The sequence below is a fragment of the Simochromis diagramma genome, unplaced genomic scaffold, assembly GCF_900408965.1.
Source record: "Simochromis diagramma unplaced genomic scaffold, fSimDia1.1 OVJJ01000603.1, whole genome shotgun sequence".
Lineage (NCBI taxonomy): Eukaryota > Metazoa > Chordata > Actinopteri > Cichliformes > Cichlidae > Simochromis > Simochromis diagramma.
This window is the reverse complement of record NW_024387414.1, coordinates 13,024,313-13,096,401: the sequence shown is the minus strand read 5'-3', so window position 1 is coordinate 13,096,401 and position 72,089 is coordinate 13,024,313. Positions and strand designations below refer to the sequence as shown.

The 72,089-nt window shown below is 39.2% G+C and overlaps 1 protein-coding gene across 3 annotated transcripts; it reads left to right on the top strand.

The window, feature by feature from the left end:
* The first annotated feature begins 27,772 nt into the window (after nucleotides 1-27,772).
* spata17 (spermatogenesis associated 17) lies at nucleotides 27,773-71,796 on the top strand. Of its 3 annotated transcripts, none has more exons than XM_040011896.1 (10): nucleotides 27,773-27,891; nucleotides 28,489-28,578; nucleotides 29,697-29,778; nucleotides 31,174-31,224; nucleotides 33,384-33,487; nucleotides 40,671-40,794; nucleotides 44,947-45,189; nucleotides 48,709-48,845; nucleotides 49,715-49,825; nucleotides 71,290-71,796. In XM_040011896.1, exons 1-9 carry the CDS (start codon nucleotides 27,824-27,826, stop codon nucleotides 49,797-49,799), a joined length of 984 nt encoding a protein of 327 aa, XP_039867830.1. In that variant the 5' UTR covers nucleotides 27,773-27,823; the 3' UTR covers nucleotides 49,800-49,825; nucleotides 71,290-71,796. The 3 variants fall into 3 exon arrangements, with proteins under 3 accessions (XP_039867830.1, XP_039867831.1, XP_039867829.1); XM_040011897.1 differs by lacking the exon at nucleotides 71,290-71,796 and adding an exon at nucleotides 54,129-54,414; XM_040011895.1 differs by lacking the exon at nucleotides 71,290-71,796 and having other exon boundaries at nucleotides 49,715-49,936.
* The last annotated feature ends 293 nt before the right edge of the window (nucleotides 71,797-72,089 follow it).

The following is a 72,089-nucleotide window of genomic DNA, read 5'->3' as shown; positions in this document are numbered from 1 at the left end:
TTTTTAATTATTTTGTAATAATACAAAAATCATTATTATTATTATTATTATTATTATATTCATTGTGTTTACTTGTCATTTGTTTTGGATTAATGTGCCTCCTTTTATTTTACAGAATAATCTTTGTATCTTCCTCAAAGTATTCCCGTATTCATTTTACATAAAGACCATTTACTGTGTCAGTGTACCAGCAGATTAAAGTTTTCCACAGAGGGTTGTGACAAGTTCTAGCTGAATATTTATGCTGAGACATGTAGTGCCTAAGAGCCAGCGAAGTAAACTGTGCAATGCCTGTTTGCTGTCCATGGTGCTGAAATGGTTGATGAATTATACAAGGTGTCTGTTTTAGACTGGAAAAAATGAGACAGCAGAAGGATTTTGTAAGGGTGGGAAGTAACTAAGAAAAGAAGCTTGGTGTCTTTGTGTGTTTGTAAAGCAAGCCTTTGTGCTCAAATACAAATTGAGAATTAGACTTAAATGTAGCAGTGATAGATCTCTGTTTATTTCTTAAAAGTAGTGCGCCTCAGTACTTCATGTAGGTGTGTTTTACTGTCACAGCGAGAACAATGAGAACTTGTTTAACAGTAACAGAACCAGGTACACACAGGGGTGCGTAAAAAGCAACAGAGGAAAAAAAAATACTGATACACACAAACACATCAAAACCTGCTAGTCTGTCCCCGATAATGCTCACTGGATGTTCTCACCTCTCACAGAGTCTGTTCGTGGCTGTATTTATAATCCCATCACTAAGCGCACACACACAGACTCACAGATGCACTTGCACACACAAATACCTCTGGTTTCTTGCTGCTCACTTGCACGTTTATGTGTTGGCATGTCTGTGTGTTGAGATGGAGATGGATCCAAGTGTAGGGTCTTAGTAGGGTTTGCTTCAGTGCGATAACAGCCTGTGATTTGTATCTGTAGATGAAGCACCAGCATAATAAATGCTCTCTACCTCTCACCTTCCCCCATCTCTCTCTTAGTCTCTTATTCTGACTCACACAAACAGTAATTCTCTGTCTGACTTGCTCGCTCATGCTTTCAGTCATTCTGTCTTGCTTTTTTTGGAGATAAAGTTTGTACTTCTTTTTTTCATTTCATTTAAATTCTATTTCTTATGTGACATTTTCTGTTGTTTTCACTGTTTTACTTTCTCACTAGCCCGTATGCACATGAGCGAGCAGACGGACGGTGTGGTAGAGTGAGAAGGTGTCAGTACTATTCTCAGGTCAGTTGGGTTTGATCTTTTCCACTTTCTGCTTTCACACATTAACAGACAGCCCACAGGCTGAAACAGAAAGGGAGACACACACACACACACACACACACACACAGAGAGAGAGAGAGAGAGAGAAACAGGTCTGAACACTACATTCAGAGATTTCATAATGATGGCAGGCATGTATGCACCCAGCCCCATTCAAACACACTGTGGTAGGCAGACTTAAAACAGCGACAACAATGACTTATTCATACCAAAACTATGCTTACTTATCATAGTTAATTAGGGTTATACTCATGTTTATGTCAGTGGATCCATGTTTTGGTGTTTTGAACTGAAGAAAATAAAATAAAAATGTAAACTTTAATTTCTGCCCCAAATTATTAATTTATGTTCTATCAGTCCAACACTGTTTAGTCTTCTGGGTGCAATTTTTCTGACTCAACGAAAGGATCTCTTTCTGCAGCTGATCTATAGTTTTCTGCTGGTCTGTCATAAATTTCTGTCAGTGGTATTAGCTGAGGTTAGGCTCTATTCAATTCTCCTCACTGCAGTCAGTCCATCTGCCTGTTATCCTCTTTAACTCTGTCCTCATCCTCATCCCAGCACTGCCTAATACTCACTGCTATGGGTGAAAGCCTGTTGGCAAACTGTTCTCTTCTCCTGCTCTCGTCTTTCTTACTTTCACTCGCTGCTTTACTTCCACTGACCGTTTGTCTTCCCTCGCCCGATTCCCACAATCTCTGACTTCTGTGTTCTTGTCGCTTTTTCTGTCTTCCTGTCTCATTATCTGATATTTACTCAACTATACTCCACATCTCCTGCCAACTATCCTTCCACATTGCAACTCTTGGCCTGCTCGCCACACTTAAGTTCTCTATGTTTGTTCAATGTGTAAAGAAGTGTTGGATAAAGCCAGGGTAGATATATTAGGGATATACCCCTAGCTTGAACATATTCTAATTTTCCATAATGAACTGGAGACCAATCCTCACCTTCATCATCTTTAGATCTCATCTTATGGGAGTGGAAAGAAATCAATTTTTACTCGTATTAAGAGAGGACTACTCCTGCTTAAGTCTCTGATTTGAGTATAAGCACACGTGTAGGTAGACAGAGGTGTGGGGTGGGGGTTGTAGAGTCATATTCTTTCTTTGCTCTTTCTCCTATTCTTTCTTTCTGTCTATCCTTAATGTATGAGTCTTCCTTTTTCCCCTTTGTGTTCATTTTTCATTCAAACTCCTCTCCCTGTGATTATCCGAGTGCATATCAGAGGCTCTTAATGAAGATTCACAACATTTTTCCCTCCCAGCTAATACCTTATCAAAGGAGAAATCTCGTTCCAGAAAATCAATTTTCTTTTATATTATTAAGTCCTCCTCTACTGCACTTGCATGCATGATTCCGTTGGTTTAACGCTGCAAAGCAACAGTGAGGGACTTAACCCTAAGAGCGCTGCTGATCTTATATCTCTCATGGCTTAATCAGATATAAGGGCCAAGGTAGGAGGAGAAAATGAATCAGGGAGAGAAGAGAAGAGAAGAGAAGAGAACTTTTAGCTACATAAGTCAGACTTTCCTCATACTGTGTCTGCCATTACTACAGTTTGATGTAATGTTTGTTAGGCAATGTAGCTTGCAACAAGACAGCGTTTCTTCACTGCATATTTACCCTTATATAAAGGCCTTTGTTACAATTATACACAACTGAATGTAAGAGAAACTTGACAAAAAGACTTTTTGCATAGACTGTAAGCCAGAAGCATAAAGTGTAACAAGTGCACAGCCACCACAACATTCCCATCAGTACACATTGCCTTTGTAATATAAGCCAGGGGTTCATTCTTCTTTTAATAAGAGTAGAAGATGTAAAAATCAATATACCAAGGTCAAGGTAATGTTAGTAATCTGACCAAGAGAAATTTGTATGTCAATATAAGTCAGTGAGTTTGCAGTAGAAGTCTCCTACTGTAGGTATAATAGTCTTTCCCAAAGAGACAAATACATTGTACAAAATTAAAAATTGTATTAAGATTAAATTATTTGGAACTGACAGACTTGTAAAATTAGTGTAACAGATTCTATGCAATAGTCCTGTTGCTTAATTCAGTTAATTCAGATAAGAAAGAACAAATATTCTGTCTGATATGTAGGGTTGTCATTCGTTTCAAATATTATAGAAACTCTGACCGAGTCTAACTTTAACATGTAGATTAATGTATATATACATACTTTATGTATCTATGTACCCTAATACAGAACTTGTATGTATATTCTGCAAGTGTACACTCTACATACTGCATAGAGCAACAAAGCTTACCACACAAATAGTAACTCTGGATAGTGTTTTTATTTTATTTGCTGTTGGTAAACAATGTCCTTTTCAATTACCCTTGCTGTGTAAAAATATTGTAAAGCTGCCACTGCACAGAATATATATTTTCAGGATTCCTTCCAAGTACACATCGGATGAACACCATATTTCTCTCCCTATCACTGTCGTCCATTCATTCATTATAAATTAATCTAAAGGATTTACTTGTCACTAAGGAATTGTTGCCAACTTGAAATGACCTCAAGTCTGCTCGGCTCTTTTAAGCCTTTTAAAAGCAAATGATACTCTGAGAATATGTGCTATGGAGCATCCAAAGTTCAGACCCAAGCATCTGACCCAAGCCCTTCCTGCCACATGCTCTGCTACCCTAATAACACAAAAGCATATCGCTTAAGAATAATAAATTATTCATTCACAAAGAATACAATTTTTTATGTAAGTCTTTATAGACCATTACAAAAGCCGAATTGGCTATCACAAGTACATACCTCTCCATTATAGCATCAAAGTAGCGTAAAAGCATAGTGTACTACTAATGATCTAACAACACTCAGTGATATAGCAGTCTGTCACTCGAGTGAGTCGAATTGTGTTCCAATGGATTTTTCAAAGTAAGAACCAGTTAGTTATTACCATACCATACCACCTTTATTTATAAAGCACTTTAACATAAAACCAGAGTTCACAAAGTGCTGTACATGCTAATAGCATAAGTAAAGAAAATTAAAATGAGATAAGATAAAATAAATAACTAAAAAACTAAAATAAATTGAAACATGTTAAAACAAATTATATAAATTATACTATTACGTGGCCTCATGAAACCATAAAGCATACTGTAATATTCTACAATAATATTGCAGCTACACAATATGATCTTGCACCTACTTAGTGGTTTCCAGTCTTTAACTAAAGTATGTTTCTTGGGGGGGGGGGGGGGGGGGTTGTATTAAACTTTATATTCCTTCACAAGAGACCTCGCTTTATGCTAAGCAAAAACAACTTTTTTCTGCCTTTTTTCTTTGCTGTTTTTCTTCATTTATCCATGTTAGGCCAAAGAAGAAATACATTTTTTTTAAAAAAGCTGACAACAGCAATAGATATTTCAGGCACAAATAGATCTTTGAATAAACTCTTATTAGTTGAGAATAGTTTTTTCGTTCCATGATCTTAGATTGATACATATGAGTGCGTCAGCATTCGAGTTAAGATCCAGGTTTACAGCCAAACATCTGAACTCATTTTACAGTACCTGACTACAAAAATAAGGCCTCTGGTGAAGGAATAGGCCCCATGGCAGAGCTGCTGGGTGATAGATAAAGTAGGGCAGGGGTAATGATGAGGCATCATCGATGTAAATGATACTCAGGGAGGCCTGGCAAGAGATGTGTGTGGGGGGGCCCACAAGCAGGTGAAACAGAGAAAAAGAGAGAGTTGTGAAGACACAAGCACTCATGAGAGATGGGAGCAGGTGAGAGCGAGGCTGGGAGGAGAGCTGGATGGATGGAGGGAGGGAGAGAGGGAATAGGGATGATGAAGAGGGAGAGAAGAGAGAAACAGAGGTGTTGGGGGTGGTGATGTATGTAGGCCTGTCAGAGAGTAGTCGGGGAAGATACAGTGTGCTCCTTACACTGGGGAAGAAACACCCCCACTAACTCCACCACACACACATTTGGCTTCCATCCCACACCACCCACCCAGCACCTCTCCCTAGGTTGGCCTGGATGTAGAGGCTGACTAATAACCTAAAGGTTGTTGGGTTGATCCCCGCCACAGACAGGAGTGTTTTCTGGCTGTGAGCTGGCAGCTGGAGGATACTGGTATTACTTCTGAAGTTCTCACCAGTAATGCCCTTGAATAAGACATAGAATCCCATGCTGCACTGCAGGTGGCCTCTAGCATCCCTGATGAAATGCAAATATATAGAGAGCTGTGTGTGTGTGATAGGAGGGTGAATGCAGGATATCCTCCTGGTTACCTGGTTTACAGTAAATTAACAACACGTCTGACTGTATAGTCAGTATTATATCAGTATTACAAAGGCCCTGTGAGCAGAGGTGAATTTTTCAGTACCACATGAAAAGGTTTGACATGTTAGTGTTATCAGTTATTAAAGGAAAAATTAAAGGAAAACAAACAGATTTCAAACATTCATTGCTTCTTTTCTCAGATAGAGTTTGTGCAAATGTCCTCCAGACATGTGTTCTCTGACTTGATAGAAAAACACATTATATATCAGTTGACTCTATATTAAGGTTTGGAGGGACACTGGTGTCAGACTGTGTTTTTAGAAGACCAGTTTTTATTACGCCAACATAACTTGTAGTGAGTGTAGCTGCTTTGAAATGCACAAAAGAGGAAGTGTGATGAAATAATTACTTGGCATTTTGATTCAACTCTAAAACTGGTTTTATGTCATTATTTTTAAATTTACTTGACAAAGTAACTGATGCTGCTGATTCAGGAAAACAGTGTTTATGGTCTTTATGGTCTAGACACAGAGAATGTTTCATAAGCTCTAATGATGAGGTTCCAGGTTGAAAATGCCACTGCTATTTTGAACATATCTGTCAGCTTCAATCAGTGAACTAACCTCAGCTTTATTCAGCTCGCTTGCGCTGTACTTCATGTTCAGAGCAAACATGGTAACAAAGCTGAGCTTTTTTTTCTACATTTTTTCCACAAAACTAGTTTCTTGACATCACAGACTTTGAAATTTTCACTCTGCAAATGTCAGCAGAGCACAAGGAAAAGTAATGATTTTGAAAAATCCTGTTTCTGATTATACTGTGAACATTTTTTAAGCCTTGCTGAATGTCAAAGCTTCCAAAGTTGTGTGTGAAGAAAGAGAAGAATCAAGGCATCAAAGATCGACATTCACAGGTCTGAAGTCTAAGAATGGTTGAAGTTTTAATTTTACCAGATCTACCGGTGTTCCTTTCTCTGTATGAGTTTGGGTACAGTATGGTACATATGGGAGGCATATGAAGTTGTGTGCATGCGCGCGTGAGTGTATGCGTGTGTGTTGGTGTTTCGAGTCAGAGAGCAGAGTAATCCATTCTCTCCACAGTGGTATGGAGAGACACTGTTGTCATGCCGTGTTTCACACACACACAAACACAGAGACACACTCAAATACACAAGCTGTTGTCACGCTGCGTTACATGGAGTCGTGATCACATTATCCAGTGCTGGACCCTACATACTCATTCACTTATATAGCATTCTCTGTAGATTTCCTTCACACACACACACACGCACACACACACACACACACACACACACAGACACATTCTAGGAACGAAACAACGAGCGGCTCACCCGATGGGCTGGCTGAGATCGAGAAGAGCATTGGTCTTTCTCTCTCTCTCTCACACACACATTCACACACACACTTCCAAACACACAGTGGTCCTGCTGACAAGCTCTTCCACGCCAGATTAATCTGGTTTACAGTCTTATCTGAGCATAGATAGCCCCTCCACAGGCGCATACACATAAACACACAAACACACACAAATATAATATAACAAACCACATTTGGACCGGGAGGGGCAATGGACTGGAGACATACGAACACCCACACACACACAATGACGCTGATCACAAGAATACAACTGCCTGTTTACCTGCAGGTGGGCCGGTCATTCACTTACATTTTCTGTAGAGAAAACAGGCAAACAAAGCAAACAATAAAAAAGAGTGAATAAAAAGAGAGGAAAAAAATAACACACAACCAAAAAAAGAGAGAAACCGCTTGTCCACGCGAAGGTTGCGAGCGGGTGGGGGGCAGCAGGAGAAAGTTTAGATTTGACAAACATCACATTAGTCACAGCGAGGAATCTCCAGTCACTCCCCCACCTAGAAAGAAATATAACTAAAAGAATATTGAAGCAGTAATTCTCCAAACTTCTCTGTCCTTTCTGCCTCATGAAGGTCAACTTACAGTTTAAAACATTCCAGTGCGCCTTTCACTTTTTCCCATTGTATTTTCATTCTTTTCATGTCTTCACTGCCAGCCTACCGGAGTCACAAATGAATTTTAAGGTTCGTTCTCCCCTGAAATGTTGATTACACTGTACCATGCATAAAAACATCCTGTCACTTTACCACAGGTGAGCCAAACGAATCTAAAATAAATGTGAAACCTTCTTCTTGAGAAATCTCGCATTAAAGAAAAAATAATAATTATCTTTCAGAATTCATTAAGCTCGACCTAAGTCAGGCTTCCTGTAGATTAGCATGGTAAGAGAACAGCTGTTGTCACTGGTGTTAGAAAGAAAAAAATATGCAAAGAATTTGTGCAAAAGAATGTAAATTTTTGTTGAACTTTTTGTTAAAAACAGGAAAAAGAATTACATTTATTTGCCAACTGTCTTTCACTACCAAGAAAGAAAGAAGTAGAGAAAAAGAAAGAAAGAGTTTTATGGCTCATGAACATTAATTCAACAATCTCAGCATCATGGTTAAAAATATATCAAAAGGTACACAGCCTGTCAGGTGTGTAGCGACTCCCAGAATACAGTCAATAGCTGTGAATGCATTTCCTTATTGCACAGCATGTAGTATTTTATGTCAAAAAGATGACCATTTTCTCATTGTATGGGCCTTTCTTCTGCTCCCACTGTTCTTGATCATTCTTGTCTTTTTGTTTTTCTTCTGCTCTGATCTTTCTTCCCCTTCTTCACCCGCTGCTGGAAAATAGAAAATACAAAAAGGAAAAAGAAACAAACTATGACATGTTACAGCAGAGTGACTGCACAACAACAACGCATTGTGTGTATTATTACAATGACGGCAGGAAGCTAAACTCCACTCTTCACTCCTCACAGGGAAAACTGAATGAGTGTCAATTTCAATTTCTCACCAATGTCTCTCTCTGCCTCAGTCAAAAGCAGCGGTTGTGAGCAGAGCAGAGTTGATGGGAATAAACAGGAACAAACAAAATAAGACGCGGCATCATCAGTGTTGTCGCGTCCTTTCTTTTTTTACGTCTATCATTCCCTCTCTTTTCTAGTCATTCTCTGTCCTTTTCTACTTTGTAGCTTATGTTTTGACTAATTTCTCCCATCTCTCACATCTCCTCTCTGCTCTGGCTGCATCCACCTCTTGTACTTTCATTTGCCCCCCCGACAAAAAACTGACCCACCCCCCTTTGCTTAGTAATGGACAGCTGTCATGTGTGCGTGAGTTCACTTGTGAATGTGGGCCGTCTGTCTGTACTGAATGCTGTGAGTGGCCTCTACTGGCTGACTGAAGGGAATTAAAATGATTCATGATTCACAGGAGTGCTCAGTGACTAACTCTTCACAAACATGCAGAAAAAAAAAGCACAAAAACAAAAAAGAAAAATGATGCAAGTACCTTTATTGTGTGAGAGATGATTTCCCTTGTAGAGCAGAACAGAAGGCCTTAAAGTTATAGTTTTGCATGTTTCCTCCTGTTTCTATACAGTATAGTGTGTATGTCAGTGAAGAGAGAGATAAAGAGAAGCTATGCTGGGCACAGTATACAGGGAACAGTAGGCCATAGATTTATTGCTTTCAGGGGAGTAGAAGGCTGCAGGCCTCAGGGGTCTGTCCTCACATCAATATAACAATGACACACATCGACCCAACAACGGCCCGCTTGCTTCATCACTAGGACAAAGTAGCATCAATAGTTACACAGAGAGTGCCAGAACACTGGTTAAGAACAAAGTAGAATAGCAGGTCACATATAAGTGCCATGTTCCCTAAAACAAAACATATTCTGATGCAGATTAAATTATCTGACTTTTGTCTGTTTATTTCATTTTGCTTTGCTCTTTTTATCTGGAGGCATAACAGAAGAAAATACAGTTAGAAGTTACAGACACAGAGTTTAATCAACATCATTCTGATCAATATGATAGGTTCACCAAAGGATTTCATTAAAATGCCCCTACCTGTGCTTCTGCTTTGCAAGATACTCCAAGTTCACTAGTGTTGATCACACAAGGTATCGTGTCCAGGAATTTGTGGTTTTTGCCAACTGCGAGAGGAGCTCGTGTTCTTCATTAGCTGATTGTGACATTTATTAATTTTACGGCGTGGAGCGTGCTAGTGCAACACTGACTTCTTGTTGCATCTACACCACACTTCATGCATAAACACACACATGCGCGCACACACACACACTGGAGGCCTGCGTGACAAATCCCAAATGAGAACATCTGCACAGAATGTGTGATGTGGGTTGACATACATGCATACAATGTGCATGTTTGGTAATAAAAGCATAATGATCCCAGCCTTTTATGCACTTAGCGAGTGTTTTATCATAATACCCATGGTGACATGGTCATTGTGCGTATCAACACCCCACGACACGTGCAACATATGTTTGCAGAAAATAATATGTCACATTCATAACTCATGATAAATTTACTTCTAGACCACCATCATAAAAAAGGCACCTAACAAGAAATGAGGCCAAAAAGTCAGGACCGAGGTATATATATATAAATTAGCCATAGGTAGAAAATATGTATAATTTAAGAAAGAAGTAAATAATAAAAACAATGGAGAAATTGAGAATTTTTTTTAATTGAATAAATCAGTTTAGAAGAGATATTTAGTTTTGTTATTGTTTTGTTTTTTTCTAATTTCTAAAAAATGTGATTGTGACTTGTTAATACGTTTTTTAGATTGTAGGGAAGTATTACATAGTCTGAATTAAGCTAATGTGAGTTATATATCTCAAACTTTAAATCAATTTCTCCCATTTAAACAGAAGAAGAATTTTGATAATGAGTCATAGATCACAAAAAGAAAGGAAACAGAACTGGAAATATTCAAAAGACACATGATGATGTGGGAGGAAATGAGAGACTGAAGAGAAAGAGACAATATGCTTGTAACACTGTATGGAGAGTTGCTACTGAGTGATGAAAAGTCCATATGTTACAGAACCATCATAAATTATGTCCCACAACGTATGGTAGAGGGGCACAGGGTTTGGTGTGGATATGTGTGTGTGTCATCCAGAAATAGGACACCCACCCAGCTAGTGAGACAGCTAGCCTAGGAAACAAATAGCTCTCCTCGTTACCCGGACAGGCCTGCTACACCTATACCTGCCACACAATGCTATATGCGCTTTGAAACAAGTGTAGTGCATGTACACACCACAGTAAATCCACGGGTAGCGTTTTTAGATTACAAACATCTTCAAAAAAATAAAAACAAGTAGTTAAAGTGGGAGGACTTGTTCTACATGTGATAACACAATCGCATCAAATCAGACCAATAAGAGAAAGTATGGAGATAGAGACTATGAGGAGATACTTGGTAAAAAAAACAACTTCTTATTTTAATATTTTACCTTTTCACTTATATTTTTTATCTTAAAAGGTGGAAGACGGAGTCCCATTTAGGCCTGCTTTTTTTGTAATTACTGGACTACTCCATTAGGTTCAGGAAGGCTTATAGTTTGGATGTTAACCACTTGTTAGAAGATCAACTTCTTATAACCTGCTTTTCGTTCAAGTTAGTTGTCAGAAAGGTGACCGGTTTCAGTAGAGTGATGATATAAGCAGAAAAGAATTTGCCGTGTGACAAAATGGGAGTGTAACATGGCTCTTGAGGAGCAACCTTTTTTTTCTAGTTTCCCATAAAGAAAAATGATGCATACCATGCAAATTTGGCAGTTTGTACATCTACTCAGTCCCACAGACTACTTTTTCTGAAGATGCACGCCTCCTCTAATATGCAGTAATCTGCGCTCTGATGCAGTAGGACACTGCCAGAGGTGGCTTCTGATCTTGCCCCAGTATATGATCCCAGACCACAGAATGCAGTACTGCTACCTGACTGTCTGTGTCCCTGCTCTGTTTGTGTGTTTACTAATAAATCATCCCATTACACATCATAAGTAGGCCATCATAATTAATTGGCCAGTCGAGAGAAGCTCTGACAACAAGCCCCCAGCGGTGAGCATGCATACACAGACACACATGCTGTATGTAGCTCTCACAAAAGCAGCAGTCACTTGTATTATGCAAAAGTATGCACACATAACTGCAAGAAACTGTATGTACTTGCATGCATATAAACGAGCACTCAGTCATGAAAGCATCAACAAGAATACAGCCATACACAAAGTTATTTGTGTGCTACATTTGCAGAAGAAAGCTTCAAGCAATGTTTACATTGTTCATAATTACAGTTTACAGTTTACATTATTCATCTATCACCAATTTTTTACGAGTATCTTGTGGCACAAGCTTAAATAATAATGTAAAATATGTGCCATAAATTCACACATTTTACATTAAGAGGAAGCTGAAAACTCCGGGACTGTTACCTCCTCCCTGTCTCCTTTCAGCCTTTTCACAGTCTGTCAGGTACCTTTGTTACCCATTGTGGTTACAACACCAAAGCAAGTTGCATGAAGAGCAATAATGCCTCACATCCTTGCAGTCTATGAGAAGGTCAGAAGGTATTCATGGAAACACTGAAGAGAATGAACAATGTCCTGACACACGCACAATGGAGCGCACTGTGGGAGAGAAAGGATGGCCTAGACCATGTTTGTGTGTATGGCTCTGTGCACACATACGTGCGTGTCATGTGTGCACATGTATATGCACACAGCTGCTTTGCTTCTAATATCCTCGTGCATGAACATATGTAGCACCATGTGACCATGACAATGACCTATATAACATTAGTGAAAGAGATAGGGAGCGAAAGTTTGTGAGCGTGTCAGTGCTAAAAGGAAAAGAGGGAAAGGTGACCCTGGAAGGAAGAATGCATGACCTCTGATACCCATCTTTAGATCAGGGGAGAAAAAGACACCTGATTGGTCTTTGAATAATTTAAAGGGACATTCCACACAGGCTTGTAAGCCCACAGACTAACGTTGGGCTAAAATAAACAAATGTTACTCTTGACTTGCATTGAATGGCATATTCAAACCTTGTATTATTGGTACTATTTCATTGCCATTTCAAACATGATGGATTTTTTTAGTCTGACTCAATAACATATTTAACAGGGTGATCTGATTTTCTAATCACAGTTGTAGCGCTGACCTGAAGGTCATAGGTAAAGAGATGCATACATTAGTTGGTTTTGATAAAAGCATAATCTTAAGTGCTTGGACAGGTCAAATCTAATTAGATTAAATTATAACACTGAAACAAAAGCTGTAGAAATGTCATCCTTCTTCAAGCATGTTAGGCATGCAGAATACAAATCTCAAATAATACATAAGCAAAGTATGCATATCAAAAGATTTCACATGAATTTGGTTTTGGCCAGTCCCTGCACTGGGCATCCATATTGAAATGCCCTCAGACATTGATTTGGACAATTATTTTTGACTTTTTATCATTAGGACAAAAACATCTAGTAAAATTGTTCACTTTGTCCCAAAACAAGGTTTCAAAAAGGTTGTGGCTCCTCCCATTTCTCCCATGGATTCCAGTTCAATATTCTTTGATAACCAGTACATCTCACTAGCATATTTCCTCTGGTAAATTAGTTCTTGCTCATACTGAGGGCACTGATGACTAGATGGCAGTGCACTGACCTGTTTCATTTAACATGCAGGCAAAAGGAGATGCTCGAGAGTGGAAAACAAAGTGCTGAGTCAGTAAAACTATTCACCAAATGAAACCTGGTTAACGTATGTTGGAAAACAATGTTCAGTAAACTTAAAGTGACACTGTAAACTGTAGTTAGTCAACATTTTTTTTAATGAAAAACATAATATTTAAAGGGTCAGAATTTAAAGAGGATTTTAGGTAACTTTCACTTCCTGAGAACCTGCATCCTTATATGAGGACTTCACTATACTTCACTCTGCTCAGTTATATATATTTTGTTTGTTAAACATTGCAATGGCATTATTGTGTAATTCTGTGAAATTCTATTAAATAAACCCACTATTCTCACATGCGGACACACACACACACGAGCGCGTATGCACACATACACACAAATTTGTGTTAAAGGATGAGTTTTTAAAGAGTTTATAAACTTATCTGATCCAGTGTATCCCTGGTTCTCAGGAGGATAATGTTTAATAGAAAAAAGTAGTATATTAAAACATTTCTGTATATGTAGATGCAACAAAGTGGCAGTTTAAAAAATCCTGCACAACAATATTAAATGGCTGTTTGTATGGCAGTACTGTAGAAAAACCAAACACTCAAAACAGATTTATTAGCTTATTGCTGACCCCTGTACCTGTATATGTGAGTAAAAGGAAGGAGAAAAAAAGGGAGGCCAAGGTCAGGTTTAACAGGGTCAAGTTCAGTCCATCTCCCTGCTGCATTGCATTATGCAGTCAGCTGACTGAATTAGCATGACAACCCAATTTAACAAACCTCTTTTTCCCAGTTCGCAACTATAATACACACACACACGCACACACACACACAGGGGCTTTTATACTACACAAACGTAGTATGTGCAGTATGTGATTCCAGACACACAGAAACATCTACTCTGCATATAAAAGTCTTAATTCTGTCAAAGGTTAAAATATCATTATCAATAACTAAAGCTTTCAGCGTAGTATTTTTATATCCACTTTCTCTAAAAGAAAAAGTATTAACATGTGAAAACAAGCAAATCAGCATATTTGACATTTCACTCTGGTTCATTGGATTAAATTAAAAAAAATACTTGAAACTTAGTAATATAAACACATATTTACACAGAAAGGCAAGAAGACATAAGATAAACAGCAAGCATTAGATTTGTACAACAAGGCAGCGGCTACAGAAACAGAGAGAGTGTCATACACACTGATCATTGAGCAAAGCAGAGAGAAAGAGAGAAAAAAAGCTAAGTCTAAATTAAGATGTTGGATGCTGGCTTTCCAATAGGACCTTGACACAGTGGTTGACCTACTCATGACAGGATCCCAGTGCTGCGGATTTGGAATTCTATTAGTATTACCAGATGTAGGGGAGGGAGAAAAATGTCATGCAGTCATCAGGAAGAGGCCAATCCATAGCTTCTATCCATCAGCCAATTACTGGTGCTAAAGTGGAATTAGATAGGTATTGACAATAAGAGGAGGTGGAGGGAGATTAGCAAGAGAGATGGAAAAAGTCGAGGAAAATGGAGGCGGGAGAAGGGAAAGGAAGAGATGAAACCATGAGAAGACACGATGGAAGAGGAGCAGAAGAACGACAAGATAAAGCGGAGAAATTGGAGGAAAAAGAAAGTGGAAGGGAAGAAGAAAAAATGAAGGAAAGGAGAGGAGAGAGTGAGACAAGAAGGGATCTAATCAGTGGCTGAAGCAGGCTAGTAGGAGAAAAGCGCACATTTAGAAATATAATATTTGATTAAAAACATCATTTTGATCCAGAGAAAAGATATTTAGGTATATATAATGCATTTGACTTTTTTAGGGTTTCCACATTTTTCTCTAACTTGATGCTGCGGAAGGTAAGTCTCCAAAAGTTATTGACACATAAAATATCACACTGCTTTTTCCCTTAGATCTCAGAATACATAATGCTTTAAATGGTTTCAAACAGCACCTTGGGCCTCATCATGTATTGTTGTGTAGTTGTGTAGTTTCATCCCAGCAGGGAGTACTGGTACTGAAAAAAAAAAATTAAACAAAACCAAAACCAACAGAGCAACTTCCTGAGTTAACCTTTAAACAGAGGAATAAAAGCCTATAATTTAAAGAAGTGAAATGTAAAGAAATAAAGAAATAAATTGATGGTGAAAAGAGAGAGTAAAGAGTATGAGAAGAAGTGATGGGAGAGAAAGATAGAAAAAGAGAGAGACTATAAACTCAGAGCTATGTAATGAATTTATGCCTGGCTGGCAGATCTTTATAAGTTATTGGAAAAATAGCCGGGGCGGCGTATTGACACAGCTGGGTCTGGGATCAATACATTGAGAACGGGCAATACATTTTAATTTAAAACTGTTCAAACTTTAGCAGCAAATCCATGCGGCTCAGTGCAGCCTCCTCCTTCATTGGAACACACAGAAACTAACACAGAGACAGATGCACATGTGTGCATGCACACACATCCACAAAAGCATTGGCTGAGAAAGACAGCAACTTCAAACTTCCTGATAAAATGACATACGCATAGTTGTGTTTCTATTACTTCAAAAAGCTAAATATGATTATCAATTAAACATCTAACTAAACTAAACTGAACTCACTAAAGAACTGTAACCTTAACTAAACCTAAACGTAAAGTCGGCTTGTTATCATCATGAGGACATGGCTCTTGCTGGCTAAACAAAGTCACACTGGATAAACTCCTCCCCTTATTTTATTTAAAATGTAAAACTAGTTGTAGCATATACAAGTTTTGCTGTCTAAAAGGAAAATTCTGCATAGATTTTAAGCATTAATGTCTAATGGAAAGAGCCAAGTTTACCATTGTAATCTTTCCTAACAGAGAAGGATGCATAAAGGATGCTGCAAAGCAAAAAAGTGATCAAATACTGCAGAAGGGTTTGTTTTTGCAAAACATAAGAGTGATATTGCCGACTTACATCGATACACTTTGTATGAAATATAGATAAAATTAAAAGAGGGAGACATAAAAACACCAAAAGAATCTGAGATGTACAGGAAATTTTAGGCCAGAGACATGTATTAATTGACAATAAGGATTTGTGATAGGACAGGATTAATGGTTACTAAATAGTGGAAAGGTTGTGGGGTTGAATATGCTTATGCTTATGCCCTCTTGTATTATATTAACCTGTTCAAAGTAAACCCTCGTTATCATGATCATCATGTGAAGCTGTTGTTTTTGTCTTCAGTTGTAGGTAAGGTTTCTCGTGGTGATCGTGGCTCAAGAGTTAGCAGTTTGTCTTGTAATCAGAAGGTTGCCGGTTCGAGCCCCGGCTCCCATAGTCTCGGTCGTTGTGTCCTTGGGCAAGACACTTCACCCGTTGCCTACTGGTGGTGATCAGAGGGCCCGGTGGCGCCAGTGTCTGGCAGCCTTGCCTCTGTCAGTGTGCCCCAGGGCAACTGTGGCTACAATGTAGCTTATCCATCACCCATGGGTGAACGACTAAATGTAGTGTAAAGTGCTTTGGGGTCCTTAGGGACTAAGTAGAGCGCTATACAAATACAGGCCATTTACCATTTTTTAAAAACAATGCTATAAATGATCAAATCATCTCCAAATTTATCATGTGCCCTGTGCTTGTTTGCATCAGTCCCTAAGTATACACCTTGGTCGGGGTTGTTCTCTGTGTGTCCAGCAAACATTTGCATCTCTTATGAGTTATTTTTAGATAAACCAATAGGATCTCTAATTAAAAGGCCAGGTTTACCAAGAGATGAGTAGGAGGGCACTTTCGACATCTGTTTTCATCCTGCTCAATTAGCATAATTAATTAATGCTAATCGATCCAAACAAATTATTTTTTAACACCTAGAATAAATCACACAACATCTCTCCATTCCTCAGCACTCTGCAAAGCATTCATTGATCACCTAACAAATGAGACAATGCTGGGCAATGAGGCTTATTGTATTGTATTCCTATTGTATACCTCAGTTTGAATTCTTTTATCGTCCGTCATTACCTTTACATGCAAAACAGGTTGTGGTTAAAACTTGGTAAAGTGAAAAAAGATGACTTTTACTTATAACTTTAAAGTGGGTAAGTGGTAAATACAAATCCTTCAGAGAATGTTAAAGAACATTAAAATTAATGAACAAATATTTATACACATATAAATTCAACATTATGTTATATTCGACTTTAGATTTAACCTCAAGAAAGAACGAGATGGACTATCATGCACACACATTTATGCAAGCACTTTTTATTTTCCCTATATCTAAGTGTTCTGTGTCTAGCTTTCACACACATTCACACTCCCACAATGGGAGAGATACTCTACCAGTTCTCAGATTAAAAGAAATGAAGCAGCACGACTGTTGGCTTCTTTTCATCGGTTCCCTGTTAAATCCAGTTAAATTTAAAATCCCTCTCTTTACATACAAGGTCTTGAAAAATCAGCCTCATCTTATCTTGAAGAACTCATATTACCATATCAAAGAGCACTTTACTCTCATACTGCTGACTTACTTGTGGTTCCTAGCATATTTAAGGTAGAATGGGAGCTTTCAGCTTTCAGGCCCTTCCTCTGTGGAACCAGCTCCCAGTTTGGATTTGGGAGAGAGACACCCTCTCTACTTTTAAGATTAAGCTGAAAACTTTCCTTTTTGATAAAGAATAGATTTAGGACTCTATCAGGTGACCCTGAATCCTCCCTTAGTTACACTGCAATAAGCTTAGGCTGCTGGGGCTTCACATAATGTACTGAGCGGTTCTCCTTGTCTCACATGTTTTCACTCATCGTGTGTTAGACCATTTAATTATAAGTTATTACTAACTACTGGATCTCTTCCACAGTGTGTATTTTGTCTAGTCTTCCTCCCCTCACCCCCAACTGGCCATGGTAGTCTGGTTCTGCTGGTTCTTCCTGTTAAAAGGGAGCTTTTCCTTCCCACTGTCTCCAAGTGCTTGCTCATTGGGTGGATCGTCTGATTGTTCGGGCTGTCTCTGTATAATTGTAGGGTCTTTACCTTACAAAATAAAGCATGCTGAGGCAAATGTTGTTTTGATTTGGCACTATATAAATACCACTGAATTTAATTGAACTGATTTCATTTGGTTTGAATTTAATTAATTTGAATTAGTTTTCCTTTTTATTTTTTTTATTTATGATTATGCACTTGAATGTATTTTGTAAAACTCAGACTACTATTGGTTGAATAAATATTGTACATATGAACACTCATGGTTATGACATATGCTTTCTGGAAGTTGGTTTCTAATTCAGTGTCATTCTACCTCAATAGAAAAAAAAGTGAGAGAGAGAGAAGGACTCAGAGATAGAGTGGGGACATACATAGAGAGGACACACCTATGGAAGCAGCAGAAACATCATTGTTGTGCTTCAGTAGTTAAAGAAATAGCAGTGCCTTTGTTTTTCAGTGATTTTCTGAACATCAGTAGTTGTACTATTGTATTTAGAGTCTGGTGCTGTTAGATACCTTGAGGGTGTCAGTTCGTATATAGATAACCACAATACCCAGCAAAGTATTTTGCAAAATGTGAAACATGACACTGATAAACGTGCTGATAAACTACTACAGAAAGTAATTTTCTCTTTGTTAGGTAAGATAACTGTCAGGTTTTGATCAGTGCAGGAACCGTGTCGGACAGAAATCTGTAGAGTGTGTTCAAAATATAAATTTTACACTTTAAAGACACTTTACAAAATGTAGTCATAATATTTCAGAATGTTTATGATTACTCTAAATGGATGAGAAAATCTATGTTTGAGTGTTTTTTGTCAAGTGGGAATTAAGTGGCTATATTTTCACTGACTAATGTTGTGATATATAGTTCAAAAGTACTGTTTCCTCATTCTTAACCCTCATAATCTTTTACAAACTGATTTAGGCGGGATGTATCTTGTCTCTTTTTTATTTAGCTGACAAGTGAAAGAGGTGAACAGCTTCTAAATATTACAAAAAAAAGCAGAATAAAGATTCATGCAGCTGCTTAAAACTGTAACCAGTAAGCAGAGAGACATGATAATGTGTATTTGTGCCTCTTTGAAAACAATAGAGTAAGATCATCTCTATTCACTCACAAGCTGAAGCCACACTTATAACCTAAACATGGCTGTGTAAACATCCTGGAGATTTTTATAAAAAGACAAAGGCTTTTTCACATGGAACTGGGGCACACCTGCACACACCTGCAGACACACTCACATACTCACATGCACCTCTAATATTGTTATATGGCTGTCAGGTTTTCAGTGGCTTGGGTTAATCGGAAAAGCAACTGGAAGGGTGCTATCTACTCACCAAACTGCCACATTTATCGATTCCATTTACACACACACACAAACTGACAACCAGTTTCACCAGAAGAACAGGCGCCCATAACACCCCTTTAACTATTCTATTGGCCCCAAATAGATTTTCCCATTTTACGCTGTAGAGGCAGGGGAAACACTGGAGCAGAACTGAAAGTGATATAAATGTATCAAAAAACAGATGAACAAACATTGTGGGAAGATTTATTACTGGAGATTTTAATAAAAATTGGAGGTGGATGAATTGATTTTGGTTTAAGGGAGGGTGTTATAAAGAACAATTTATCGGGATGGCCCAGATAAGATGCATTATTTTCCGATTGTTATCTGGCTTTGCTGTTTAAGGGGCTGATTTGTGTTGTGTATTGCATTTTATGGGTAAGAAGGAAAGGGGAACTTTCAATGATTTAGGTGGGATGTATTAATCAAAGGCAGTCGGTGTGAACCATAGATCGCCAAGCAAAAGAGGCACAGGTGACAGCTCATTCTGCAAAAGAATGTTTTGGAGCTGCACATCATCGCTTCTCAATCCCTTTTCTTCACCACACTATTCCCCACCTCCCTCTTCCTTTCGCTCTCCATCTAACTATCTTTCTCACCTCATCATCTAAGCCTTTTCTCTCCCCTTTCTCTCTTGGTATCCTTCCCTATCCATGCCTCTTCTCCACAGTTCGGTGCACACTTGGTTTTAATTTTATGAGGCTGAGAGTAGCTTTTAACCATCCATGCGGCAAATAAACTGGGGATTAGGAGTATTTAGTGTTTTCCTCCTTCTTAAAAGCTTCCTTAGCGCTCAGTGACCTTTGCTGCTGCCTCTGACATGCAAAGAGACAAGCCCATCATCATCAAGTTTATGCATTCAGTCCACTATCACTTGGTAAATGATGTACTGTTTGCCTTTGTACTAGCTGCTTTTGTCTGCTCAGTCTAGTTCATATATATATATATATATATGAACTATATATATGTGTGTGTGTGTGTGTGTATATATATATATATATATACACACACACACACACACACACACAAATATATTCATTTGTTTCTAATATTGAGACAAATGGTTCAAGGGGTTGGAAGCTCATCTTGTAACTGGAAGGTTGTTGGTTCGATCCCCAGCTCTGTCTGTCCTGGTCGTTGTGTCCTTGGGCAAGACACTTCACCTACCGCCTACTGGTGTTGACCAGAGGCGCCGATGGAGCAATATGGCAGCCTCGCTTCTGTCAGTCTGCCCAAGGGCAGCTGTGGCTACAACTGTGGTTTGCCTGCACCAGTGTGTGAATGTGAGAGTGAATGAATGAAAACGCTTTGAGGGTCTCGAAAAGCGCTATATAAATGCTATATATATATATATATATATATAAAATATAATACACTGGTAAATAACAGAAAAATCTCAGTCTTAAATGTTGAGTAATTACAGACATACCATGTAACAAATCCAGCAAAGAGCCTAAAAATGAACCAAAAAGTAAGTAAGGATTCTGTTTGTTTTTGCAATGTTCTATATTTTTTCATGTAGAATATAATAAATGACTTTCGCTTATATTTATACAACATAAAAAAAACATATTTTAAAGTTCCAGCCCAGCCATGGCAGTCAGCTAGTGAATGTGAAAACAAATCAATCAATGGGCATTATGGCCAAAAGGCCAACACTGGTTAAAGTTTCTTGGACACACTCACTAACCACAAATGCAAGTGTGCTGATGCATGTTATAGGGTGGTCACTAGCTACCATGAACAGCTACAGATTCCAAAGTGCCTACTGTGCAAAAGCAGTGAAGTCCACTATGCACTGCTTTATAAGATAAATACACTGAAAGACTTGCAAGGCATGCCTAACAATTAAGACTTAAAACTGCATCAGTCATAAAACACAACCAAGAGTAAAGGGTTGCATCACTTATTTTTAATTGCTTCTTTTCTGCAAGCGATATGTTTCTTTCCCCTTACATGTTTCCTTTCATAGTGTTTCTTGTTCATAAAAAATTATGTACACGAGGTAAGAGTTATTTTAAGTCAGCACAAACAAAACAAAAACAATAATAAATGAAATCAGGGCCCCTTGTAGCTCCCGAATCAGGCACAGAGGCCCTAAAGGGGCAAAGGTCAAGGTATTTGAGGTGCTAAAAACACTGACCCCTGCTTTTCTCATATATGTCTTTCTTTGCAGTTAGATAAGAGCCAAGCAATTACAAAGTAATGAAAATGTCTGCATGTGTGTAATAATTTAGCAATGGTGTTTATGTGGATGATGTTATCATTGAGAAAGACAACTGGGAGCACCATCTGCAGATGGTGGCTGTGGCTCTGAAATCCCCAAAGGCAGGACTCATGGCCAGCCCCTAAAAAGTGTGTAATTGGGCAGGGGGAGAGTCACTGTCTAGGGAATCTTCTGACCCAAAGGCAGGTGTGCCTCTAGCTAGTCTACTGCCATTACTGCCTTCCGGAAGCCCAGACTTAAAAAATGATGTAAGGTAGTTCACAAGGGTGGATAGCAGGCTACTGGGTGTCTGAGCTACATTCTCAGCCTTTTTTGTGTTGACTGATCTGGCCTGGATAGGTGAGCCCAGAAGGCTTGAACCAGATTACTTTTACGTTTCCATATTAGAGACAAATGAATCATAGCCTTTAATTTCCAGGTCACATGATTTCCCGTAAAAGCTCCCTAATGCTCTAAATGAAGAGGACTGTCATAGGGAAAGGAAGAGTAATTTTCTGGGTTAGTCTGAGCAGAAGGCAAAAGTTGGAGATAGAGAAAAGTGTCATTAATTGTAATTATCATGCTTGCCTGCACTGATGTTGAAGTACCCCTTTACCTATTCACATGCAGGGTGGTGCCACCACTGCAGCTCTTTCTGACTCAGGATGACCTTACAGGTTTTATTGAATCAACCACTCACATTGTTGGTTCTAAGAGATATATCCCGGTCAGCACAGGGACTTCTCATATTTATTGTAGGTTAATTCACCAATAACCAGTCTTCTCCAAGTTTTCAGTAAGTATCTTGTCTTTCTTGCATTCCAAACATTTCATATATATTACAATAAAGGTTACTGTGGAAAAAATAGACACAAATACACCCTGCTTTTTAATCTCATCAGAAATTCCCCCAACAGTGCACCTAGTCAGCATTTTACAGTATAATGTAGAGAAAATAACCAAAGCAGATCCTTTATAGTATAATGTGCATTAGTTTTAAAAAAGAAAAGAAGAAAACTTTTCCAGAGGGGCTGAGCACAAGTTAAGCAAGCAGTCAAAAAGGAACTTTGATAATAGCAACATATGTAGGTACAGATGTTCACACAAGAAGAGATTCAATTAATCATTAAGTCACTCCACATGTCACTGCCTCAGCTAAATAAGGTCCAGTGTATCTGAGCCAGAACCACTATATGTTCCTGTGCGTGTGCATATACAAAAGTGAGTGTGCGTGTCTGTATTCATGTGTGTGTGTGCGTGTCCCTGTTTGTGTGTCGGGGCTGATTGCTCTTGACTTCATTAATCTCTGCAGTGTGGTTATGATTAGCTCTCTGAGGCATGCCAGAGGACATCTGACACACAAGCTCACACACTCACTGTCAGGTCTGGCCACCTCTCCAGCCTGTTTCTCTCACGATCCAACCAATTAGCTGCCGTAAAGAGAAATAGACTAGCTCCTGTGGTCACTGGGCATACGCACATACACATACTTGAAAAAGGTCTGTGATATTTCAGACAGAAGAGACGAAGTCTCTGTGTGTCATATCTACAGCGAAAAACCAACTCTACTGTTTGGAAATGTGTGCAAAGTTGGAGCGGAACAAGGTGTTGCAATGCCCAGTTGGTTCTAGTAGCTTGAAAAATGAATTGGCTGAGTATATGAGGAACTAGTGATTCTAAGGTCTGCAGTGATCACATGACTTTAATAAAACCCTGAAATTAACACTCATATTTGGTCCTCTTATAAGCCCAGGTACAAAAACTGTTACATTCATTCTCTACATTACTATTATTTTGTGTGTCAAAATCAGCTTGGAGGTTAAAAAAAGATGAATAAGTAGATGCAAGAAGGGAGAACACAAAAACCAACAAAGAAACAGAATGAAGGTTAACGTAAATGAAAAATTTGATAGGAGAAAAGCAGAGAAAGACTGTAATGTTCGACAAATGAAAAAGCCAGTGGCAAAGATAGTAAGCAATGCCAATCTGATAGAGCAAGCAAAGCAAAGCTAGAACAAGAGAACAAGGGATGAACGCGACAGCAGATGGGTAGGGGCAGATGAAAAGAACAAGTGAAGTGTAAGGACTGAAGTGCCTTAGATTGGCAGATGTCTAAGATGCAACACTACACCCTACCATGATCAGAGTGTAGACTGGATGATTTATTTTCCTTCTCCAATATTGAGTTCATGAAAAAAAAAAAATCTACATTCCATTAAACTACTGAGGGTTTTATTTTGAAAGGAGAATGTGATTGTGGGCGTGGATGTGTGGAAGTAAAGGAATGGTCATCAGATGTGGCAATCATGCAACAAAAAAGTCTTACTCATCTTACTCTATTCTTCTGGTCTTTGATTGCCATTCTGTCCATTCTCCTTTCTTCTATTTCTAATGCATACTGAACCTAGACTTGTAGATGTTATGCACAAACATGCAAATAGAAAGTGTTTGATCTGAAACATGGTTTTACTCTTTGGGGACTAAGATGGGCTTTTCTTAAAATACAGATTGTGCACAAAACAAAGATATTAAAACTTGCTGGAGCTAAGGGTCACACAGTTTGTAAGGGTACATTGTAAAGTGTTGGAAACTCCTGGAAAAAATCAGGTCGCGGTGGGAGAATACTGGATGTAATAACAAAAACTTTTACTTAATTTGTTTTTTAAATGAAATTAAACTGTATTTAAAATTTTAACTCAGCATTTAGTTGCAAACTGAAAACAATTAAAGTTTTTAAAATCTGTGATTTAATTGTATCATTTTTTCTAGTCTGACAACAACACATTTACATTTTTTTTCTGCTGTGTGTGTGTGTGTGTGTTTGTGTTTGTGTGTGTGTCAAGAGAGACAGCAAAATGACATATTGTTGAAAAGAAGAATGAGAGGCGTAATGATGGAACAATAATACCATATGTGTATGGTAGCCTGTGTGTATGTGCTTGTATTCGTGCGCGTGCGTGCATGTGTATGTGTGTGTGTGTCTGTGTGTGTGTGTGGTGATGAATCTCTCATTGTGACAGTGGGGCCGGCAGCAGCGAATGTCCTTCTGGGTGGGACACACACTCACACATGAACACGCAGACACACACACATACAGAGATACAGGCATACACAGATGGAAACGACCACACTAATGGATCACCCCTGTCTGCACGCAATCCGCCACAAATAATGATGAACCACCCCTGCATTAAACTATTTTACACAATGCTCAATTCATTACTTTGCGCGCTCTCTCTCTCGCTCTCTTTCTCTCTGCTCTCCCTCTCGCTCTCTCTCCGGGTATAGGTGAGCTAATAACAGTATGATATTTCTCCTTTACCAGCAGAATTGTAGTTTTTATCCATTAGTAGAATATTAGGAATGAGGAAAGGTGGAAGGGAGGGGATGGGATGGAGAGGGAAAAATAGATGACTTTAGAAATGGTTTAAAAGCATTGCCACTATAAAAAGTAACAGCAGCCCCAGGTGGAAAATATGAAGGAACAATTTGCATAGTTTTGCAAAGAAGAACAGGGACAACTTCCCACATTGTAGCATGGCTCAAACTGAAAATGTTTAAACCATGTTCTAAAGTCTGAGCTTTTGTGTGTGATAAGTAATTCCATTACTTTTTTAATGGAACATAATGGGAAAATCACCACTGATGAAAATGATACCAGTGGTTTATTCATCACAAAACTCATCTTGGAAATTATGCGCAGTTTACTTGGATGCTACTAAGTTTACAGTACTTGATATGAAATATGAAATCAAACCCTGAATTTTCTCTTCAAATATGGTGCCATTTGGAATTTTTTTTTAGCATTTGTGTTTATTTAAAACCTAAATTAACTACTCTTTAAGTGTTTAATGCAGGTCTAAAAAAATATTTGAAACGTGAGTTAATGTGAATGAATTCAAAATTAATAATAAATTGCTGATTGTAACTTCATTAAAAATCTTTTTCCTTAGTAGAACATAATTTTGTTTTTTCTTAAAGTTTTCCAGTATTTAAACTATCAAGGAATACCTTATAATTCTTTTATTAAAATAAAAAAAAGCATACCAGTGGGTTAATGATTAGATAATAGCTGATACAAATATCTTTTTGTCTAAAAGATATTTCCCTGCTTCACTTTGCTCAGTGTGGGATAGAAGAGAAGAAAGAGTCATTATGGATTTCAATTAAGTGATCCCTGGGCAGAGAGGGATGCGTCAGAGTGGGGGAATTAATGTGCTGCGGACAGATGTTTAATAATAATGGCCGAACTGGCCCTGCCGAGAAACACACATTCCACCCACCGCACCCTACTGTGGTGGAAGGAACACACATGCATCGAAAGACACACAGACGGCCTTCCATACACAGACGCTCACGTATAATCAGTCACACACTGACACATACAATAATGATTCATACACATGCACTGTGTGAAGACATGTGCGGCAGTCACATAGCCACAGACACTGGTGTCTGTGTGTGTGTGTGTGTGTGTGTGTGTGTGTGTGTGTGTGTGTGTGTGTGTGTGTGTGTGCGTGTGTGTATCTTTATGACCAGTGCTGGCCACAGTGCATATGGCCCTCATTTAGCAACAATGGGCATGGACAATGACTGGCGGGAAGAGCTTCCTAACTGTGAGAGGTGACTCTAGGCGTGTTAAATGACATGCCCCGTATGGAGAGATGGAGAAAGAGATGGAGAGAGTATATACATGGGTAATCCTGGATAAGAACTTATCGCCTCAGTGAGCAAGGGAAATGTTTTGATTGAGAACAGACAGGAGATGAGGAAAGTAGAAAGAAAATGGAAAAGTAGAGACAGAAGACAGAACTGCTCAGAACAATACCTGGAGGATGAAAGTACACCTAAGTTGTTGGAAGGGTGTGTTGTATAGAGGAATGTGGAAAAGATGTTAGGCTGAGTCTGTAAGTGTGTCATTAGAAAGAGTGTAAACAGGATGTCTTTTTATGAAGTGGTCTCACTCTCCTTTTTGTGCTGTTCTCTCACAGATACACTCCTGGTGACACCTAATCAGTGCTGTGGCAGGACGAATAGCCTGCAGCATTTTTACAGTCTTGTCAAAAACAAAGCTTGCCCCCCCAAAAAATCTCTCTTTTCTCTCTCGCTCATTCACTCGCTCTCTTTTTCTCACATGCGCTGTTCATACCCTCTTGTCACAACAACATTTCTCCAGTAATTACTAGGGTGGTCGCCCTCCTATCGCCCTTCGATGGATGAGCTGAGCCACCATGGGTTCAACCCTCCAGCCATAACTCTACCTAGGACGTCTGCCTACTGCTCTTCACTACTGTGGTGGCCCTCAGACAGCAAATTGGCCTCAGAGAAAGACAGAGAGACTGAAAGGGATTCTCAAACAAGCACACTGCCTAGTTCACAGAGAAACAAGCCGAGGCATGCCAGTACAAAAACACATGTAAGAGCAATGAGACAGACATATACTCATTCACTTTCACTATTTGTGGTTTCCCTGTCTCCAAGGAGTAATCTATAATACAGACAGTCTTTTGCTCTGACCACTGGCCAGACAGATATATTTCCTTGCACAAGTACAGAAATACACACACAGACACACATATACACCCTGCTTAGGTGATCATTTTGACAGGGCAATATGACTGAAGGAGAGTGGAGTGAAGATGGGGGAAAATGTGGAAGGAAGAGTGGGGAGAAATAAACTGATAACTGTATGATGAAGGGTGATAACGTCAGGAGAGGAGGGAAGTAGATGAAGGGATGGATGGAAGAAGTCAGGCAGCTGGCAGATCAATACACAGATCCACAATCTGCATCTATGAAACGGGCGCTTTTTAAAATCTCTTTTAGTTTTTTTTAATGCCTACTATTCTTATTACTTACAAAATGTTTTGCTTTGGTATAGTAAGTGGGAAGTGGTTTGCAGGACGAAAAAGAAATTTCTTTCGTGAAGATTTTATTTCTATCATGGATTACTTTTGGAATTTATGGTTAAATTATAATGTAAACTTGTTTGCATACAGCGTATGATATTAACCCAATTCGTTTACTGGAATCTGTTTAAACGCTTTACAATAGTCGAAATGAAAGGAAATGGACACGTTAGGAGGAACTTTCCCTTTTCCTGTGAGTTTTGAACGCATCTGCAGCACCCTGGGAAACACCTGTGTTGTCAAGACAACATGTAAACTCTCGCTTGAGTACACCGACATGGCGGAGCTGTTGAAAATAAAACGCGAATTTGAAGAGTTCCAAAAGGAGTACTACTATACAAACAGGTATGGATTAATGATTTACATAACTATATATGGATACGTTTAATTGCTTTATGAGTTCTTGTTAGCAGTTTAGCAGTCAGCATTTAGCTAACATCACCCAGAACTAAGGCTAGCGTCATGCGTCTACTGTGTATGCTAATAAGCTTTTGCGGTCCTGTTTTGGCGTTACAATGCAAGTTTTTGGTTCCCTAAGAATGACAGTAATGCTCAGAAGCACCCTACGAGTAAGCCACACAAATGGGGCAAAAGCAAAGTTTAGCTGTGTAACTTGCCAGTAAAAATGTGTTGTTGTTGTTGTTTTTTGTTTGTTTGTTTGTTTACGTATGAAGGACTTATTATCGCTTCTCCAAAAGGGTTTAGCTAAAGTCAAAGGAAAGTGGCGTTTAGTCTCCAAATGTTGAAAGATTTTTCAGCCAGTTTTAATAATTGGTGTTATAATGAAGCTTAATATGCACTTTTCAGAAAACTCTTAAGTCAGCTATGATAACAATGTATTCTCTTTACTGTATATCGTGCATGCTGCCATGCGTAGTAAACTCCAATGGCTCATTTTGAGCCAGGCGAAGAGTGATATATTTTTGTGTTTATGTATTTCAGAGAAGCTGATGAGAACAGAGAGAAGGAGAACCAGGCCGTCACCCAGATCCAGAGCTGGTTCAGAGGCTGCAAGGTGCGGGCTTACCTCAGGTATGGTATATCTCTGTGATCCGATTTGTATCTGTAATCCATAAAAAAGACTTTTGGTGCTCATGCAAAAACAAAACAGACATTCATTTTATTTATCAATGTAAGTGTAGTTCCTTTGGAGTTGTAAAACACTCAGACAGGCTGTAAGAGTTCATATCAAGGGAAACCCTGATATTAGCTCGCTACCATAATTATCCCACTTCCAGAAGTTTGCAAATGGCCTGGAGGAATAAATGTCGCTTGCACTCTATGCTCTTTTCTCACACAGAGAAATAAATGTCTCTATCTCTGTGCTTGTTCCCATACTGTGACCCTAGCACCATTCTGCAGGGTCAGCAGACAAACTTCCAGACAGTAGGTTAATTCAGATTACTTTAGTTAATTGATCAATGCGTTAAGTGGATAATTAGCAACAGTTTTAGCTGCCTAAGTGCAACTCCGGGGTTGTGCTAGCCCCACTATAAGCATTGATTTTCTGGGCATATAAATGGCCTTTTGGAAATTGATGGCCTCATTGGAGGCAGAGAATCGCAGTGGACTTGCATTTAGAGTATGTTTGAAGATGAATACAAATGTGTACCGCTGACTATAGGAGGTGGAAGGCTCATCGGACATGATCGAAAAGCCTGGGAGAGCACGAATGGTCTATATATATGTTTGTGTGTGTGTGTGTGTGTGTGTGAGTGTGAGTGCATGTGTGTTTGTGACAGCTTGTATTTGTAAGCATAATGTTTCCCTGACCTTTCATTTCAGCCTTTTCACAACCTTAAATTTGTATGCAGAAAATCACTTTCTTTTTATTTTTTTCCCTAAAAAAGAGTTTATGTTAGGAAGTTAAATTAATTGAATAATTAATAAATTAATTCTAGATAAAGGTATTTTTTAGCTTATTCATAACTATGGAAACTTTCCATTTCATACTTTGTTAGGATTGAGCTTTCTGGGGGAGGGTTGCAGAATTGCTTAATTTCTCAGTTTAAACAACCTTGTTAATGACCAGTGAAATCTGCCTTTTACTTCCCTTACGTGTTTCTGAATAACTTTTTCCGGGGTTTCCTTCAGTTTAACTACTAAAAAAACATCCACCCAATCCTCTCCTCAATTTGATTTTATTACAGCCATCTGCACAAGAAGGCAATCATTATACAGAAGATATGGCGGGGCTTCACAGCAAGGGCACGTGTCAGACAAATGGTGAAGGTAAGCCAGTGCCTGGAACGACTATAGATATATTGATTATGCTATGATAGCACACATTAGAATTCAATTGCTATATTCCTAAAGTCCCTGCGTCTGACCTTAAGAAATATAATTCACCCATTACACATTAGGAAATTAGCACTTTGGAAAAATGATGCATTATGATAAGGAATTCCATCTATTTCACAATTCTTGGGATGCATATAGAAAAAAGAAAAGAGTTGTGTATCTATGTGTGTATGTGTATGCTTTAGTAAAACAAGGCCCCATTTTCAGCATATTGCCTCCAACTGCTTCTTAATTGAACAGATTGTTGATACCGGATCCAATACCCAGCGCTCTCACGTATAATTTTCCCCTGGATTGAGTTTTGTAAACGTATCACAACAAGCTATTTATCATGCCTGTAAATTGACTGTTTGCTAAAGCATAACTGCCAGCCGCCGTTTGGGAGGCGTTCAAGAAATGGAAGGGTGGTGGTGGCGGGGGGGTGTTGAAATAAACAATGAAGGATGTGTCACAACACACATATGGGCTAAAAAGAGGCTGTTTGGTCTCATTTGGAAACAGACAAGCGCTAATTTGAATCACTCAAAATTGCCACAGTGCACTGTTTTGAAATTAGCCCTGAGAGATTCTACTCTTCACCTCCTTTATCTCTCTCTGTCTTTTTCTCTCTTGCGGACCTTATCATGTGTAATGTGATGTGCACAAAGCCTCTTCTCAAAACATCAAGCTGAATTTACAACCTCCTTTCAAGTCTTTGTCTTCCATCTCCTTCCTCTTTTTCCTCTCTTCCTTGTCGTTATTAAAAAAGACGTGTTGAGATATGAATCCCTTTTATGGCCCACACTCCAGTTTGCTCCTGAAATGTGCTCCCAGTGGTTGCCTGGCACGTTTGGAGTGCGATGGCTCGTTGAGTATGTTGCTGAATATTCTCTGGCCTTTTGTTAGTCTGTTCTGTGGCAGTGCTGTCATTGATTATGAAATCCAGAGGAGAGCGTTTGGCCGTCATACATCTCCATTAGCGCGCTGCTTGACTACCATAGATTTTCTTGGCCCTTGTCTGTGTTAGTGTATTAAGAGAGTACTGTCCTCCCCTTGATAGAAAGTCCCACTAACCACTCTCTCTCTCTCCTTTTTTCTCTCTTCGTCTCTGTCTCTCTTCTGCTCTCTCTCCATCCCTCTGACTTTTTCTCGTTCCTCTTGTCTCTCTTGCTTTCCCACTCTCCTTTTCTGCCCCCTTCCCTCCTCCCTCCACTCTACAGTGGCCCTATCTATGCTGCCTGTGCAATGTATTATGTATAAAGAGCTCTTTATCTTTGACGCCTGCTGTGGACAGATCAGAGGGTTGGGAGACAAGATGTAACACCATCGTTTCCTTTGTGTTCACAGGCGGCATATTTTATCATGAAGATGAATTTCTACGAGGAGATGGCGGTCAGGGTAAATATCACCACACTGTCTTGTTTTAGCAAATGGAGTGTCGTGGTGGGGGGACACTCTGTTGCTCTCTGTATGTGGGAGCCCCTGTGAGTAGCAGCCCATAAGCATCATACCTCTAAATTTCTTTAATCCTTTGTTGGCCATTTTTCTCCCTTTTTAAGTGCAGCATCATGTTGGTAATCCAGTATAATTTATTATTATTAAAAACCCTATAAAAATGGACAGATTTCTATATCAAAATGACCTATCATATTTATGTCTCAAACCACAGCGAATATTTTATATATAACGTTAAAAACTCTGTTTTAGAAACATTTTTTTTCACTTTGCTTAAATGCTCATGGCCCTGAAATACTGTCTTTATCCCTGAACACCTACTACTGTTCAACTCATAAATCATAGCTCTGTAGCTGTGAGTGATGCTTTGGCACTTTTACACAAGGATATTGCCTAGAAATCTTATATTTTAACAATTCCATATAGGCCTTCTCTTTTGGTGAATGGTTTCATGCCTAAACCGTTAAAGGGTTTTATAGACCAACAAAAGAATTCGCCAGTGTTTATTGAAGAGAGAGATTCACTGTCCAGCTGGAAAGAGATGTTTATAATATTTTCGTATTGGTGGAAAAGCTGGGGAACTGAGGGCTTTACGTTTTACACATAATAGGAACCCAAACAAATAAAGCTCACCGCCCTGCTTTTACAATAAATGTCACATTATAGGAGAGACATAGATTCACGAATAATGTTTGACCCAGCTGTTTAGGTCACAGGGTGAAAGTTCAGAGGTGATGTCGACATGTAGTCCAAAAGAGAAGCTACTGAAATAAGAGACCTATGTTATCTATGAAAATAACCACAATTTCCTATAGGAGACAATAGGAATTTTAATGGAGAACTGTGTTAAAATGACTGGTGCTTAGAGGTTACCAATGCGAGAAAGTACTGGGTTTAAACCCCAGAAGGGCCAAGTGAGCCTTTTCTGCGCTGAGTGTATCCTCTGTGTCTGTCTGGGGTTTTTCCGGGTGCTCCAGTTTTCTCCCACTGCCCTTGACCAAGGCTTTAGCCTCATATGTGAAATTGGTCCCTTGGTGTTGGACTGTGTACTGCCCACAGCGCCTAAAGAGAAGTCATGGGGCAAATCCAAAGACAAAAATTCTCAAAACAGATTGATTACATGTGACTTTAGACTTTAGAAATAATAAATTAAAGGACAATAAGGGAAATACATGCAGTATCTGGCCTTTTTTATGATGCCACCTGTTGAAACTTTTCTTCTATTTACACCAGACATACAGATGTAGTACTTAATACCTGCAATATAAATCTTGATCCCACGTCTTCTGACACATACTCTGTACTTTCTCGACTTCAGTGTTTGTTCTGTTTCAATATGACCTGAACCGAGATACAAAAACAAATGAGAGAAAGACATTTGTACTTTTTTGCCAAATAAGTATATATTGTATAAATGAAGAAAAAGAAACCCACAAAGCACACCCAACACATACAATCATCTGAGAATCCCCTTGTGACATTTTCTTTAAATCAATTTTAACTCTATTTCTTTTTCTCTCCCCTCCTGATGTCTTTATCTTGGTGTGGTAGCTAACAGAGGATAATGTATTAAGGCCGTAATAGAAACCAGTGTTTACATGCCGCACCTCGTATTTGTATTAGATTCAACAGCATCGATTTCACTAGTCAACAAAGGTCAGCAAGAACTCGGGAGGCGGCAATTACTTTATTTAAAATTATCTATTGACTGGCAGATCAATGCTAATTCTCATTTTGCTCTTTGTTGTTTTTCCCTATCCTTTACTTCTCCTCTTCTTTCTTCTTCCCTCTTCTCATACCGTGATTATTCTTTTACCTGCCATTGTTTTAATCTCCTAATTAGTCTGAAGGACATCCGCCCCTTTGCTTTAAAATGGTCAACTGTTGTGTGTGGGTGTGTTCTGGCTAATCTGCAGCCTCCTCAATCAGTGTGGATGATGCCGTTAAATACATGGTGATGTGACAGTTTGACAGTCTGTCTCTCTCGTGCTGGATTGTCCCTCTGAAAGTAGGGATTGTATAGTTTATTAACAATGGTTTAAAAAGTGTCCTACTTAAATGTTACATTTAAACTTCATAAAAACTTCTGTAATCCCACACAGATCCAGCGGACATGGAGAGGATTCTTTGTGAGGAAGTATATCCATAACTTCTATGCACGAAAAAAGTATATGGAAGGACTTGTCATGAAAAATGAACTAGTCAGGTGAGAAAAAGTAGTTTCATTTATGAGACCTTAAGAGACCTGAATTAATTTTTATCTTTTTATTTGGTTTTATTTTCCAGAAACTCACTTGAAGTTGTGTTGCTTTTGTCTTTCTCACATGGCCAGTACATGTGTCAGCATTCTTCTAGATAGATTATAACTGATATAATACAATATCTTCAATTAAAGGAAGCAAACATGGGGTACCTTTTTTGCACAAAGGAATGCAAACTGGAAAGGATAAAAAACTTAGCCTTAATATGTTCTGTTAGAACATGGCGTATCTTTGCCCACTGACTATGGCCTATTATATAGCCTATCAATCAAAATGAATTGATTTGATTAACGTAAAGACAGTCTGAAAGGTGTATTGTGTATGCTTAACCAAAACACATGACTGGAGTAACGCGAAAGGAAAGGTGAGGATATGAAAGAGACTGAGAGACAAAGAGAAGAGAAAGACAGAAGAGAGAGAGAGAGAAGTCCTCTAAAGCGCTTGAGGCTAAGAGAGAAGTGAACGATGTGAAGAAATTAAAAATTAGCCTCTGATTTGAACCGCAGCTCGTGCATTAATAAAACATCCTGCGCTTCAGGGCTTACTGCTAGAGATACACCATCTTTTATTTTTGACAAAAAAAACCATCACGTTTAGCTAATAGTCACATTTTTAATGTTGCTAATATATTTTACAGGAAAATATCTTTAGGCTTCCTGCTAAAATTAAATGTAAATTTGTTAAAGTGCTCCTTGGATCACCGACTCTCCCCCCCTCACTTCCCCAGCAGCGTTTTACCTTTCCTCCACGCTCTTTGCCCCTTTTAGAAATAGGAGTGACTAGGCTGTTAAAGTCCATCATGAAAGAGTTGCTGCTATAATATAACACAAAAATGAGCACACACAAAGACATGTCAACTACGTTAAGTATTCTGACCAGTCACTGGCATTATTTTGCTTGTAATGTCTTAATGAAATTTAAGACATTACAAAAGTACAAAAAATAATTCATAGTAAAAAGTATTCATAATCAGGCCAAATTTTAACCACAGTGTAATAAAGCTACAATAAGGAAACAATCAGACCATTGATCTGAACTGAACATCACTTCACAGGACTAGATCAGATTAATTCAGAAGTATGCAAGCTATAGCTTTTAGTTTGCAAGGACCTTGCCTAAACAGTATATGCATATACTGTGGCTCCTGTCTCTTTGCACCTTTTGCACAACTTACAACAGTTAACAAAAATCATAGGAATTGAAATTTAGAAACAAGGAGCTGTAAGGATAAAGTGACCAGCTATGTGATGCTATTTCATTTTAGGATTCTGGTCTTATGCTTTTGTTATCAGCTGTGGTACATTCACACTCTTACTCATACACACATTTATGCAAAAACACACATACACACATGCACATGCAGCCCCTCCTCCACAGTGGTTTGGGGTACGAGGTCACTTTCACTTCACTTAATCACATGTTTATTTAGTGCTGCTGGGGTCACGATCAATTAACGCCGTGCCGGCATTTATTTAAAATATCCTTTCTCTGTTAGCTGCTAAGCCCTCGGATTGCACACTGCCTGATCACTAACCCTGCAAAGGTCTGCTTTTTAATCCATCACCATGCTCCCTGCCTCCGCAAGTCTGTCCGTCCGTCTGTCCAACCACTGCATAAATTAATAAATTCAAAGTCAGATGAATGATCTCCATTTATTGAAGGCTGATCAGCTGTGCATGGTAATGATGTAGGAGTATTGCATATTTTCCCTTCACTGTCTTTGTCCTTTTTCATTCTGATTCTCCATTCCAATCTCTTTCTCATGACAGAGCTCCCCAGTTCAAAACCATCTGTATCATTTCATTAGGTACAACTAATCCACGCCACTTACACCATCCTCTTTTATCCACCGCCCTCTCTCCGCCTCCCTTTCTTAATCTCTGCCTCTCACCTCTCTCTTTCTCAATCTATTTTGTTCGATATCTTTCTCTCTTGCTCTCCTTGCCACAGGTTCACTATGCTTTAGTGTCCATCCTCATTCATCCTTCCTCTCCTTCTGCATAGCCTAATGAAGTCAGGACCCCAGTGCAGTCCCCACTCTGCCACAGTTTTCCTTGATACCCCAACAATTTATCACTTTGTCAGGGAGACACTTAAAGTTCCTGGGCTTTAATAAGGGCATGCTGTGGGACGATGGGGGCAATTAGGAAAGCGGAGCAAGTCCGCTTTGCATATTTACTAAATGTGCTGGTGTCATCGTTGCTGCCACTAGCACGGCCTGTTGACTGCATGAATTATTCCTCTATCTGCAATAAACAGCGGGGTAATTATTACTGCCATAATCAGATAAATAATTCTCCCTGTGATGTTGCAACAACATAGTGAAATCTTTTAACTTATCCTAAAGAGTGCTAAAAAAGGAGGCTCAGAGAGAATTTATGGACTGTCACTAGGCTGAAAAGCACAAGTGTTTTCTTCTCTTCTTTTCTTTTGTGCTGTGCTGTGTCTCTTCGTCTGTCTACTTTTTTCCTGTCTCCCTTCATTCCAGCCTTCTTCATTCCTCCATCTCTTGTGTCCCTCTCAAGGACATTCATGAAAGGAGAGCTGCTATGTCGGAGAGAGTGTGGGTCTGCCCTGCGATCACTCTCCCCCTCTATGCGTCAGTCTTTCTTTTACTGCTCTTCCCTTCTGATCCAGTTTGGATGCAGACAAGTTCTCTCTTCAGTCTGATTGGATTTATATATTCGCTATGTGTGTGTCTGTTGAAGTTTAATGTGGATGCACTGCTACTTGTCTCTTAAGAAAATTACTTTGAGAGTGAACAGTGGACAAAAGTCTGTAATATATTTGAAATTATTTGTTTTTTTCCTCTCAGTTTATTGAATGTGGATTAGCAATATTATCAAAGCTGGGGTTAATTGTTTGCTTAAACACCTTTGGGTGGCATTAGTTTTACTACTTTAGCGAATTAGTTAATCAATCAGTCAGTCACTTAAATGGAAAGGCTATGTTATGAGGGTGTTCAAGGCTCAATACATTGAGCTGGCCACTGTCTAAATTGACTGGCTGACTACCCTCTCATTGCCAGCTATTGAATCATTCAATTGGAGCAATTAAAACAGCCAATCAGGTCAAACCTCCATTAAATATTTAGAACCTGGCCAATTAGCTGCTCTGGTGCTGGCCTGGATGACCGAAGGTGTGGCCTGCTGTCCCACAATGCCTCACTCTCTGATGTTCCATTACTCCTTGATCCCCTGTTTTGAACCTGAGATTAAATTATTGAGGAAGAAGTGAGAAATGTGGCTGTATTATATTAGACATTTAAATAAGTTAGAAATCCAGGGTGAAAATGTCAGTAAGGGTTTCAGTCATTTAAAAGTACTTCAGGTATGTTTGATTAACTTGTCCAGTGGTTCAGCAGCCATTAAACATAATCTCTAGCCACAGTGCTTCAGGAATACAACATGACAGGCTTAGCACATTATATGTGCCTAATGTTAATAATTGTTATTCAGTTTTTATTTTATGTCATATATCTATTTTATTATCACATAATCTAAATGGCAGAATATCATGATTCATGAATCATAAATATATTTATTAATATATTTATATAATTGGTGTTTCAACACCAATTAATGAATGAAAGTTGTGACATTATTATATTATTTAATTGCACATCATTGCATTTCAAAATTGTTCATGCATGATTATGTTTAGCCCTTTGTTGCACCTCCAGCAGTGGTACAGTATAGTTTAATGTTACTGGGATTAATGCAGTGATTTTTATCCGGCTCACTGCTAATTGTGTGGCACGAAGAAGAGCGTAGATGCAGCTTTGCACAAACAGCTGGAGAGAGACAGAGAGAGGCACCAGGGAGTTTATTTAATTTCTTCAACATAAAAAGATGGTTTTATAGGGGACAAATCAAGGTTCACATAGAGCAATTAATGATTTATCCTGTTGTAATTAGGTATCAGCTGTAAAGGTAAAATAATTTAACACTTGCCTGCTTTTTTATCTCCTTATAATAGGTAAAAGTGTTCTTTTTGACTTTTACCTTTTTTTTGTGTGTGTAAAATATTTAATATGCATAATACATTACATCACATACTGTTAACATGAACTGTTAACTGATAATAATCAATACATTAGCTCAATTTTTGTTTCTGTTGTTATAAAAATAAATGCACAAAAAATTCCCCATAGTTGGGCCTGGCTTGGGATCAGTTTAAGGCCTGAGGAGATCAATTGCTGTAACTTTAAAAGTGAAATGTTTTCTCTTTATTGCCTTTTTTAAAATTTCATAATGTGACTTTTCTTTAAGAAACTAAAGCAAGAACTTCTCTAAAAAAAAGACAGTGTAAATGGGAGCACATTTGACTTCAAAATCTATGTATGTAATTTCAGCATTCTTATGCCTTTTCAGATATACAAGTTACTCATTTTGCACACTAATGCACTCCTGTACCATCAGTATTGCTGGCCTTTGACTGTATGCTGAAAACAAGCATACAGTCAAAAGCAAGCGTGTCTCTCTGATTTAGCCTGGAGGATGTGCATTTCTTTTTTTAAATAGCTCCAAATTACATTTTTTTACTTGTATTTTTGGATGCTTGAAAGAATAATGTTCAGTGACCACAATTTACGGAAGAGTTACTGAGCTCTGTACCGTGTCAGCAAAATTGTCACTGTTTTAATGCAGTGTTGCCTTAGATCCAGAAAACTGAACTGGCCTTGTCCTTCGGACACAGAGGTTACTCTATATATTGCCCAACTGTACTTCTGAAAGTTTTGGGACCTATGTTTTTTTTTGTTTTTTTTGTTTTGTTTTTCTTTGGGGGGGGGAGTAAGGGAACAGCTGAAAGTGCCTTTGAGTGGCTCTTTAATGTTTTCTTAAAAATTTTATGTGATAGCTGAGAAAATCTTGGTTTTGTGGTGACCCTTCTCTCATACTTCCTTTACTATGCTGGTTCATATTGTTCAGATTTTTCCTATAATCTGTCACCTATAACTTTATTTATTTTTAATGTATTATAGTAAATCTATACATATGTGTATAATTTTGGTTAAAACTAGCAATAATTTTTTTTTTCTTTACAAGAAATTAGTTTAGGCTGATAAACCAGACGTAGCACATGTTCCAGAGCTGTTCCAGAGTTAAACATAGTGTTTCTTTCTTTCTTTTCACTTTTACTCAGTCAGTCGCACACACATTTATAAACACAGACACACACGCGCGCACACACAGGCGCGAGGGCATGTGCTGCTTGCTGAACAGGGCTAACGAGGGTTGTATGTTGTGGCGGCTGGTTGGGTCGACACAGATCGAGGTGCCTTCAGCCGTTACAAATCTGTTTGGCTTTTGTCCACTACAGAGCAATTAATAACACTGGGGCTGGGGGTAGGGAAGCAAAGGTCACTCATTGAGCACCCCCCCACCCCCCCAACACACACATATATAGATACATATACACATACAAGCAAAGTGTACATACATTTAGTATAAAAACAGATACACATTTGCATATTTATGATAAATGCACAAACTGCTACATTCTCAGTTAAACTGTTTCAGCCCAGAGACATATGTATGAAAATATGAACATATGAACAAAGGTCCTGATCCCCTGAAACATTACTTTTTAAGGTGCTATTAAGAATTGAGCAAACAGAAATGACTACATATATACAGACATGCACATATCGTGGACAACACCGTCCCTAAACCAGGACTTTAAATGTTACATTAATAAGTAATATCCCTGTTAGCTAGGTGGACAAATAGAGGCCAAGCAACCTCAATATTTACTCCCCACACACCTACACTATATTAAATTACTGTATTTAATATTACACAAATGCACATATTTAGATTCACTCTTCTTCTTTACACACCCGCAAGCATTTTTCATTTATTTTGTAATTGAGTCTGGTGCTGAAGAATGAATGAGAATGCACAGGCAATGGGAATTTGTTGTGATTTGTTTTTAAATGTCAGTAGCCACAGAATGTGTTAACCTCAGATTACTGACACACTTTGAATACCCTGATTCTTCTATGGAGGATTGTAATTGAAAACAGAAGTTAGGTAGAGGGGGAAAAAAACAGCGGAGAAGAAATAAGGAAAAAAGGAGGGAAACAGACACGGGATTCTTGATGAGCTATGGTTAAACTCTTATTGGTATTGTGCTCTTGGAATTAAATTGGTTTTACTCCTGCTTTGTGTGTGTGTGTTTATATTATGACGACATGTGTGTATTTAGTAATTGTTTCCAATTCCCCTTTTAAGTTATCACCACTTTGTAACAACATTGCTGTGTGGTTGTGGAATTAAATTGCTGTGTGTATGGGGTTTTAATGCATCCCATTTAGCCAGCTTCGCTTAACAGATGTCATAGACAGACCTGTCCTGGCTGCCATGATGAAATATATCAATCATCCTCCCACTTATAGCCTCTTACGCTCTTATTTTGCCTTTTTTTTTCTTCTATGCAGTGTCATTCTGTTGTTTTTGCCCCAGAGCTTCTCTGTCTTTCCATGTATGCCTCAGTGTGATTAGGTAGTTTTTTTCCTTCATCTGAAGGACACTTTAGGGAATTGTCAGCTTTACGACCAACAACTGTTTCCCAAATACATAATAACACATGCACAGATGTACTTGTCTGAAGTTTACACCGTTTACAAGTTATTGATTTATTTGGTGTTAAGATATAGTACTTCGTAAGGTGAATCCTCAGAAAATGTGTAATATAACACATTAATGTAGTATTAAAAAACCATTAAGCTTACTTGTTAAACCAAGTGGTATAGAGTTAAATGTAATCAAAATACAGAGTAATGTGCATTTAGTCATTGTCATTCACAAAACATACTGTACATGAGTATATAAATATGATGAGTTATTTCTACTATATGAATTATAATGATTGACAACTTAGGAATCGGAGAAATTATGTCTTAACTGTTATATTTTTATTTTTTTTAAATTTATGCTATTGTTCACGTGTTATTGTAAGGTGACCTTGAGGGTCTGATAGGCGCCTATAAATAAAATGTATTATTATTATTATTGTGTAAAATGATTTAAATTTATTATACATGTCTAACTAATGCATACCTATTGTAAAGCCTAATGAATCCGAAGTGCAAGAATCTTTGTGTGTGGTTTATGTTCCCTGCAGGAGGGAGCTTGATCAGCTGGAAGAACTCCAGAAAAGGGAGAGAGACTGTCTGGATATGGTGAAAGAGCACACAGCCAAAGTCTATCAAGCTCATCGGTTACATCATCTCCTCAGTACAAAGCAGGTGGGCTTATGGAAACACAAACACATTCACTTTTGCACACATTTTACAACAATGTTATAATGATTAGACTAATATTTAACCAGAGGGAAATGTACATATTAATTTTATGTTAACCAGAGCTACATGAAAATAGCACAGTTTAATAAAAACACTGTAATGAAAAAATTGTTGGACTAGTGACAGTAACACGTATTGACTTTGTAATTCCAAAGTGACCTTAACTGCGGTTATGTATGGATGCAAAGTCACTTCAGATGACACGAGAAACGCATCCCTGTGGATTGACTTCACATTTGTGTAGCACTCACCCATACAGCTATGCACAATTATGTGCATGCTCAGATACATATGCAGGCACACACATGGGCATTGAGCTCAATATTACAGAGAGGTGGATTCCTACAGAAACTGGCTACACATAGAAATACCACAGACCTTTTCCTTTCTATTAGTCAACAGAAGTGGGCTGTGTGGAGTTCAGTTGCGCATGTGCAAACATAAGTGTGAGTCCTCACGGTTGTTCTGATGTGCTCAGTCTGATGCTTCCCATGGCAAAAGTGTGCACATTTGTAAATGGTAAATGGACTGGTACTTATATAGTGCTTTTTTACTCTATTTGAGCGCTCAGAGCACTTTTGTTACCATATGCATCATTCAACTATTCACACACACACATCATGCTTTTCTCTATGCCTAAGCATTTTTAACTTGGCAGCCACACACTCTTAGTCCAGTGGATGAATTGGAAATAACTCGTTGTTTAGTATCATGCCCAAGGATAAAGCAACAGACTAGAGAATCTGGGGATCAAACCACCATCTTTCCAGTTAGCGGGCGAGCCATTCTTCCTCCTGAGCCACAGCTATCCTTGTGTTCATATGTGTGTGGCATCTACGCATCTTTGTGACTCCTCACTGTGATAATAATGAAGACAAAGCACAGTGGTCACTGTTGATTCAGCACTAGCATTCTGCTTGCTCTCTCTCTCTCTCTCTCTCTCTATTTCTCTCGTGTCTTTACAACTAGCATCATCATTACCTGTCTTGCTGTCTACTGTCCTCAGACATCCCATGTTCACCGAAGACGCATACATACACAAAATTTTCACACAATTGCATGAAGTTGATGTAAGCTGGAATGAGGTTAAGTTCGCAGTTTTTACACATCAGACTTGATTCTTAAAATACTTTAATTTGTGGGTATCCACATAATTTGTGTTACGTTTCTGTAGCTCTGTTATCGTTATTTTTAAGTACACGCTAGAAAGAATGAAAGTTTATGTGCTCTTCTCCGCCCTCTGTCCATCTTTCTCTATATACTTCCCTCTCTTTCCCTGCATATGGCAGGGGTCTCTTTCCCTTCGTAGCTCTGACCTTGTCAGCAGTGAATAGATGGCTCTCCCACACAGTTCATCCTTTCTCACTTCTCAGACCCCAGCCCACACACACACACACACACACACACCAAAATACACAGACTCACATCCAGCTTACCAAAAGGCCCCAAGTCCCTCTGACAGAGACAGAGATGCTGTGTTCCTGGGGTCAACATCATTGCTCTTCCCGTAGCTAGGTTGGTACTTGGTACTTTTTGGGCTTATGTGTTGTGTTTGTGTATTCGTGTGTGTCTTTAGGGGTGGTGAGATTTACTTTTGTTTATGCGTTGTGTGTATCTGTGTATTTTGCTGGCTTTCTGTCACTTCCTATTTGACTTGTGTACTGTCATCCCTAAAGCAGAACATTTCTCCTGTAGTTTCAAGCAATTTCCAAGATACTGATTGGTGTTGATCATATAAACTATTCTTATGACTACTCAGTCCACACTTTTAATTAGATTACTACTCTATTGGGGTGAGGCATAACATTTACCAATTTAGTTTTTTATCTATAAGTAAGAACCATTTAATATAACGTATTATTGGTTGTAGAAATATATTTGACAACTGCTTCAAGATATTTTTGTTCTCAAGAGGGACCCTATGCATGATTGATTACTGATTTTGATTATTAGTGAAAAGTTGCCCCACTGTCACTTTGAAATTTTAGTCACTGCTTAGCAGCTAGCCTGGGACCTGTTTATCGGTCACCACTGTTTTTGACTGCAACTGGCAGTCTAAAAGTGGTACTTCCTTTGCTTTGAATGCCCCCTGCAATCTAGAGGAGGTCTCTAATGAGAAGAATGAGCAAGTACTGCTCTTAACAACTAAAATCCATGATGGTGTAGTTGTCCTCATCCCAAGTCCTAGCTTGGGATGAGATTCACTAGAGGTGCATGTAATTATATTGCTTCATTATTTTTTTCTCATAGTGTACTTGACAAGTAAAATATTTGCAGAACACAACCTTTTAAATGTTACATTATAGTGTAAGATTAATCTAAGAAAGCACATGTGTATGCATATATACATGATTACATATATGCGCATGCACATATTCTACCGTTACATATAGGATCTAAACCTATGGGAAACTATGACGTTGTATAATAACTACTTTCAACTACTCCCTTAGTCACAAGGAGTTTTGATTTGGTAGATTTTCACATTCGATGTCCTTCCTGACACAATCCCCCAAGTTATTTGTATCAACACCACTATTTTTTAAATAGGTACGTATTGTGCTATTATCAAGCTGTACCTACAACCCAGGGTCAAAAAAATTGCAGTGAATAAAGTGGAATTTCTTTATTTTTCCTTATAACGCAGTGGATGATATTTAGACCAAAAGTGCTTATGATCTAATAGTGACACATTTGCTATTTTACTAATTTGTTAATATGTTATTTTAGAAAGAGCGAGGTTTGGGTGGATGTAGTTAAAGCTGTATGTGTTTCTCTCTCTCCCTTTCCTTCTTGTTGCAGTCTTTTAGAGTGGAAAGCAGTGTTATTAGCATATAGAACAGGGACAGAGTGTTCCAACTCAAAGCTTTGGTCTGGTAATTAAGACACAGGCAACAAAATAACTGTGGTTTGAATAATTATCATCAAGGCTGTCTGTGGCAAATCTGTACCCCAGTTAAGAATTAGAGAGGCACAGTTTTAAGTATGTGTACTTGTGTGTGTGTTTAGGATTTTCATCTATCCATTCTTCTATTCTGTATTCATTTAAGATAACACCTTTTTAAAGTGGGGATATTTGGGGGAGGTTAATATGGATTACATGACCATTGATAGGGAAGAAGGCTGATGGAAAATTTTAACACAATTGATGTTTAGTAGCTAACAATTGTTAGTTTAGTCCCTGTCCCAGTAGGTGCCCATTCTGAGATTTGATGTTCCTCTTAATAAACTGAATTCTTTTTTTCTCCAAAATCTAAATTAAGTTATATATATTGATTTAGTACTGAAGCATCCATGTGGACAGCCAGGTGCTTCAAAATCAGTGCCCCAAAATCATTTTCGCTTTATGTCTATGTCACTCCATAGAGCCTGTTTTTTTATTTCATATTTTTAGGTCTAGTACATTGTTATTAAATGCTGCTGCATGTCTTTTAACAGGTGCTAGAATGTATGAACATATCACTCCAGTTTTAGGAAATTTACACTGGCTCCCTGTTGATTATCGTATTCATTTTGAGATTCTTTTGCTTACTAGTTTTAAATGGTATGGCGCCCAATTATTTATGCAAACTCTTCAACATGTGTAACCCCAAAAGAGCACTGAGATCGTCCAGCCAGATGCTCTTAGTACAACCGAGGTCTCGATTGAAGCATAGAGGAGATCGGGCCTACGCAGTCGCAGCACCTAGACTCTGGAATAATTTAGCCACTTCAGAGTCTATTCAGTCTTTCAAATCACATCTTAAAACGCACTGTTTATGTTGGCTTTTAGTTCAGTTTGAGTACCATCAGGCTTGTTTTATGTTTGTTATGGGGGTTTTTTGTTTTCATGTTATACATTGTCATTGCCTCATCTCATTTATCTGTATTTGTTTTTCTATTGTTTTCTCATGGTCTTAACTAATTGTGAAGCACTTTGGTCAACTAAATTGCTTTTAAATGTGCTATAGAAATAAATTTGATTTGATTTTGATTCATTAATTTTAAAAAAAATTTAATTACTAGTAAGAAATACATTTTAATCTAATGACTTTAAAATTCTAATTTAATGTTTTCACGCTTTTACCCTCTCTCTCTTTTTTTCTCTTTCCTCAGTGCCCAGGGGTCTTCAACTCTCCATTCAGGCCAGCTCCTCATGAGATGGAGCTGCTGCTGAGGCAGCAGGTCAAGTACCAGGCCCCCACCAGGCTGGCCTCCAGGGGCAAGGCTTGTCTCTTGGGCATCCCAAGCTCAACAAGCTCTAGTTTCCCTGTGACTCTTGGATCCCCATTGATCAAAACCTCTAGAACTTACAGCTCCAGGCCCATACTGCCTCCCATTGCCAACAAGACACAGCAGGTGACGGTGGTCAAAACGTTGCCTATAAAAGACATAAACAAGTAGAAAACAGATCAATACAGCAGTATAAAAGCAGATATACAAGAGATGAGATGTGATGGTGTGAAAAACTGGATTCAAGCATGTTCAAGAGGTGAAACAGACTGTTAGTTTAACAAAGTATCATACTAATTATTAAAGCCTCCAACATCACCTTCCTTCCTCATGGGGGATGGTTCTTGATGAAAGCAGAGATCCTTTAAAACTCCTTTTAAAGAAGAATGACATCATTAAAGCATGGCAGACAGCTCTCCTGGGGGCTACTGCATAGAGTCGTTTAGTGCCTTTATTTCAATGAGTACTCTGTGGGACTATGTAGTTATGTGTTACTATATTTGTGCACCACAGTGTGTGCGTGTGTGTGTGTGTGTATTTTAAAATTGCATGCACAGCTCTGACTAGTGGACCACAACAACATGATATGTGCTGTGTCAGGTAACGATTTAACTGTACAATTATCCACAATTTTGTTGTACAGGTACAATGACAATAAAGGGCTCTTCGGTTCTAAATGTAAACTAATACACATTCACATACACATTCCACTTGAATTTGAAGTTTAGATGTATGTATTTGTTTCTGTATATTACAGATATATATGGATAATTTTGTTAAATTCCATGGAAACATGCATTATATTTCCATTAAGCAAATAAGCGACATATATACATTCAACAGAAATTAAAATTTAATTTGATAAATAATAAATTTAATAAATTAGTATTTTTCTGATCTTATATGTTGTGAACACATTTTCTTCTTTTTTTTACAGAAATTGTTTTAACAATATATTGCTTTGTCCAAAATGAACAAGAATAAGTGTTCATTTTAAAGAGTAAATTTTCATCAAAGACCTTTGGACATATCATAGAGAGAAAAGCACAGATTTGCCACTGTTTCATATTGAACTATCACATAATTATGACAGTTACCAGTCAAAATGTGTACTATATTAATCCAGTGGCTGATAAAAATAGACAAACCCTGAGTTGCCACTATTTGAATATTTACTTTGGTTGTTCTCAACTGAGAATTTGTCTTGGTTCAGTAAAGGATAATCCAGTGGTGTGTTTGTGACTGTATGTGTCATGTGTCTGTGTTTGCATTTGTGTGTATGATGATGATTTGAGTGCTATTGAAGAGCAATATTTTCCACTCTGTGGCTCTTTATGGCAAATTGCTTTCCCTAGTATTAGTTTCTAGTAATGTAAAACATAAGTGAGCAGAAATGAGGCGTATATTTGTCTCCTTTTATTAGCTGCAGTTCATACTCTTACATACACATGCAGGCATGTCTCCAGCTGGCCGAAATGGGAATAGGTTTATTAATGGTGTCCTAGGAAAGTCTCTATGGTTGATATGAAGAATAATTGTCTATATTTATACATGTGTGCCTCATAGTGTGTCTTTTTTGTGTGTGTTCAGCTCGTGTCATTAGTGCAGGAAGTCCCCTTTTCTTTTGCACTCACCCCTACATCCCACACCCCCTCCATCTCTGGTGTGATAACTATCTAGTGGTGATGGATAAGGTTGAGGTGCTGGCTGTGGAAGTGGTCAGGCCAGGCCACTGATCCCGTGGTGATAGGAGCAAGGACAGGGTCTCTGTCTCTCTCCTCCTCATTCTCCCTCCTTTTTTTAACACCAAACAACAACTGAAGGTCACCTTAAACATAGCGAAAACATTTAAGTTAATCTGCATTCCCAAAAGTTTAGCCATTATTCGCACAAGTTCTTAAGTAATGTAGTCTTAGAGCATCCACTTTGAGATTTGACTTCGCTGGACACACGGACAACTCACACACACACACACACACGCATACACACACACACACACACACACACACACACACACACACACACACACACACACACACACACACACACACACACACACACATACACACACACATACACACATATATATTCCAACAAGCTTTTTCACCTTTGTTCTTGCACTTAGCCTGAACTCTCTTAGGCAGCTTTCTTGTAATTTCTGTAAGCAGTCTATTTCTCCAGCCTTCTTGGACATAAATCCAGAGCTCTACCTTAGATGTTAGCTGGATGTACTTCTTCAGTAATGTTGAGGTCCGGGGTCTGGGGAAGCCAATCCATGACTGATAGTCTTCCATGGTGTGTTGTTGTTTTTTTGTTGTGGGTTTTTTGTGTTTTCTTTTTTAATCCAGATGTAGTTTTTTGTGCATTGGCAGTGTTTTTGGATCCATTGCCATGATGATCTCTTCTTCTTGTTTGACTCCTCAAATATTTTAAGGACAAACTGCACACCATACTGAGATGTGCCAAGTTTTCAGCTTATTAGCTCCATGGGAATCACTGTGTTATCTTCTGCATGTTCTCTAAATTTAACTAATGAATTGATAATAAGTGACAAAGTGCCTAAAGATACCAATTAAAATAGGTTCTTCGAAAAGTTGTCTGGTTTATCCCTTGAGTTATGCCTTTTTTATGATTGAGTGAATCATAGGTAAATGTAATGTGGCTTAACGAACAAACAAAAAGAGAGCCTGAAGAACTATTGTTCAAGACCACTTGTAAAAAATCATGAGAAAGTCTGTCTCCATGGAAGAAAAATAAAAAGAACTGAGGGGTGGCTCAAGACTTTTTAATTGTGTGTGTGTTTCTTCAGTTTACCTTAACAATTTAACAACATTAACACAGATATTATGTAAGTTGACTTCTTAAATAAACTGAGTTTAAATAAACTCAACTTATTTAAGAAGCCAGACAATTCATAATTTAGTCTTTTTCGTTGAGATCACTGCTATATTTACAGAAAACCATTCCACACCCCACACCCAACCACTTACCCACCAATCTCAGCCATGGTCTGAGTAACCCTCATCCCTCTGGCCACTTACGCAAAGACTCTATACTCCAAAGTCTTTTGCACAACATTCAAGCACTTTTCAACTTGTCATTGTTACTGTGTGCCTTTCTTTTGTTTTTATATATGTGTTCTTCTTGTTTGTTGGTTATTCTAGTCTTCTTACTATTTATATTTCCTGCACAATTGCTGCACTTTTAACAGGAAGAAAACTCTGGCAGAAACAGGCTCAGGGAGGGAAACCCATATGCTGGAACTGATTGGGGGTGAGGGGAAAAGAAGAGAACAGGGAAAAAGATCCACTATCATATTCATTTAGATTTCAATTAACAAATCACCACAAAAGCCCAAATCATGATTTTAACCCATTGCAGACAGTGTCCTCATTGCTCCAAAACTGTCTTCTTTTTAACTGATACCCCTCCCATCCTCCTCTCTCCAAAATTGAACTAACATGCTTGGTTTTACTTCTCCTGCCACTTGATCTTTTTTATTCTTTCTCTACACTTAGCCTGTCTCCTGTCACAAGAGAAGAGATGCAGAGGACTGACCTCTGTCTTTTTTTAATTCTGCAAAAGAGTGATTTTGCGATCAGTTTTCGACTAATGTACTGTCTATTTTGTCTGTCCTTATTCCAGGGTCTTTACAGAGAAGCAGGAGAGGCTTGGGAGCAGCGCTTGCATTGTCGTGAATTGATGTTATGTCTGCAGACCTCTTACATGCACCTAGAGGAGGCCCAGAATCAGCTACGTGAACTCGAGCCAGTGAGACTTAGGTTTGTACAGGAGTTCTCTGTCCAACCTGTCTGGATAATTCTTTTAGATTAGATACAATATATTAGAACATTCATACATTAATCTAACATAATTCAGCTACAGGTATGTCTAAGTCCCATTGTTTGGTGTGTTTTAACATATTATTTACTGCAAATAGTGTCTGTATTAACTCTATACTAGCAAGAAGCTGCTCTTTGAGTGAGCACTGCTGAAAGAGAGAGACACAATTTTTCATTGTGGGGTCTGTACAGAAATGTTACTAAAAAGTTATAATAACATAATAATCCAGTGTAAGCTACATCCTTGCATGTGTCTTGTGTTGGTATTCGCCTCCTCCTTTTGATGCTCTATGTTAAATTGAGTTCAGTTTAAGCTGTATTTTATCAAAATACTGGTGTTACTGAAATATGTGGAGCTCCACTCTAAACATTTAGGATCAAGATTCAGTGAAGCCCTACAGGACAAAAGAACAAAGCTTTGGCACTAAACTCACAGCTTTGTGCTGTCCATCTGTGCCAATTATGCGCTAATTCTGATAAAGTTGCTTGCTGGCATCCCTAATATAGCAAAGCTCCCAGCTGCAACTTTCAGCTATTCTGGTGCAAAATAAGACATGCTTTCATAATTAAATATGCCACTATTTGCAGTAAATTGCTTCCCGCAAACTCTTAGTTTCAAAACTGACACTGCACCATCTCTAGTAAATCCTGACAGTAGTTATATATCCATGGAGGGTTTTACACCAGTGAATCTAGCCCTATGAAAGTGAGAGACATGCTTAGCAAACAACAGTTTTAATAAAACCAATCTGAAAACCTGTGTGCACTATATTGTATAACTTTGCTGTTTCTTGTTGTCTGACACCCAGAGGAACAGGAAGTACACTTCACCATTTGAGCCACAGCAGCAGTTCATTTCCTCATCCAGCCCATACCGGCAAGAGCTTCAGATGATTAATATACACTGGTTATCAGAGGAGGTATGATGAAAACTAAAAAGACTAAACAAAAAGAAAAAAAATCATTTGTTTGTTTATTTATTTAATTATCCCATGTAGAGGGAATGGTCTGAATGGGCTAAAAGCTGTTGTAAAGGGTTTATATGGTTGAATTAGTTTGATCCTAAGGTATAATTCTTCTTCTAAGAAAGACATGAAAAAACAGAGCAGCACAACCTAAACCTTTCAACTTGTGTTGCACAAATTTGTCAAAAGTGACAGCAATTTAATAAATCGCCACTCTCCATCACACGCATATCTACACCCACCCACACCCATACACACAATTCCCAGCTATGCCCTCCACTGCCCCTTCTCCATGTATACGTAAATGAGGTGTATGCATTGATGTGTATGTGTGGGTATGTTAGTGAGAGAATGTGTGAGCGTGGGCCCTGCGGTCTGGTCCAGGCATTAGGTAATTGACTGTGTCTTTGCTCAAGGCCTTTCATGGATCACCGTCCTTTATTAGCTCACTTCCCAGCACACACACTCGCATACGTGCACACCCACACACATACACAAAGTTCCCAGCAGCTCCACCCCAGCCCCTTACTCCCCACCAGCAACCAGACCCAATTGCCCGGAAACAAGGAGTGAAACAAGAGAGAGAGAGAGGAGCAAGGGAAAAAGGAGAGAGCAGCGACAGGGGAATGAACTAACACGGCCCCAGGAAGTGGAGATAAATAAGTATGAGGAGAGAGTGAGTGGGTGAACGGGGTCTCCTCAAACTGACAAGAGAAATTGAGGGAGTACGATCCATATTTCACTGTATCATGTTTGTCAAATACAATTTTAGGAAGGTTGTAGATCTGCATTGGTGGTAGTATTTTGACTTTGCCTATCGCCCTAGCCCCGTTTGGGTGAAAAGTACCTGTCTAGACAAAACAGGAAACAAATGTCCCAAATATGCTGTTGAACTAACGCAGGTTCACAGCAAAGCTGCATGGCAGTTTTAACTGTGTGTTAACGGGAATACCCACTGATTATCAAATAATATGTCGGTAAGTATAAGTGTGAATTAGAATGAGATTTGGTCATTTAAATGGTGGGATGAGCCAGGATTCATTTATTAAGTTGATTCATTTCTTAGATAAGTATGTGTGTGTGTTTGCTGACACGTTTAGCTATTTTCTATTATTTTATTTTATCTCAAATCAAATATTTGCTAAACGTATTCTCTGTATAGTATAACTTTGCCATGCAGGATGTTGTTGAGGAAGATGATAAAGACAGTAGTTGCCTGTCCTCGGCCCAGTCCTGTCATACTGCTGTCACTCAGAACTCATCAAACCTCACATCTTTCTCTCAGAGATTCTGTGTCTTTGTATCTCTCTACCTCTGTTTACTCTCTCTCTCTCCTCTCACTCTGTGATAATTAGTGCATTAGTCCTATCATTGGCATCACCGTGAGCTATAGCAGCAGCCAGCGGAGCTTCTTGTCATATCTCACAGGGCCAGTGGAGTGGACAGCTCAACCCTGGTACTCATCATCTTCATACCGTGCCTAGCCAGCCTCCCCCCAGCCACATTATTTAGCTATGTTATCCAGCCATGCTCCTAATTATTTTCAAATCCTAGCCATAGCCCTCTCACCCAGTCTCTGCCACATTACCTAGCCTTGCTTGTAATCATCACCTTAAGCGTTGCTTTAGCTTCTCCACACAGCCTGAAGCCTCATCATTAACATACCCCAGTTTTTTTCTGTTTTCTTTGGCTTGACCATCACAGCTCTTGGCAGTATGTACACAGCATCCTCAGACCAAACCAAGCCCTAGAAATAGCCTGTGACTCCTGGACCTTTATTTACCTTAGCCATCTGGGTCACAATATGAAAGTCTGTCAGTGTACACACACACATATCCACATGCATCCACACACATTCACAAAAATGCCAGTCCCTGCCTCTTGAAAAGCTGAGTTCCCTGTCTCAGGCCAAAGAGCGCTGTGTAAAGGTTGCCCCTTTTCTTGCCCATATGTCTGCTTACCCTTTTTGCCTATGTTCCTGGTAATCCTGTTATGCCAACACAACAATGATGGTTATTTTTACTCGTTAGTTCATGTTATATTATCATTATTATTATCATTGTTATTTCAGGAGAAATAAAGTGATAAAGGGCAAAATGTAGGTTATTGGTAAGCAACACATTGCCTGTAAGTACTGTAAGATAAAATGCTATAAAAGATTGTGAACCAGTTACATGCTCCAGCAAAGACTAATTTCAAATGCAGATATGGGAAAGCCCTCTGTGTTCATGCTAATTTTGTGGTCGTTATTAGCCATGTCACCAGCGGTTCTGCCTATAACCATAGAAGATAGCTAATTAGGAGGCTACGTGCTAATAAAGTACACTACAGTGAGTGGTCACGTCTGTGTTTATCTGTGCTCCAAGCCTTTCCTTCTCTTTTCATTAGACTGATGTCCATCATAACTTTCAGAGCATCAGGAGAAACTCACTGATACACACTAAAACACAAGCACTCTTCCCTAGGTCCAGGTCTTTTTAAAATTTTGCTTGTTTGTTTGTTTCTGGTAATTGTTTATTGAAATAATACCAAATATGAGGTCCAGACATAGAGAAAAATTCATTTTCAGAACAGAAGTTAATGCACAGGGATGAAAAGTTAAAGGGCATAAATAAATGAAAACAAATACAAATCAAACTGGACAGGCAGACGGAGAAGGAAATGCATCGACACATAATAGAATATAAATACTAATAAACAACCAGAACAGCAGTGGAGGCAAAAAAAACCCCAAAAGCATATATAACATCAGTCATAAAAAAATAAACATAAATTATGTATCAATGGCTAAAAGTAATACCAAGATAGTAATAACAAAGTGGAGGCAAGGCTAAAGATTGTGTTAGCTGTAGCAACGGCTTTGGATCAGTGGACCACTATACAATGTCCATCTTTCTTAATTCTGGCCCTTTCAAGTGATCATATATCTGAAAAGAACGTTGGCCAAATTTGGTCTAAACCATTTTTTAATAATAGTTTTCATTGCAGCAGTTGAAGCAGCTAATGTTGCAAATTACTCCTGAAACTAATAATGTATTTAAGCTGAGACTAGTATGAAAATTATAGTTCAAAAAATCATATAGTTTGATTATTTTACCAGACTCATAACAGTGAACCCAAAAGTCAGTATTTATTAATTTATCTTTAAATCTAGGCTCAGGTGTAAACTACAGTACCGGGAGAGGGACTGGAAATTGTTTTCCTAACTTATAGTTAATATGTGTGGTTTTACAGTAAAGGAAGAAAGACAAGTTGTAAATAATAATGAAACTGATCAAATGTTTTCTTGAAATTACCATGATATCACAGAAGACCCTGGTATTCACAACCTTTTAATTTGAATTTACCAATAATAATGCTGCCATGTAGGTATTAAAACGCGAAAAAACTCGTCTAAGGGTGAAAGTGAAAATCAAATGGATTATCAGAAAATATACAGATTGATATACACCAGAATATGATCTGATTTATCTGTTCTTGTTTCCACAGACTGTATCTAAAAGATAGATGTAGTCTCTGTGTCAACCCTCATTGGTTATTCAAAAGCTGTTATGACACTTTAGGCTTTGCAATCTCATTTTTTTAACCACTGTGCTTGAATAACAAAGATAACCTAGGACACTGTCAGATAATTCCAGCTCTAACTAGTTAGATTGGTTAACAAGATGCATTTATGATTTACTGTGATATTGATTCAAGTGATCTATCCGACTCCGCTGCATTAGGATCCATGTTACTAACCATTACTACTAACCATTTTACAGCCTGTGTAAAACTCTGAAGCCCTGCCATTTGCTCAACCATAAAGCATTTCCCGCCACACCGCTTCCTACTTGAGACCTCAGGCTTATCAGTTAACCCACCAATTCATTTACATTATGGTGACATTTAGGACTGTATACAGAGTAACAGTGAGGGTCAAGTTCACACAGCATGATGTTAAATGGACAGCATCTGCTAAGTAGCAGATATATTTTGGTAAGATTTGAAAGAATGAATGACGTTAGATATTTTTGTTAAAAGATTCTGGACCAAACTCTACCAGATTGAGTAACTTTGTAGAACTTTCTTTCTATAAAATAATGAGGTTGCCTTAATACACCCAACAAAACACCACAACCACTAACAGATTGGCAGTATTGGTGTGAAAATATAAGTTAACTGCAATATAAAATGCTATGTCATCATAGTTATTCCAAAATCAAGATGGAAGTGTTTTTAAGTCTGAGTAGATGTTTTCTTCTCCATGTGTACATAGGTGTCAGAGAAAGGAGGCAGACAAGCTGGATAGGGGTGTCTGTACTTTAATGGACTGCCTGTCCCTGTAAGGATATGCTCCACTGAACCATGCTGTATATAGTGTAGTATAATCACTGTCGATGTCTTTCTCCTTCCATCACTTTTTCTTTGCTCATCTTTTCTATCTTCTTTATTTGCATATGTTCTCTTTTTCTGACTTCTTCATCTGTACTACCAACCAGTAGCTTTTTCTACACCCCTTTCCCCATTCTTGTAAAAAATATCTGAGTGCATATATATATAGAGAGAGAAATATAAATGGATCGTGATGAAGCTAAAATGTAGATCAAAGACTGTATATAAAAAATGGACATATTACCCATGGCATTATTCTGTTCAATGGGTTATTTATATAGTTTTATTTATATAGTTTCAAATCACAAAAAAGTTGCCTCAAGTTGTTTTATACAGTAAGGTAAAGATTGCAGTTTTAGAAAGAAAACCCCAACAAACAAATGACCCCTTATAAGCAAGCACTTTGCGAATGTGGGAAGGAAGAACTCCCTCTTAACCTTCAGCAGAATCAGACTCAGCAAGGGGCAGGCATCAGCTGCAACAGGTCATGTCTTGGTTTTTGAAACAATATAATTTTTGGTGTCACTATTTTAGTTTTTGAAGCCAGAAGTGACCATTGGGTATTTGGGTAGCTTAGGAGCCCACCCAAAAAAGGGTAGACTCCTCAGATATCCATTAACTAAGGGGCAGCGTCCATTGACTGCTTTATTACATATAGTACCTGTTATTTAGTGCTAAGAAAAAACAAGCAAACCAGGAGCAGACCAACAATTATAAAAAATGAAGCTCAGACTTCTTGGATAGACTTGGATGTACACACACCACAAGCAATTGTGCTTTTCACATCTTCCAAATGGCACCAACACTACACACAAAGTAAAGAGGTCCAGTTCCATGACTGAAATTCTAAGAGGTCAATGCTAGACAGTGGCCCACTATAGTCATTTGTTGGCATCCATCAGTCAGTTAACTTTAAGTAAACTCAAATCTAATGGTTAAATTTATAGCAATTATAGATTAGACATGAAGACCCAGGCTATTTTTGGTCTAGAAAAAACAGGCTCTGAACATTCATTCTCTTCAGATGCATTTTTAAAAAAAAAAATATTTTTAAGTCTATTTGGATTGATTGACCTGTGGGGCTACCCTCAAATGTACTGCTGTTTTTGGCACTTTCACAGTGGCTTCATTTTTCTAGGCCAGGAGCTTGTCTTATTGGATGGGCACAGAGAATCCAGCACCCACATTCTGTATCTATCTATTGGAGGTATAAGTTGTGTATGTATCACTGTGTGTGAGTCCTATTTTTTCAGGTTATGTTTGTTTTTTTTGTGTTATGGCTTTTGTAACTTTCTAAGCTGCCTAGTGTATGTATAAAAACCACCCCTTTATCAGTTGTAACTATACAAGATGTGCACACTTGGGTATATGCACATGTATGTGTGTGCTATTAAAGTCTCATATGTTCCTTAGCCAGTGTGGGAATATGTGTTGGGGGTTGGGGGTGGTGATGGGACCTGGAAAGAGAAGCAATCACAAACACTTAAACCAGCAAATGGCCTTGATGTCCTGTGCAAAGCAGCCCGTGTTGACTGATGAGCCTGTTAACCCTGGCTGAAACAACTCCAGCACAGGGGATTAGACAGCAATGCTGGTCCCGGCTGTTCGTGGCCCATTTTGCATGGGAATTGTGCATATTTAATCTAAGGTGTGCCGAGGTGCAAAGACAAGCCTCCCTCTTCTCCGTTTCTCATTATAGATGTGTAATAGCACCCTGAGGCTGAGGCCCTTAATTCACCAGCACCAGCCCAAGTCTTAATCTTACCCTCAGTCTCAGCCCCCACCTTCCCCCAGTGCCTACTTTCAACCCAAATCAAAGTCCTAGTTGCAGCCCTCCTCCTAGGCTTTCTCTCTCCTAGTTCTTTCCTATTCTAAGCCTTAGGGTGCTAGTATACTTGTCAGACGGTCAAACAGTGTCTGTAACCGCCTTCTGACATTGGAATTGACGAGGAAAATTGGCAAAAATCAGATACTTTTCATTTTTGCGAACTTTTGCACTGTGAATGCCTTTGGGAGATAACCAGAATTTCACTGTTTTGTCCCACAGGGCATTTGCAGTGGCTAATAGAAAACTAGGATTACACAAGATTCATTAAACCTTTGTATTATGTGTTGTTAGAATCATGAAATGACCAATAGCAATATGAAGATAAAGAATAATGGACAAATTGCAGGAAGATTGTCACATTTGAACCATGGTAGCGTGAGGTAACTAAAGACAAAAAGTTATGCTAATTAATTTCCATTCTAGTTGTATTTTTTATGGTAAACCTATTTGTATAGAACTAACACCCTCATTATTAATAATATTTTATCACCATGGCCAGACACGTCACAACCATAGCCACTCATTCTGGTAACTGCATTTTCACAAGGATTTGCTGCAGTCGCTTTTGTTTATATTGTTTTTTTGTTTTTGTTTTGTTTCTTCTTGATATGTTAGTTTTGAATTCTGCATTTGTTTCCAGATTAATGTGATTGCATGTCAGTGATGAGTTCTCTGAAGCATGTATCTAATTTCATCTATCATGTCATCTCTCTCCCTCTCTCTCTGCTCTCAGCAACCCCCTCTAATCCGGCTCACCTGTTCACACTCTTTGCAAGACTGAATAATTAGTACTTCTCATTTAGTTATTGTCTTATTCTTTACAAAAATTTTGTATATATGCCCTGTGTATCACATAACTACCGCATGAGAAGAAAGTATGTGTAGAGTGAGTGTGTGCGTGTGTGTGTGGGGGGGGTGTTTATTAGTAAGAGGGACCCCATACTGTGGGTGTAATTTCTTGTTTGTACATTGTTCCAAACATCTTTGGCTACTGCAGAGTAGGGGATAGATATAGAGAGGGATGGAGAGGTTGAATCAGACAAAAAAAAGATTGAGAGAAAAGGAAAGAGAGAAGGGAGCGGGGAAAAACAGGATGATAACAAAAGCGGCTCAGATTTCACAGACGCATATTTCATCAATCATGTGAATAAGTCGTGGTGATTATGCATGGCGGTGGCAGGCCGAGGGGGGCTGATTACCATACACCATAAAGGCTGCTTTCTTATCTCACACACACTGATTAGTTTCTGTCTGCAGATAGCCTCTCACTCTTCGCTCTTTCTCTCTCTCTCACACACACACACACACACCCACACACACACACACACACACACAGATACTCATGTGGTGTGTGTACCTCAAGCATACACACACAGTGTATGCAAGCATGCAGACACAAGGTTACATGCACTTACCCGGTACTGTTGGAATTCCAGATAAATGTAATTTAGCTGGTGGCATTAGGTCATCATTAAGTGCAAAATGAGAAAAGTTCAAAAATCCTGTCTTTGCTGGGGGTTTTTTTTTGCTTTTTTTTTTAAATTAAGGAGGATCTGGGATAATCTTTTTGATAAATGTGATAAAGCTGTAAAAATGCAGGAACACCTCTTAAAACTGTTGGGCTTCGAAGTAGCTATCTTTGCGTACAGTAAAAATGCATACGCTTTCTTTCTTTTTAACTTTCTTTTACTATTCGTGTTAAATTTTTGACCTATGTGTAAGATATCGTGCACAAGTCCTCAATGCAAAGACCTTGTGTTGTATTTTATGATGTCCCAAAGGAGAAGCATGATTAGTTAAATCAAAATAGGCTTTGCTGTTGTCCTGTTTTGATACTGTAGGTCATTCTTTTCTGGGACTGTGTGTTTGCATGATGCAGAACAAGTGAAAGAAAGCAAGAGTTCAGCAGGATGGGGAGGTGAGGTTAGGGCAAATAAGCCATGTATGAAAGGCCCCGCTTTGTGTCTCAACCACAGAATTAGAAATGACTCTTTTCTTTTGCACTTCTCTCTCTCTCTCCCTCACTGATATATAATGTAAACTCATTTAGTAACCAGGCTGAAGCTGTGTCGTGCTGTCTGAGTGCCTGCATGTGAGAAGTGCGCCTGGGACGCATTAGGGCCTCCTGACAGGGGCCTGGGAGAAATAAGTGAAATTAATGGAGCTCCTTTCATGTCGGACAAGGCCGCGGCACCCCTTTCACGCCGCATACAGTCACAGAAAAGTCAATACTTTTTTATTACTCCTCGCTTGCCCTACATTCCCCACTACAAGTGCTCTGCCCACTAATTGGTTTCAGTTTCCAGAGAAAGAGAGAGAGAAACAGGAGAGAAAGTGTGGGAGAGGACTCCATCCCAAAGAACACTGAAGCAAATAAATCAATCTCATATTTTTCTCTCTGCTGTCTTCTTTCATAGTATAACATCACAGCAGAGAGAAGGAGACATGAGAGTGGAGAGAGGGAGAGGCTAAACGGTTGGTTAGAGCACGCCTGCTCCCCTGGGAACATAATAATATCTGCGAGTCTGTTAATGGAGATGAGTGGTTAAAGTAGTCTGACGCCCTGCCCAGGTCACTCTTGGGGGTTTCTAACCAACAACTCTACCTCTGCTGACTCTTTCCACTGTAACGTGGAGTGAAGCATCCTACCAAAAGACTGATTTCAACTAATCTTTGTGTATATGTGGAGATAGTGATGCAAGCTTATCAGTATATTATCAATATTACTATTATTATAATTCACATGGTGAATTTCTCAAGCTGTATTGAACTGTCATCTAGTATTTAAAATTAACACATATGTCAGCATGTGCAATTATATAATATTACTGCATGGGATGTTGATCAACTGAGCATTTTAACATTGTTTTTCAAAAAGAATAGTTTTGCAGCAGCAGCAGTTTAAAACATGTTCCAGAGTTACCATCTGAAGCAGTTGGAAATTGTCTATCAAGTTAAATTACATCTGTATAACCCAATATAAATGTGTGTGCTTGCAGTTCTAAGTAGGTAATTACTGGATTAGAATGGTTTCACGTGTGTCTACTGACGCATGTATGTGTCCTGTCTGCCGCTATGCCGTTCACTGATGTGCTAAACTTAAGTGGCAGTGGGGTTAGCCTCTTTCAGAAACAGTGGAGCCACAAATTGATGTGACATTTTGAACCCCATCCCACCACAAACACACACTCACAGAGACACACACGTGCGCGCGCAAACAGACACACCGACACACACACACATACACACACTAATCAGCCTCCAGTTAAAGGGAGGTTCCACCAGTCTCGTTTTCTTTCTGTATCCCAGCTTTCACAGCTCTATAGTATGGGCAAGGGCAGGTTTGGGGGGCTAGAGCATGTGTGTATGTGTGAGTGTGTGTGTATGTGAAGAAGCTGTCACACTGAGCTGGCATCACCATCCAGTTTGCCATCTCTTCCTCAGTTTGACAAGTCCCTGTTTCCCACCCTGTGGCCAACATGCACACACATACGCACTGTCTCTCTGTCTCTGTCTCACTTGTCTGTCACACACACATATGATATGTGAACACACCAGTCATGCACTCACATGTATTGTTTGAATGCTTAGGCTAAATAAATGTATAGGCACACATGTGACACACACACACACACACCTGTCCAAATGCACGGATGACCACATGCTGCATATTATGCAATGAATGAGTTTGACAATGTATGCAGCGTGGTCCAGAATGGGTGACAGTAACATATCAAATCACATCATTGTTACTGAAAAGAGCTTTCATTATAAATCTACAGTGGAGTTTGTTTTATATTTGTCTATTTATGTGGCAGCACTACATGACGGTTGTCATGTTCGTGTGTGTGTGTGTGTGTGTGTGTGTGTGTGTGTTCTTAACAGTTGTCGGCGTCAGATTGCGGAGGGCTTCTGTTTGTTACAAGGACAGGCTTGTCCCTCCCTCCAGGCGTCGGCATTATGATGATTGTCATGGCGATGGAGTGTGAGTGACAGGCGGGATCACATGTGCTAGCCGGGGAGCAGGAAGCCCAAACCGCCCAACTCCCTGACATTAGTTTGTCCTTCATCAAAACTTTACATTCATTTATAACTACTCACTCTCTGCGTTGCAAAATCTTTCTTGTTTACATCTTTTTTTTTTTTTTTACCATCTGTCTCTTTCATCTGCTGATCTTTTTTTCCCTCTTTTATTTCAATTTCTCTTCCTCTCTCATTTACATTTCATGTTACCTCTACTGATATTTCTTTCCACTTCTTTCTTTCTTGTGTTTACCTCTCAATCATTCTCTTACCGTTTCAGTTCCAGATTTAATATATCTGGACTTGACACAACTTTTTAGATTCTCTTAGCAATGGAAGTTGTATTCTTTCACACCTGCAAACACACACACACATTTCCTGAGCAGGCTGGCTGGAGGTAAATCACCTTCTGTGGAGCAGTAAGTTGTAGTTGTGTGTGTGCGTGCACAAGCAGTTTTTTGTTCAATACATAGTTGTTTGCTTCGGTTGTTTAAGATGTATGCGTTGGTGTAATCTAATACCTGTGTGTGTGTGTGTGTGTGTGTGTGTGTGTGTGTGTAATTTTTGATGAGAGGACTAGAGCTTTTTGTGCATCACAGCAGAAAAGGAGGTCAGGGTTTGCACAGAGACTCGGGCATTCATCATTAGCCTGCTGCCGCTGCTGGTAATGTTGCCCGTTACAGCCGTGATTAAGAGCCCCGCTTAGTTCCAGTAGTCGGCTCAGATGCACAAACACACACACACACACACACATGGTACCAACTACTGCTCCGATATGCTGTTTTTTTAATGGGAAAAGTCTTTCGAATCATCACCCGTTTCAGCATGTGTTCATGTGTGCTTGTTGTTTGGGGACTGAGCTGTACATGGTCTCTAACTGCGAGGAGGCTTCAGGGCCTGATGAGAAACCTGTCACAGTCACTCATGAAAAGAGCAGTTCATTGCTCCAAACACACTTTCTCTCTCTCTTACACACACACACACATACACACAGAGCAGGAAATTGCACACAGTCTCTTGTGAGTGTTGGAATCATAATGGGATATGTACACCTTGCAAAATCCAGGAAATGGGAATAACATTAATAATAATAATAACAACATGAATAAGATGCTATATTTTTAAAACTTTTTTTGTGAGAGCAGGTCTTCAAAACTTAACCTCCTAAGACCCGAACTCTTTCATGGCATGCATTTTTAATTTCTCTTTGCTATTTGGGCTGATTGGGACCTGACGAATGTAAAAACAAAGGATTATGTGTTTTTTTTAACCTGATTTTTGTTTCTGAGAAAATGAGATCCACATATGAGGACATTCTCTTTAAATTTCGATAGAACAGTGGCAGTATAATGTCCTCGTAAGTGGATATCAGGTCTTTATAGAGGAAAATTTAGTATTTTGGTCTAGACAACCTAAAATGTGATGTCCACATATGTGGACACCAGGCTCTAGGAGGTTAAAATCACTTTTAAAGATACAATTCATCTGTCAGTTTTAGTTAAAATCAACTTGCTCGATTCTCTGGCATGCCAAAGTAGTCACAGTGAAAAAAGGAAAGTCTGAAACAGACCAACAGATTTTAATTTTGAAAAACTCCTCAACCTGGAGTTTCAAGTGGAAAGTCAGAGCAGACTGACATACCTAGTTAGCGATCCAAGTTGATGGTACTGAACATAAACAGTTGTGAAAGTGTAAAATTTAATCTGTACTGCCACAGCTGTGTATTTTTGACTCATTAAATAAACTATATGAAGAGCACAGATTAGGCTCTATCCATGAATGTTTTTTTTTTAAGTACAAAAAAAATCTCAGATAAGTTTGAATCTCAGTGACCTCAACCTAAAGGTCAATGGAGGTCAAGTTTTCTGAAAATCTTGTGAATGCGATAACTCGAGAACAAGGTGACATAGGGGCTTCAAATTAATAGCGCAGGTGCATCTACAAAATACCTTGAATGACTGTCAGTGACCTTGACCTCAAGATCAGAGTAAGTTTAGTGAAAATCCTGTGAATGCAATAACTTCAGCACGAGGCAACATAGGATTTTCAAATGACACCATAAGTGTGTCTTCTAGCAGGCCAAGAGGTAGCTTTTCTCCAGTAAATTAGGTCACTAGGTGGGAATGTGTGATATAAAAGATTCTAATGTAATGACCTATTTTAATGGTATGTGTCCACAGGATCCATGAACTTCATCTTTGAGGCTATTAGCCTCAAAGATAGAACTTCATCTTTGAGGCTATTAGCCCCAAGATGGCGGCGCGTGAACAACGCGAGGCTCAGTGTCTCTCCAGAATCTGCTATTTAGCGGTTTTTTATCTACTTTTAACCGGATTATTCGTCCAGAATTGCTGTGCGTTGCTGACCTACAGCAGACAAGAGCTTCTGGACATCTGGACTCACAACTCCAACAGTTTTATCGCTGATCTCCGACTCATCCCAGAGATCTCCAGAACACCGGAGGCTGTCCACTCTCCCCGGCCGGGCGGAAGTGCACGCAGACGGCGCCGAGATCGTAAACAAAGGCGAGGTAGGCGCGGAGGGCTACGGGCTAAGCTAAAGCTAACACCACACCGGCTGCCTTTACCCAGTATTTTTCTCGCCAATGTCCGTTCTCTGGCAAACAAAATGGATGAGATACGGCTCTCCATCACTAACAACAGACGGATTATGGACTCAAATGTCATGTTTTTCACCGAAACATGGCTGAACAACAGCTGCCCGGACAATGCTATCGAGTTAGCAGGACGCCACACACACCGAGCCGACAGGCTAGCAGATGACTCCGGCAAGACCAGAGGTGGAGGTTTGTGCATTTATATTAACAATGCTTGGTGCATGAACTCCACTACTACTGAGAGTCACTGCTCACCTAATGCGGAGTTTTTAATGGTCAAATGCAGACCTTATTATCTCCCCAGAGAACTCACTTCTATCATACTCACTGCCGTGTATATACCCCCCGACGCTAATGCTAGGTTGGCCATGAAAGAACTTTCTGCAGCCATTAACAAACACCAGAATAAACACCCCGAGGCTGCTTTTATTGTTGCTGGTGACTTCAACCACACCAACTTAAAGACAGTCCTCCCCAGATTCCACCAACATGTCTCCTGCCACACCAGAGGAGACAAGACTTTAGACCATGTGTATTCCAACCTGGCTGGAGCCTACAAAGCCACACCCCTCCCCCACATTGGACAATCGGACCATCTCTCCCTGTTCCTCACACCTCGGTATTCACCACTCATCCAACGTGTGAAACCTGCTGTGAGGACAATTAAAGTGTGGCCAGAGGGGACAGACGCAGTGCTCCAGGACAGATTTAAAAACACAGACTGGAATATGTTCACCCACACAGACCTGGACCAGTACGCCTCATCTGTACTGGATTACATCTCCAAAACCACAGACAGTGTCACCACCCAGAAACGGATCACCATGTACCCCAACCAGAAGCCTTGGATGAACCGGGATGTTCGTCTCCTCCTGAAGGCCCGCAACACTGCCCTTAGGTCAGGAGATGCACACGCCTACAGTACAGCCAGGGCTAATCTAAAGAAGGGCATCAAAAAAGCCAAACACCATTACAAAAGAAGGTAGAAGAACACTTCTCCAACTCCAACCCCCGACGCATGTGGCAAGGACTCCAGACCATCACAGACTACAGGACCACCAAACCCTCCCCCGCATCCTCTGATGTCTCCTTCCTCAACGAGCTCAACAACTTTTATGCTCGTTTTGAGCGAGGGAACCCCACAACCACAACCAAAGCAGACATGACGCCAGACCACCAACCTCTGACTCTCTCCCCCACCGATGTAGGAGCGGTGCTGAGCAGGATCAATGTCCACAAGGCTGCAGGCCCTGATGGCATCCCCGGGCGTGTTCTCAGAGCGTGTTCTGGGGAGCTTGCAGGAGTGCTCACAGACATATTCAATCTGTCCTTGGCCCACGCTGTGGTACCGGCCTGCTTCAAATCCACCTCCATCGTCCCGATACCCAAAAACTCCAACCCATCTTGCCTCAATGATTACCGCCCAGTAGCACTCACCCCCATCATCACTAAGTGCTTAGAGCGACTGGTCCTAGCACACTTCAAATCCTGTCTCCCCCCCACCCTGGACCCCCACCAATTCGCATACCGCCAGAACAGGAGCACAGAGGATGCAGTCTCCATCGCAATGCACTCTGTCCTCTCACACCTGGACAACAACAACACCTACGCCAGAATGCTGTTTATAGACTTCAGTTCAGCATTCAATACAATCCACCCCTCACAACTCATCAGGAAACTGACAGACCTGGGCATCAGTTCCCTCATCTGCAAATGGTTACTGGACTTCCTGACCAACCGCCCCCAACATGTCCGGCTGGATAACCACTGCTCATCTACCATCACAATGAACACCGGTGTACCACAAGGCTGTGTGATGAGCCCTTTCCTCTACTCCCTCTTCACCCACGACTGCAGACCTGCTGATGGTCCCAACACCATCATTAAGTTTGCAGATGACACCACGGTGATTGGCCTCATCAGTGACAACGATGAGGCCGCCTACAGGGAGGAGGTGGATCGTCTGGCTGAGTGGTGCGACAGAAACAACCTGCTGCTTAACACCGAGAAGACCAAGGAGCTCATCGTGGACTACAGGAGGAATGCTGACCCACATCCACCCATCCACATTAAGGGGACGGCTGTGGAGCGTGTGAGCAGCTTCAAGTTCCTGGGAGTCCACATCTCCGAGGATCTCACCTGGACGACCAACTGCTCCAAGCTGGTCAAGAAGGCTCACCAGCGCCTCTTCTTCTTGAGGACTCTGAGGAAGAACCACCTGTCCTCAGACATCCTGGTGAACTTCTATCGCTGCACCATCGAGAGCATCCTGACCAACTGTATAACAGTCTGGTACGGGAACTGCTCTGCCTCGGACCGGAAGGCGTTGCAGAGGGTCGTGAAAACTGCCCAGCGCATCGCCGGAGCACCACTTCCTGCCATAAAAGACATCTACAGGAAGCGGTGTCTGAAAAGGGCTGGGAAAATCATCAAAGACCCCAGTCACCCATCACATGGACTCTTCACCCTCCTGCCCTCTGGGAGGCGCCACAGGAGCCTCCGGACTAAGACCACCAGGTACCGGAACAGCTTCTTCCCCACAGCTGTCAGACTCCTGAACTCTGCCTCCTGACATCTGACCCACATTAAACTCATGGACTGAACATACACACAATGGACAACTGTACCCTCAAACACACAATAATAACATGGACTGAACCACCACTCACAACCACTAGCACTTTATATAGCCTCTGTAGAAACTATCTACACCCTCACTTATCTTAACTGCACTACTGTATAGCTCTGTGTAAATAATCATTCTGTACATTCGATAATCTTTAATCCTACAACTGTTTACAACTTGCATAGTTCCCATTTCTGTATAGCTGTATATCTCAGATTCTGTAAAGTTACTTATTTCATATTCTGTATAGTTTTTCATATTTATATCCTGTTCATAGCCTGTTCATAGCTTGTACTCACTACAGCCTGTACATACTTATAGTTATAGAATATTCACAACATACTTCATACCGTGTACATTATAACATACCATAATAGACCCATTTCTGTAATATACTCACATATCTATATTATTGCTAATATATATTGTAATATATCTATATCACTAAAGCACTTCTGGATGGATGCAAACTGCATTTCGTTGCCCTGTACCTGTGCATGTGCAATGACAATAAAGTTGAATTCTATTCTATTCTATTCTATTCTATTATTGGCTTGTTTGTTGCATCAGCTGCTTTGAGAAACAAATTTTTCTGGATTGTTTAGTTTAATCCTACAGGGTTTACATGGCTTTACAACACTTCTTCCTATGGATAAATTCCTATAACATTATTTAAGAGCCTTTACTATCTATTATAGACAGTAGCATAACAATATAACACAAGTTTTATCTTTAAATAAAGTTATTAAGTCAGAAACCGTATTGTCACACGTACGTTGTCCGTATTGATGTGGCACCATTGTCTGTCCCCAACCTGTTTTTCCCTTTCTTTCTGTCTCTCTTCCCCTTTTTCTCTCCTTCATGTTGCTGGCATTCCCTCGGGCCTGTGCTGTAAGGCGTGGAAGAGGAGCAGAGACAGAGCATTTAGTAATAGCTTCTTAATGGGCTTGTCGACAGCCACATTAGAACGCACAGGCAGCGAGCGAGACCGGGCAACGATATGCCAAGCCAGATGCCATGCCAGCTGTGACACTCCGCTTTCTCACTCACGCTCTCATTTGTAATCACATTTCTCATACGGATGGACGCCATGTGCGTAAAGAACAGCAGACAGGCACATCACTGTCACTTTTCCTTTTCTGTGTTCTTAAAAAAGAAACTTTAACATTTTGAAAAAAGCAGGAGGTCGTAAAAAATAATCAAAATCCAAGGAATGTGCAGTCAGAAGATAAACAAAACAGTATTATTCTATAAACTGGCATGAGCTTATGGTGCAACCTGGTCTAATTTTGACCTAACTGTAGTTCCTTTTTAAACTAAACTTGTGTATATTTGCATTTCTTTACTATCACAATTAGTCTGTCATTGATTGGGAGAGTCTAAGAAATATAAAAGATGTTTTTGGAACAATAATACTGGTACGCTTATTGATTAGGCTCTAATATATGCCATAGTCTTGTGAGAGGTGACACAAATTGTACAAGATGGACTTAATGTCCGTGTCTTAAAAGTAATGTGGAATTGACTACATTTTTTTTCTCTGATGGGTAGAAGGGGTCAACTACTGTGGTTGCAAAACGCTGAGACAGTAAAGAAGTAGAAAAAAAAAGCTTCAACTCTGTTGTGACCTCACTCTCCTGAGGGGTTTATGGCTTCAGAAACCTGTCTAGTCTTATTGAATATAGCAGCTCATATTTTAGATTATGATTCAAGTTAAAAAGAACAGTAATGAAGAGTTTTCTTTACTGTGTCACTGGCAAGTATCTAGCCTATTAAGGTGCATTGTCCATATATTTCTCGGTTTGATCTGCCTCACATCTGATTTGAAAATACCAAAATGACAAAGGTGAAAACAGTCTTCACGCAACACAATGGACCTTTACTATATAGGCAATGGATGACATCATGGTTGCTAAGTCCATCTTTTACATGAAATCCAGTCCTAACTACATCCATTATTAAACAGGAAAGTTTTAAGTCTAGTCTTACAGTTTTTCTGAATTGCTAAAACACCAAATCCCATTGTAAAAACTAAACCGTCAACTATGAAAACTCTTTCATCAAATCAATCTCACAGTTGCCAAAATCTTAAACACTATTCATTTGCAAATCTGAATCACCCATTTACCAAAACTCTAAACACATTATCAAACACAAAACACATTTACACAAAACACACTGTTTTCATCATTAACACACTACCACTCAAAATTGAAAACACATGTTACAACCTCTTCTTCTGCTTTTTGCTAGATTGAATACAGCTTCATCCACGAAGATGTATTCATGAGACCTAACCATTGAGTCAAGCTCAAAGATTCTCTGTACACAACAAACTAATTTTAGTTCTGTAAATGAATAGTATGATGTATACATGTGCTATGTATACAAGTATACTTATAACTAAATGGTATTTTGTTTAGAATTGAAGGATAGCCGCATGAGTGTGGAAGAACACGCATGCGCTCACAACACCAGGAGACACTTATTGTGGATATGGTCCATCAGAATAATGCAATTCGACTGCATGAAATACAGCAGTGGATTATAGAAGACAACATACATGTTGAATCTAGCAAAAAGGAGAAAAAAAGGTTGCAATGTCATAGGTCAACGTGCTATTAATGAACTGCCTGGCCAGCGTGGTGGAAATGTAACTATCTGTGCTGCCATCAGCAGCTATGGGGTTCTCCACAGTCATGTTGCTGTTGGGCCGTACAACACCGAACTTCTAGCAAGATTCCTGGATGGTCTACGGGATGCTTTGCTTGAGTAGAGAGATCGTGAGAAGGCAGAGCATCCCATTACATTTAGGACAATGTGAGCTTTCAAAAATATGCAACTGGTTTCACAATGAGCAGCATTTTATCAATGTGTTTCTTCCACCATACTCTCCCTTATGAACCCTAATGAGGAGTTTTTCTCAGCGTGGAGATGGAAAGTATACAACCGAAACCCTTACACACAGGAAAATCTACTTCAAGCAATGACTGGGGCATGGTGAGATGGGACTGGATTCTTGCTCGGGCTGGATTTGGCATCGCGTTGCATTGCAAGGGAGACCATAACATGTGATGTGGATGACGTCCTGTGGCCTGACCCAGCACAGAAGCTTGATGCTGAGGCAGATTCATTGATCTGATTATGCTGTAAAAATATATAATTGTTTTATGTATATGTAACTTTTTTATTGCAGTTCTTTTTTGTTAAAATGTGAGTACAAGAATAAATGAATGAATACATAAATATTATTTTCCTGCTATCTCACAGTGTTTTGTATTTATTTCTGTAGTGTGTAATAGTTGCTAAGTTGTGTTTGCACATTCACTGGTTTTGTGTGGTTTTTGACAGTAGTGGTTCATTTTGAGTAAAGTTAAAGTAGTTTTGGGTCAAATGTTTGGTTTTGTAAGACAAGTTGAAGGTTTTGTGTGTGTAGCTTGAATTTTAGAGTTTGTGTTTAGTGTTTTGAGACAAAGAGATGAGATTTTAGGAAATGTGTGTTAGCAATTCAGAAAAACTGTAAAATAAGAGAGTGTCAGTCTCCTGAATCAAAAGAGAGCACATTCCAAAAAAGAAAGACCTGATAGCTGAGGTGCTGCCTCCTATCCTACTTTTGGAAGCTCTAAGAACCACAAGTAAGCCTGCAGTCTGAGATTGAAGTGCTCTGTCGAGATACTACGGTACTAGGATATACTACATAAATACTACATGGTCTAAATAACTGCAGTGTCTTACGTTCTGAATTTTTATGACACATTGTATGTGTGACTTGTAGCATTTTGACTCTCACCAAATATCTGTATTGAATGAGTATAATATCATAATAAATCAAAATGAAGCCAAATCAGTGAAAAACTCAACCGGTAATCATCTGGCACCTTCTGTTGGTTGATTTTCAAATCTAACAGAAATACAAAGATGGAAATGGTGTGATGGAACAATACAAGTTTAGAAACTATGTGGGGGGAAAAGGACTGGGGAACTAAAAGAAAAAAGATTATGATAAAGTGAGGGGAAATGGATAGAGGGAGGAGTGATTAAATTAATAGATGGATGATGGAATCAATTAATGAATGTTAATGTGCTACAGTGTAACTGGGGATTGCAATGTCATTGCCAAGGGTCTTATAGGTCTCCAGAAGGGGGAGCCATGTGTCAGTGACTCTTGTCTGTGTCAAAGACCTTTATCAGTGCAATAAAGTGTGTGTGTGTGTGTGTGTGTGTGTGTGTGCACGCACACATACACACTGCTAAACACTGAATAGTCAGAAGGTGGCTCTTTGTTTCCTCATCTGATCTGATATCGTTACTACCAAACCAAATTTTCCTGTGTCAGCGATGATCAAGCGAGATGAGGATGCAAAGAGAAAAAGGCATGTACGCGCGTGTGTGAGTCTTTGCTCTCTTGTGCATGTCACACTGTGCATGCGCATGTGTGAGTTTGTATTGGCAGCTGATAGCATTTTAGGAGCTGAAGCCTATATACAGACTGGCGACCCTCTAAACTATCGACAGCTGCCAATTGTCGCTCTAGTGAGTGACAGTTCTCTATTGATGGACGGGATCTGCTGACAGAGAGATGAAGGACGAAACAATAGGAAACAGAGCCCTATTGGTGGAGAGGGCCAGAGGAGACAGTTAAAAAAAAGAGGGGAAAAAAGGTCTACACTAGCAGGAGCTTTGAAACTTTTTGAAGGTTATGGTAAGAATAGGAAGGAAAAGTTTTGGATCTGGATCAGTTCACCTTTAACTCTATCATGAGACATCACTGCAGTTATACAGTGCATAGTACCCAGGCACCAGCAACGCCACTAGTAACCACTAGTTCTCACTAGTTTTCTTTACTTTTAACTTGCTGTATAATTGAATGGAAAGTGGCCATTACTATTACTTACTGTCCTAAATGCCACCACCTCAGATTGGAGCTGAGACACTACATGTAATCTAATGAAATTCATAGAAATGTGAGTGTGAGCCACTAAATCAAGCATGGGCTAAACAACAGGTGAGGTGACTTCACCAGTTTCTGTTAGACATTCCTCTTTTTTCCTAGGTTATTCTTTTTGCTGCTTAACTTTCTGGTGGCTGGCCTTTGATGCGGAAGAAACCCCTGGTTTTTTATTTTTCTTCAGAATATTGACAGAGTAGTTTTGAATTTAGCTGTGTCTTCTGTTTGACCTTTGCAGTCCATCTCTAACATACACACAAAAATAGAACAAGCAAAAACATCTTGTATAGGGATACAAATACAGTGCACACAGTTGTGTCTATATGTCTTTGTGTCTGTGCGTGTTGCCTCACCTCAGGAAACTTGTGGCTAATTCCATTAGTGGGTGGAGAGAGCATGTAAATGAGGGGAGACAGCTGTTAGTGAAGGGAGGTTGATGGAGTAAGCCTGGGGGGAGTGGGGAGGCACAGACACACACCCACTCACAAACTCACATGCACAGCACTACACTTCACATACGTATATCTTTTTTTCCTTAAAAATATAAGGAGACCCAACTGAACTTATTTTATGTGTATGCCTTGGAAACATGCCAGATTATTAGTCTTAAAGGCCATGCATTCATGGTTACACAGAGTCATCACACATGCTTTAGGGGGGTTGTGACATATTTGCTTTTATTTTACGTTACAGTATATAATATAGTAGGCAGTATGCAGGAAACTGTAGCAGTAGGAGGGATTATGTCTATATGCATATACAATTTACAACTGTATTTTCTTCAACTCAATATGTGCACTCATGGTTTTACTTTATATTACCCATCCAACACAGTCTGTTACATTAAACTTTTTTAGATATAATGGCTGTAAGTAAAATTGTGTGCATGCACAAAGGTAGAAAAGTGCATATGCTCTGCTTTTGTAAAGATAATAAATTCATGTGTGCTCATGACACCTTTTTAAATAAATGTAATATCTTATTAAATTATTTTCTCTTACAGTTTTACCCAGTGGATGAAGACATTACCCAGGGATTCAACTGCACATAAAAAATACCCTTTGCATCACAAGGTATTAGGCTTGTCAATGAAAACGACACCAAAGACAAAACCCAGTTTAATCAATTGTAACTGCGTTCTCCCCTAATTGTTCCCTGACTTTTCCACTATGCACATCGGAGCGTCACTGAAATGTAATCCACCCCAATAAAAATCTTTAGTGGGAAAAAGTAACAGTTTGTAAACTCAGTAAATTTAGAGCAAAGGTCATTAGCACACGCAACAAAAAAGATGTGGTTGAGTTAAAAGTACAAAGACCTCCAATGACACCAAAGCAGCTATCTTTACTCATCAGGTCCATTACATGCAGCAGCTATTTATATCAAAAATACAAAGAGGATTGATAGATATAGCACACAAGCACTTATGTATAGCGAAAGTAAGAAATACAGGCTCTGTAAGTCAGGCTTTTTCCATGTATTTTTTCTTACAATACCAAACTTTACCGGGCTGCCTGAAGTCTGTATTACTCACACATAACATATTCAAAATACATCTTGTACATATGTGAAGTACTCTACATGCGTGTGTTTGTATGTTTGTATGTATTGGCACTGGGGGCTAATGGGTAGGGGGTGGGGGGTAGACTAAGGGTCCAGATGGTTGGAAAGATAGATGTAGAGGTAGATAAAGACAAAGAAAGAGGGAACAAAGGAAAGGCAGAAGAACACACTGTTTATCATTCAGGAGACTCTCCCCAATGGTCACTGCTCAGCTAGCACACATACATACACACAGGTATG

What these genes read in the sequence shown, in the direction of transcription:
- spata17 (XM_040011896.1), top strand. Translation starts at nt 27,824, where the DNA reads ATGGCGGAGCTGTTGAAAATAAAACGCGAATTTGAAGAGTTCCAAAAG. An exon ending in AAGGTGCGGGCTTACCTCAG is followed by an intron (nt 28,579 to 29,696) that starts GTATGGTATATC and finishes ATTTTATTACAG; the next exon opens with CCATCTGCACAAGAAGGCAA. An exon ending in ATCTCCTCAGTACAAAGCAG is followed by an intron (nt 40,795 to 44,946) that starts GTGGGCTTATGG and finishes CTCTTTCCTCAG; the next exon opens with TGCCCAGGGGTCTTCAACTC.